General features: G+C 38.0%; 2 protein-coding genes, 1 long non-coding RNA gene and 1 other non-coding gene across 4 annotated transcripts; 2 read left to right on the top strand and 2 right to left on the bottom strand.

Annotated features, from left to right (window-relative positions):
* Positions 1-31,825: 31,825 nt before the first annotated feature.
* On the bottom strand, positions 31,826-31,933 carry LOC112739282 (small nucleolar RNA R71). The gene has a single exon (XR_003170215.1). It is a non-coding gene; the product is annotated as a small nucleolar RNA R71 (small nucleolar RNA).
* A 14,601-nt stretch (positions 31,934-46,534) lies between these two features.
* On the bottom strand, positions 46,535-57,085 carry LOC140177725 (uncharacterized). Its single transcript, XM_072210875.1, has 5 exons — positions 56,986-57,085; positions 47,850-47,971; positions 47,489-47,759; positions 47,293-47,397; positions 46,535-46,572 (listed from the first exon to the last, which is right to left on the bottom strand). Exons 1-5 carry the CDS (start codon positions 57,083-57,085, stop codon positions 46,535-46,537), a joined length of 636 nt encoding a protein of 211 aa, XP_072066976.1.
* A 1,839-nt stretch (positions 57,086-58,924) lies between these two features.
* On the top strand, positions 58,925-62,451 carry LOC112733345 (uncharacterized). Its single transcript, XM_025782273.3, has 8 exons — positions 58,925-59,595; positions 60,061-60,110; positions 60,650-60,695; positions 61,074-61,150; positions 61,280-61,362; positions 61,661-61,712; positions 61,931-61,999; positions 62,137-62,451. Exons 1-5 carry the CDS (start codon positions 59,179-59,181, stop codon positions 61,290-61,292), a joined length of 603 nt encoding a protein of 200 aa, XP_025638058.1. The 5' UTR covers positions 58,925-59,178; the 3' UTR covers positions 61,293-61,362; positions 61,661-61,712; positions 61,931-61,999; positions 62,137-62,451.
* Positions 62,452-63,489: 1,038 nt separating this feature from the next.
* On the top strand, positions 63,490-64,547 carry LOC140178006 (uncharacterized). The gene is made up of 2 exons (XR_011869956.1): positions 63,490-63,626; positions 64,384-64,547. It is a non-coding gene; the product is annotated as an uncharacterized lncRNA (long non-coding RNA).
* Positions 64,548-72,089: the final 7,542 nt, after the last annotated feature.

Below are 72,089 nucleotides of genomic sequence, written 5' to 3'. Positions count from 1 at the left end.
AGAATTGGATTTTTCTCCCACTTTGTTAACCTCTAACTATGAAGGTAAGTTAAGTGGATGAATTAATTTTGATTCCCCAGGTCCTAGTCTTTCCTTGGGAAGGGCTAGATTTATTGGAAATAGAATTAATTCTTGAAGCCCCAGACGTTAGCTTTCCAACGCAACTGGAACCGCGTCATTTGGACCTCTATAGCTCAAGTTATGATCGTTTGAGTGCCAGAAGGTCAGGCTGGACAGCTTTAGCAGTTCCTTCAGTTTCTTGTATTCCTTCCACTTTTGCATGCTTCCTTTCCATCCTCCAAGCCATTCCTGTCCTGTAATCTCTGAAAAAACTTAACACACATATCAAGGCATCGAAAGGTAATAAGAGAGGATTAATATTAGCAAATATAAGTCCAAAGAAGCATGTTTTCAATCATAGCACAAAATCAGGAAGGAGAATGTAAAGCATGCATTTTGTATGAACAAGTGTATGAAAGATTGATAAAATCCACTCAATTGAGCAGAAGATAAACCATAAAATAGTGGTTTATCACCCACACATCAAACAATTCTAACTCCATTATAAACCTCTGTGGTATCTCATTTTTCTTAGGTAGATTGCCAGCCCTTTGGCATTCATCACACCTTGATACCAATTCCTTTGCATCCTTGAACATGGTTGGCTAATAGAACCCACATTGTAGCACCTTGGCTGCAGTTCTTTTCCCAGTAAAATGGCCTCCATATGCAGAGCCATGACATTGCCAAAGTACTTCCTGACCTTTTTCATGGGAAATATACCTTCTCAAGATCCCATAAGCACACTTTTTAAACAAAAAGGGCTCATCCCAAATGTAGTGTTTATCATCTTTGATTAGCTTCCTCTTCATGTGTTTGTTGATGTTGGTTGGTAGTTTCCCAATAGCCTTGAAATTGGCTATGTCCGCAAACCAGGGAGCTTCTTGGATCATCATCAACTGCTCATCAGGGAAGCTCTTATTCACTGCAATTTGGGGTGCATAATTTTCTTTCTGTGGGATCCTTGAGAGGTGGTCAGCCACTTTGTTCTCTGCTCCACTCCTATCTTTAATTTCAATGTCAAACTCTTGGAGAAGCAGGATCCACCTTATTAGTCTGGGCTTGGACTCTTGTTTGGTAAGCAAGTATTTGAGTGCTGCATGATTAGTGAATATAATTACTTTGGAGCTAATAAGATATGATCTAAATTTATCAAAAGTAAAGACAATGGCAAGTAATTCCATCTCTGTAGTGGTATAGTTTCTTTGATTCTCATTAAGAACTTTGCTGGCATAGTAAATAACATGCACCAATTTGTCCCTCCTCTGTCCTAGGACAACACCAACAGCAAAGTCAGATGCATCACACATCAACTCAAAGGGTAGATCCCAGCTGGGTGGTGCTATGATAGGTGCATAGGGGAGCTTGTTCTTAAACTCTTCAAAGGCTAGCATGAATTCTTTATCAAAAACAAAAGGTACATTAGAGACAAGCAGGTTGCTCAAAGGTTTGACAACCTTGGAGAAGTCTCTAATAAACCTCCTATAGAAGCCAGCATGTCCTAGAAAACTTCTAACTGCTTTGACATTGTAAGGTGGGGGTAACTTTTCAATCACCTCCACCTTGGCCTTGTCCACCTCTATGCCTCTTTTTGAGATCTTGTGGCCAAGAACCACCCCCTCTGTAACCATAAAGTGGCATTTTTCCCAGTTCAAAACAAGGTTGGTTTCTTGGCATCTCTTTAGCACCAAGGCTAAGTGGTGTAAACAGTTAGAATATGAATCACCAAATACAGAAAAGTCATCCATAAATACCTCAATGAATCTTTCAATCATCTCTGAAAATATGGAGAGCATGCACCTTTGGAATGTTGCAGGTGCATTGCACAATCCAAAGGGCATTCTCCTATAAGCAAAAACACCATAGGGACAGGTAAAGGAGGTCTTTTCTTGGTCCTTAGGGTCTACAACTATTTGGTTGTAACCAGAGTAACCGTCCAAGAAGCAATAATACTCATGTCCCGCAAGTTTTTCCAGCATCTGATCCATGAAAGGTAGGGGGAAGTGATCCTTCCTGGTGGCCTCGTTAAGCTTCCTATAATCGATGCACATGCGCCAGCCGGTCACTGTTCTTGTAGGTATCAGCTCATTCTTCTCATTTGGTACAACAGTGATCCCTCCTTTCTTTGGGACTACTTGCACTGGGCTTATCCAAGGGCTGTCTAAGATTGGGTAGATTACCCCAGCTTGCCACAATTTTAATATCTCTTTTTGGACTACTTCATTCATGGTTGGGTTTAGCCTTCTTTGTTACTGTCTTGAGGGCTTGGCTCCTTCTTCAAGTAGGATTTTGTGCATGCACATTGAAGGACTAATTCCCTTCAAGTCCGCAAATGTCCATCCTATAGCATCTTTATGTTGTTTCAGCACTTGGAGAAGCTCCTCTTCTTGCTCCTCACTCAAGCTTGAATTAATGATCACTGGGTAAGTGTTGTTGTCACCCAAGTATGCATATATTTCAAGCTTGGAGGTAGGGTCTTTAGCTCTAGTTTTGGTGTCTCTACTTTCTTGTTGTCCATGTGGTTCATCATGATTGAATTCTCCATGATCTCTTGTGGTAACTCTCCACCTGATGCTTGTTGTTCCAGCTCTATAATCTCTTCACATTGTTCTTCCTCCAAAACTCCTTGAACTATCTTTTCTATGGTATCTACCATCATGCACTCTCTTATGAATTCTTTGGGGTAACTCATTGCTTTGAAGACATTAAAGACCACCTTCTCTTCATGTAATCTTAAGACTAGCTCCCCTTTTTGAACATCAATAATGGCTCCAGCAGTAGCCAGAAATGGCCTTCCTAGGATGATTGATGTGTTGGCTTCCTCTTCTATATCCAGCACGACAAAGTCAGCTGGGAAAATAAACTCTCCCATTTTCACCAACAAATCCTCCACTACCCCATGGGGGAATTTGAATGTTCTGTCAGCCAATTAGAGTGCTATCCTTGTTGGTTTGGCTTCCTCAATCTTCATCCTTCTCATCATGGCCAAGGACATGAGATTGATGCTAGCCCCCAGGTCACACAATGCTTTTTCAATGGTGATATCACCTATGATGCATGGAATTTGGAAACTCCCAGGGTCTTTCATCTTCTGAGGAAGCTTCTTTTGTATGATAGCACTGCATTCCTCAGTTAGTATTATGGTTTCTTTCTCTCCCCAGTTCCTCTTTTCTGTCATGAGCTCCTTTAAAAATTTGGCATAGAGGGGCATTTGCTCTAATGTCTCAGCAAAGGGTATGTTGATCTGGAGCTTCTTGAAGATTTCTAGGAACCTTGAGAACTGGCTGTCTTTTCCATCTTTCCTTAGCCTTTGTGGATAGGGTGCTTGTGGCACATAAGGCTTTAGGACTAGCTTTGATGAGGATGGTACAGGGGTCTCTTCTTCTTTCTTGTTTTCAGGCTCCTTTGCAGCTTCTTTTTCTTGATTGCTCTGATTTGGGGATGCATCTTCTACAACTTTTCCACTTTTAAGTGTGATTGCCTTGCATTCCCCTCTTGGATTGGCCATGGTATCACTGGAAAATGTATGTGTGGGCATTAGAATTTGCTTATATAAGCTTGCCAATTGTGCCTCCAATTTTGAAATTGCTGCACCTTGATTCCTTATGGTTGATCTGTATTCTTCTTGGTTGGCATCCATCTTCCTTTCAGCTTGTATTTGTCTTTCCAAAACATTGGAAATAGCTCCTGTCAGTTACGATGACATCTGCGCTATTGCAGCCTCCACTCATTCAAAATTGCTCTTGATTTCACATGGTTGCATGGTTGAGGTTGCTGTTTCTTAGTGGTGGTTGTTGTGTGTTTGCTGGGTGGAGTGATATGATGTATTTTGTGAGTTGTGGTAGGGTCTATTATTACCTGATTGATGGTTGGGGTTATGGTTGTTATATTGGTTGGATTGGTATGGTTTGTTGTGGTCTTGGTTGTGGCTTTGTTGGTTTTCCTACCCAAAGTTTGGGTAGTTCTTCCAACCTGGGTTATATGTGTTGGAGTTTGGGTCATATGGTGGTCTAGAAGAATTGTTCACATAATTTGCTTGCTCCCATTCATTTTCAACTTCTGAGGCATCTTCTTCCTGTGATGGTGCTTGAGCTTGGACAGCAAAAACTTGGCCAGTCTCCATCCTCTTTGTTAAGGCTGCTAGTTGTGCTACAATCATCTTGTTTTGTGTTAACAAGGCATCCATAGAATTTAGCTCCAGCACTCCTCTCTTTTGAGTCCTTTCTGAAGTATAGAAGTACTCATTTTCAGCTACAGTCTCTATAACATCTATGGCTTCTTCAATAGTTTTCTTCTTGTTGAGTGAACCCCCTGAAGAATGGTCCACAGCTTTCTTTGCTTTATATGATAACCCTTCATAGAAAATGTAAAGTTGAACCCATTCGTTGAACATGTCCGAAGGGCACTTTCTTGTCAAGTCTTTGAACCTTTCCCAGGCCTCATAAAGTGTTTCACCATCTTGCTGTCTGAAGGTCTGCACCTCAGCTCTCAATCTATTGACTCTCTGTGGAGGGTAGAATATGGCTAGAAATTTGTTTACAACTTCATCCCAAGTTGTTAGGCTCTCCTTGGGAAATGCTTCCAACCACTTTGCTGCCTTATCTCTGAGTGAAAAAGGGAACAAAAGTAGCTTGTAGGTGTCAGGGTATACACCATTGCACTTTACAGTGTCGCAAATCCTCAAGAATGTAGTGAGATGTTGGTTTGGGTCCTCATGGGCTCCCCCTCCATATGAACAATTATTCTGGACAAATGTGATGAGTTGAGGTTTCAACTCAAAGTTGTTAGCATGGATTATTGGTTTGAGAATGCTGCTGCCACAGTTTCCTGGATTTGGATTGATGTAGGAGCCTAAGACTCTCATCTCTTGCCCAATATGATTGCCAGCATCCACTCTAACATGGTCTTGTACCTCTCCTTCCATAGTAGCTCCTAGATCTTCCTCTACTACTTCCTCTCCAACTATGCTTTTGCCTCTTGCTTCCCTCCTTAATCTAAGGAGGGTCCTCTCAGGTTCACTATCGAAAGAGGATGAAGTTTCTCCCCTTCTACCTGTTATACATTCAACAAACAGCAAGCAGAGGGCAAGTGAAGGAATCACTCTTATTAAGATTAGTGGTTAGCTTGGTTGATGTAATTAATCAAACAATTAGAAGAATGGAAATATGAACAATGAATAACTAAAATCCAAAGTAAAAGCAAAATAAAATAGAACAGAAGGAGAATAATAAAAAAATATGGAAAAGAAATAACAAGGTAATTAAATACTTAATCTAGCGCTCCAATCAATTTAATCATTGTCAAATTCAAACCAATCCCCGGCAACGGCACCATAAAACTTGATGAGCCGAATTCACTCCCCATATAAAAATGATGAATCCGTTCTTTTGGCAAGCACACCAAAATTATCGTCAAGTAATAACCCACAGTGGAGTGGGATCGTATCCACAAAGATTGGTAGATTTGAGCAACTTTAATCAATTGGTGAATTAGTTAAGCTAAGCAAAATAGATTGTGATTGCAGAATTGTAAATGGGCAGAAACATAAATGGCTTAAAAGTAAAGAGAAGCAATAAAGTGCAGAAAAGAAAATGACAATAATGTAAAGTACATAAACATAAATGACTCAAAGTAAATAGGAAAGGGAATTTGCAGAATATAAAGAAAGCTATAAAGAATGTGGAAGATAAGAACAAAGGGGATTCATTGAGATCAGGAGATGTTGTTCTCTTTGGATTAAATCTAGTTCATCTCATCTTCAATCATGCAACTCATTGACCTCTTGGCAATCATGATTGATTGAGCCCCAATCCCTTGGTGACTCAATCTTTCAGATCTTGATCAATAGCCAATTCTTTGGTCTAATTGCTCATGAAGAGAGATATGCTTGGTCTCTGATTATACCACACATCATCATAGGTCCAAGTAGAGGGAGGATTATATGTCACCATATCCAAACACCAAAACCCAGATCCTACTCAAGTGTGAGAAGGGATTTCTAGCATGGTTTCATGTTTCCTTTTCCAAGGTTTCCATGAAACCCATTTTGCATTCAACCTCTTTTCCAAGATGATTGAACACTAAGCATGAAGAGCGAAATTCCTTCTAGCAAATCAAAGAGAAGATGAAGAGAAAAAGAAATTCATTATCATTATTCCATCAAGTACAATAGAGCTCCCTCTCTCAATGAGAGAGAATTTAGCTACTCATAGCTCAGAGAAAAGTACAAGAGATGGAAGAGATGATAAAGTGAAAAGTAAATCTAAAAACTCTCCTCCACAACTTAGCTTCCTAATTGCTTAACTCCTTTCTCAGTACTTTCAGGGGTTATTTATACTACTCCTAACACTAGAATAAAGAAAATACAAAAGAGAAAAAAAATACAATTTGGAGGGAAAAGAAACTCAATAAACGTGACCTTCCAGGCTGGCGTTTAAGTGGCGTTCAAGTGGCGTGCCACGCCTAGCCTCCAATTTGGCTTGGCGGGCCACGCCAAACTCTTCAAGTGTCACGCCCTATGTGTTGATGTCCCTGGCGTGCCCCGCATTCGAGCCCAAGTGGCGCGCCCAGGGTCTTCTTAAGTGTTGGTGTTGGCCTGGCGTGCCACGCCTTCGAACCCAAGTGGCACGCCCAGGCTTTTTTTCTTCTTCCTTTCTTCTCTGGAAAGTTGAACTAGCGTGGCACGCCCAGGGTCTGGCATGCCATGCCCATTGTGGGTGTTTGATCTTCTTCTTTGGCTAATTGAACTAGCATGGCACGCCCAGGGTCTAGCGTGCCACGCCCATTGTGGGTGCTTAATCTTCCTTTCTGGCCAATTGAACTAGCGTGGCACGCCTAGGGTCTGGCGTGCACCCCCATTGTGGGTTTTTGATCTTCTTCTCTGGCCAATTGAACTAGCGTGGCACGCCCAGGGTCTGGCGTGCCACACCCAGCATTCTTCTTTGATCCAGTAGCTGGCATGCCACGCCTGGGTCCTCAAGTGGCACACCTAAGTGAGAATATGGAGCTGGCGTGCCATGCCTTCGACACCAAGTGGCACTCCCAGCCTTTGCTTTGGCCCTTTTTATCATGGCGTGCCACGCCTGGATGCTCAAGTGACACGTTTAAGTAAGGATGAGAGCTTGGCATGCCACGCCTTCGATACCAAGTGGCACGCCCAGCTTTGCTTTGGTCTCCTTGAGTGTTGGCGTGCCATGCCTGGTTCTTCAAGTGGCACGCCCAAGTGACAATTGAGAACTGGCGTGCCATGCCTTCGACATCAAGTGGCATGCTCAGCCCTTTTGGCTTTCAACCTCTTCTCTGGAAACATGTACTGGCGTGCCACGCCTTGATGCTCAAGTGGCACGCCCACTTCAATGTGGCTCTTTCCAGCTTGGCGTGCCATGCCTGTCTCTTCAAGTGGCACGCCAAAGTGATAATTTGAAGCTGGCGTGCCACGCCTTCGATACCAAGTGGCACGCCCAGCCTTTTGGTTCTTTAATATTGCTCTCTGGAAACTTACATTGGCGTGCCACGCCCAACTCTTGGCGTGCCACGCCCATGTAAAGGTTTTGGGAGTCCTTTCTGGAAAGATGTGTTGGCGTGCCACCCCCAGCTCCTGGCGTGCCATGCCCATGCAATTTCTTCAATCACGCTCCTCTGAAAATCATAACTGGCGTGCCACGCCCAGTTCCTGGCGTGCCACGCCCATATAGAGGACTTGAGGATCCTTTCTGGAATTCAATACTGGCGTGCCACGCCCAGCTCCTGGCGTGCCACGCCAGTGCAATTTTGTGGCGTTTGTTTCAAGTGGCACGCCAGTTTCACACGCCCAGCTTTGTCTTGTTATTTTCTTCCCTTTTTGATGCCCTTTTCACCTAAAATTCAGCATAAACTCATTTCAAAGCAATGTACCAAAATGTTCATCAAATAGTTCATGAATTGCAATGATCAAATGAGATTATGCTCTTTTATGGCCCTTTTTATGTAAAGAAAAAGGGTAAATGATGCAAGTCATCAGTGTTGTAATGACTGCGCATCATGTTATATTTTTCTATGCTTTTTCATATTATAATTTAATTAATCATGCTAAATTATTGAGTGTTTTTGTGCTTAAATCGTATATTACTTTCATCCCTTTGATTTTTATCTATTTTGTAGAGAAGAGTGGAAAAAGAAGTAAAAAGCACAAAAACAAGCATGAAAGGAGCTTAAAGGCTGAAGCAGAGAAGAGAAGAATCAGGGGAGAGCGCCTTTGGTGCTACGTTTTTCTCAAAAGCGTTCTTCAGCATTAGAAGAGCGCCTTTGGCGCTACGCTTCCCTCAAGAATTCTTTGCATTACCGGAAGAGCGCCTTTGGCGCTACGCTTTTCTCAAAAGCGCCTGCGATAAATTGGAAAATTTTGCTGGTGACGCGTACGCGTGAGAGTGATATTTTAAGCCGGTGACGCGTAGGCGTGGGTAACGCGTACACGTGGAAGTGATATTTTTGAAGGCCACGCGCATGCATGGAGAAAGCGTATGCGTGGAAGAGCGCCTTTGACACTAACGCTACGCCTTTGACACCGACGCTGAGGGTCACGCGTATGCGTGGGTGACGCGTATGCGTGACAAGTGCCAAAAACGTCGATGACATGCACGCATGGGTGACGTGTACGCGTGGGTGCACGAGCACTATGCTTTCCTAAAAAACACTACGCTAGCCTGGGAGCAGCATTCTAGTTCAATTAATCTCATTCCAAGTCCACTCTAACTTCAGGCAAGCAAGCCTACAATTGTCAACCAGTCAAGGCCACAAGAATCATCTAGAATAGTTAATTTTCACTTGATTGTAATTTGCTTTCAATTTCATTTTAATTTGTAATTTAGGATAGCCTATATAAAGGACTTAGTTTCAGAGAATCTATCATCCCGGGGAAGGAGTGGGTCTTCGGACCTTCTTTCTACATTTCTCTTCTCTTCCATTTTTTTTCTTACTTGTAAATATTTTAGTTATGAGTTACTAACTCTTTCCATTGGGAAAGAGAGCTCTATTTCTATTTGATGGATTGCTTGTTTTTATTCTTCTTCTTCTTCTTCTTCTTCTTCTTCTTCTATTCATCTCTCTTTGATTTACTAGAAAAAATTTCGTTCTTCATTCTAGTATTCAATCGTCTTAGAAAAGAAGTTGAATGAACTTGGGTTTTATGGGAACCTTGGAAGAGGAATCATAAAACCATGCTTGAAAATCCTTCTCACACTTGAATATATTTGGGTTTGGGTTGGATATTATGACATTTAATCTTTCTAGTACTTGGATTTAGGAAAGTGTGTGGTAAAATCAGGGACCAAGCTTCATCTCCTCTCATGAGCAACTAGACCAAGGAATTGGCTATTGATCAAGATTGGGGAGATTGAGTTACCAAGGAATTGGGACTTAATCACTCATGATTGCCAAGAGGTCAATGAATTGCATGATTGAAGATGAGATGAAATCAATTAATCCGGAGAATGCAATATCTCTTGATCCCAATATTTTTTTTATCTTTAGTTCTTGTTATTTACTTTATGGTTATTTACATTTTTTGCACTTTACATTTTCAGCACTTTACTTTCTTGTACTTTACATTTATGCCATTTACTTTCTTGCACTTTATTGTTCTCCTTTACTTTCATGTCATTTACGTTTTCTATTGCTCATCATCCAATTATGATAGTCTAACTAGAATAATCAATTAACCATTGATTGCTTAATCCTTTAATCCTTGTGGGATTGACCTCACTCATGTGAGTTATTACTTGACGACAATTCGGTATACTTGCCGAAGGAATTTTTGTAGTGATACATTAATTCTTAATCATCACAAGACAATCTGTCAGTTTATCTAAACTCGAACAATCCCCGGTAATGGTGCCAAAAACTTGGTGCACGAATTCCCACACTTTTGTATAGCTGTACCAGGAAGTGCACTAGGTCGTCCAAGTAATACCTTAGCGAGTCAGGGTCGATCCCACGAGGATTGTTGGCTTGAAGCAAGCTATGATTATCTTGCAGGTCTTAATTAGGTGAAATCAGAAGGTTGTTGGATTGATGTAAGGCAATTCATGAAAGGAATATATTGTATATATTAAAATCAATAATCAAAATAGGGTTAAGGATTGGAGTTGCTTTGTCTTTCTGAATTAACTCTAGTATCACTGTCTTCTCTACTTGCGAATGATTTCTTCTATGGCAGGCTATATGTGATCAATGCCATGGACCGTGGTCATTGATCTCCTCTGCTACAGATTGAATGCCATTGGCCGTGGTCATCCAATCTGACGAAGGGTGAAGCTCTAGCAGTTCATTCTCTTGGCGATCCTACTCAAAACGCCACAGACAAGGTCGAATCTTCTGGATCAGAGGATGCTGCTTATTTGGATTCTAGCCTATACCACAGAGACCCTAATCTTCCAAGAAATTAGCTGAATTGGTGTCTCGAGAAGTCCCCAACGAAGTCGTGGATTAACCGTCTGAGAGATGTATAAACATAGCTGTTGGCTCGTACTTTCCAGTCACGTATTCACACGAACCCAAGTAGACACGGGTGTTTGTCAGGCACGTTTGTCTTAGTATGATGAACAAAGCTGATTGTCTAATCATCCTATTCACCATGTTGAAGAGCGAGTATACATCTTAGAAATAAATCAAACACAGATCGGAGAAGAAATAGTAATACTTTTATTAATTTATAAGACTCAGCAGGGCTCCTCCCCTCAAACTAGGAGGTTTAGAAACTCATACTGAAAGGAAATAAAAAGCATAAAACGTGTAAAGTGGTAAAAGAGTGTGCGTCCCCCAATGGAGAATGTAAACTGCACTTTAAATACTAAATAGATGACTAGTAAGGGTAAAACAGTCTATTTAGTGCTAAAATTCACTTCTGGGGTCCACTTGGTGAGTGTTTGGGCTGAGCTTTGATGAGATCCATGTGCTATGAGGCTCCTAAGGCATTGAATGCTGGCTAGGGGTCCTCTCTGGGCGTTTGGACGCTGGGCTCTGCTCTTTGGGCGCTGGACGCCTGGAAGTAGGGGTGTTCAAATCCAAACCGATCCAAATTAAACCGCTTATCCAATCCGGTCCAAACCAAAAACCGATTAAAACCGCACTAATTCGGATTTAATTGGACTCTATTTTTTGCAAACCGCTGGATTGGATCGGATTTCGAATCTACTTTTCATAATCGATCCAATCCAATCCAAACCGCACAATGTGCTATAATATTATTATTTTATTATTATATTTACAATACTTAAAACATGTTCAATTTGTTATACATTTTTCTATTATTCATGTATTATTATTATTTAATAAATATTTTATGTTCAAAATGTTATTTATTTATTTATTTTAACTAACCTATAATTTTATTTCTATTGTTATGTTATCGTTAGCTTTTTAAGATATTGTTAAAACTTGTTATGTCATTATTGATTATTTAAAATTTAATGTTGAGACTTGTTATACATATTTAATTTTTTTTATTTAAAAAATTGCAAATCCAAACCTTTTGTAATCGGATCGGATCAGATCGGATTTCCAAAAAATTTCATCCAATCCAAACCGCACTGCACATAAATTAAGCGTTCGGATCGGATGACTTTTTCCCTTAAAATCGAACCAAACCGCACCGCGAACACCCCTACCTGGAAGGGGGCAGGTAGTTGGCATTGGACGCCAGTTTTAGGCCTTCTAATTTGAAGTAAAGTATGGACTATTATATATTGATGGAAAGCTCTGGAAGTCAGCTTTCTATAGCCGTTGAAATGGCTTTATTTCGACTTTTGTAACTCCAAAAAAGCTCTTCCGAATACAAGGAGGTCAGATCCAGACAGCATCTGCAGTGCTTTCTCTGTCTCTAAATAAGATTTTTGCTCCAACTCCTTAATTTCAGCTAGAAAATACCTGAAATTGCACAAAAATACAAAAACTGATAGTAGAATCCAAAAATGTGATTTTAACACTAAAACCTATAAAAACTTAATAAAAACTAAACAAAACATACTAAAAACTAAATGAAAATGATGCCAAAAAACGTATAAAATATTCGCCCATCCGTTAGGATTAGGGTTAGGGTTAGCATTAGAGTTAGGGTTAGAATTAGGGTTAGGGTTAGCATTTAGGGTTAGGGTTAGGGTTAGGGTTAGGGTTAAGGTTAGGATTAGCATTTAGGGTTAGGGTTAGAGTTAGGGTTAGGGTTAAGGTTAGGGTAACAGTTAGGGTTAGCATTTAGGATTAGGGTTAGGGTTATGGTTAAGGTTAGGATTAGAGTTAGAGTTAAGGTTAGGGTTAGGTTAGCATTTATGTTTAGGATTAGGGTTAAGGTTAGTATTTAGGGTTAGGGTTAGGGTTAGGGTTAGGATTACGGTTACGGTTACAGTTACGGTTAGGGTTTGGGTTAGGGTTAGGGTTAGTGTTAGGGTTAGTTTAGGGTTAGCATTTAGGGTTAAGGTTATGGTTAATGATAGGGTTAGGGTTAGAAATAGGGTTAGGGTTAAAGTTAGGGTTAGGGTTAGGGTTACGATCAGGGTTAGGGTTAATGTTAGGGTTAGGGATAGCATTTAGGGTTAGGATTAGGGTTAGGATTATCATTTAGGGTTAGGATTAGGGTTAGGGTTAGCATTTATGGCTAAGGTTTGGGTTAGGGTTAGGGTTAACATTAGGGTTTCGGAATAGGGTTAGGGTTAGCATTTAGGGTTAAGGTTATGGTTAAGGTTAAGGTTAGGGTTAGGGATAGGGTTAGGGTTAAGGTTAGGGTTAGGGTTAGGGTTAGGGTTAGGGTTAGGTTTAGGGTTTCGGATAAGGTTATGGTTAGTGTTTGGGGAAGGGATAGCATTTAGGGTTAGGGTTTCGGTTAGGGTTAGGGTTAGGATTAGGGTTAGGGTTAGCATTTAGGGTTAAGGATAGAGTTAAGGTTAGGGTTAGCATTTATGGTTAGGGTTAAGGTTTGGCTAAGGATTTGGATTAGGGTTAGGGTTAGCATTTAGGGTTACAGTTAGGGTTAGGATTAGGGTTAGCATTTAGGGTTAGTGTTAGGGTTACGGTTAGGGTTATGGTTAGGGTTAGGGTTAGGGTTAGCATTTAGGGTTAGGGTTAGCGTTTGGATTAGCATTTAAGGTTTAGCATTTAAGGTTAGGGTTAGGCTTAGGGTTAGGGTTAGCATTTAAGGTTAGGGTTAGGGTTAGGGTTAGTGTTAGGGTTAGGCTTAGGGTTAGGGTTAGCATTTAGGGTTAGGATTAAAGTTTGGGTTAGGGTTAGGGTTAGGATTTATAGTTAGGATTAGGGTTAGGGTTTGCATTTAGGGTTAGGGTTAGGGTTAGGTCTAGCGTTTGCATTTAGGGTTAATGTTAGGGTTAGGGTTAGGGTTGACATTTAGGATTAGGTTTAGGGTTAGGGTTAGAATTTAGGGTTTGGGTTAGTGTTAGGGTAACGGTTAGGGTTAAGGTTAGGATTAGGTTTAGGGTTAGTGTTAGGGTCAGGGTTAGGCTTAGAGTTAGCATTTAGGGTTTAGGGTTAGGGTTAGGGTTAGCATTTAGGGTTAGAGTTAGGGTTAGGGTTACATTTAGGGTTAGAGTTAGGGTTAGCATTAGGTTTAGGGTTAGGGTTTAGGGTTTAGGGTTATGGTAAATATTAGGGTTAGCAATTTGGGTTAGGTTTAGAGTTAGGGTTAGGTTTAGCATTTAGAGTTTATGGTTTAGAGTTAGGGTTAGGGTTAAGGTTGGCATTTAGTGTTAGGGTTAGGGTTAGGGTTAGATTGCATTTAGGGTTAGGGTTAGGGTTACGGTTAGGGTTAGGGTTAGGGATAGTGTTAGCATTTAGAGTTAGGGTTAGGGTTAGAGTTAAAGTTAGCATTTATTTAGGGTTAGGGTTAGGGTTAGTGTTAGAATTTAGGATTAAGGTTAGGGTTAGGGTTAGTATATAAGGTTAGGGATAGGGTTAGGATTAGTGTTAGGATTTCGGTTAGGGTTTTGGTTAGGATTAGGGTTAGGGTTAGCATTAAGGATTAGGGTTAGGGTTAGAGTTATGGATAGGGTTAGGGTTAGTATTAGGGTTAGGTTTAGGGTTAGGGATATGATTAGGATTAAGGTTAGGGTTAGCATTACGGTTAGGCTTAGGGTTAGGGTCAAGGTTAGGGTTAAGGTTAGGAATAGGGTTACGGTTACGGTTAGGATTACATTTAGGGTTAGGGTTACGGCTAGGGTTAGGGATAGCATTTAAGGTTAGGGTTAGGGTTAGGGTTAAGGTTAGGATTAAGGTTAGGGTTAGCATTTATGGTTAGGGTTAAGGTTTGGGTCAGGGTTTGGGTTATTGTTAGGGTTAGGGTTAGGGTTAGTGTTAGGGTTAGGGTTAGGGTTAAGGTTAGAGTTAGTGTTACGGTTATCATTTAGGGTTAGGGTTAGGGTTAGGGTTACGTTAGGGATAGGGTTAGGGTTAGCATTTGGGGTTAGGGTTAGTGTTAGGGTTAGCAACATGAAGAGAAAAGATATATGATGAAGCGTTAGCAAAGCTAAGTTCCCTGAAGAGTACCGATATTTACTCATATTGGCGGATGTTAAAGTCGATAATAATATTATTAACTAAACTCTATTTTAAATTAAAAATATCAATTACTCAAATTAAAATATACATATAATTTTTATTACTTATAAATTACTAGAATTATAGTTTTAATTATGTAAAATATTTCATCATAACAAAAATATATATAAGAATATGAATTTGATTGAATTCAAACAGTTCTAAAATTAATTCAATTACTTATAATATAATAATTTTTAAAAATAAGGAACTCTAATTTATAAAATAAATTATAACTTATTTATACTTATATTTTAAAAAATGTGGGTCGTTACAGGAAGGATAGTAAACAAAAGCAAAAACTGAGACAGATGTAGGCGCCTTAAACAGGCGTGGCTGAGGTAACTGCTGGATGCTACGTGTGATGATATTCCATATGAGAAACTTGTTGTTGTGGTAGTCGTTATTGAATGTGAGGCAGATATTGCTAAAATAGGAACCCCACAATTGTAAAATCATCACACTTTGCCAGCTCCGTTGGGAGGGACAACCTGGTAGCTAATTTGTTGAAGTATTAATAGTTAGAATTGCATTATTATTAGTTTTCCATTCGGGGAACGAAATATGCAGTATAAGTGTTTGTTTAGAGGGGCATAACTTAGGTGGTACTGCAATAGGAATTTATATTCCTTTAAAGCAGAACACCAAAATGTGTTCAGTGCCCTGCATCTGCAGATACAGGAAGGATCAGCCTTTCCAAATATGTAGAGGAGTACATCCTCTGGAAGACAATTAGAAGAAGAATCAGCGATTCCAGTTATACGCTCCATTTTTAAACTTGAGTTGAACACATGGTTTGTGTTGGAAAGGAAGGTAACACAAAAGCATAAAGAGACGTCAAAGGGAGGTCCTGCTCTTTGATGTACGATTTTAGCAAAGTATAAATAGACCATAGAGGGCCAAGTTGACTCCGTTAGATTTTTTTTAAACCCATTCACATGTGGAATTGTTTACAAGGTTTCCTATCACAGAGCAAAGTTGTGGAAGCTGTAAGTTGAACTAATTGACATCAAATCATAGGAAAAGTGATAATGTGCTGGCATAGCTTTTCAGGCTTCTATGCATAGTGTGCCAATTATACTGCTCTAATTTGGTATTTTAAGTGATGTGAACCGAATACAAAAATAATTCAAATTTCCTAGTTTAAATCCAACTTTGCTTCTTTAGGCACAACATCAACTTGTAACTATATATTTCTTTTTCATGCAGTTGGTAAGCAATAGTAGTTGAGAATAAACTTTATATTTAGTCATGCTACAGAAAGGCAAAAAAATCTATTTATGATCATCCTTTGGTTTCAAATTGAATCTAACTTTAAATGTGACAATTGTGCCATTTTAATTATGTATCAACTTAATGAACTAAAAATTATATTTTAATTTTTATTCCTACGATACGTTATAAAATTTTTGTTCAGATTAAAAATTTAAAATGACATTTTTGCTACAATATTGAATTATAAATTGAAAACGTTAGTCATGGCTAATCTGTAAGCCAAAGAATCAATTGAGAGTGGTGTCATGGCTAATCACTTATGACTTAAGACACAACTACGAAGAGTCAATTTTATCCACATGTCTGCATCTTATAATTTACTTGCTCTTATAAAAGTAAGTATGAAATGCTGATAAAGGAATAGACAAAGTTTTCTATGAGCCGTTCGGATACGTTTATTTTGTCTCTCAACACATAAATAAAGAACACAATTAATTCGATGTTAAACTACTTTAGCAATCAAATTCAATCTATTATCGCTATCATGCTTAATGTAATGAGTACCTCTTTAGAAGCACACATTTGAGGGCAATATTTGCACTAAGCCCTCTAGGCCTTGGTACTTTATCATCAATTAATGTATATCATTACACTTCATTCCCTGAAAAAATTATTTTATTCAATGTTAAAGTAAAACAATTGTGTTATGAAAATTTTAGGGACATAGGTCCAAGTACATTATGCAGGCATAAAGGCAAGGTCTAGAGGGCAATAAACCATGTCATGAGAAACTAACCAGAAAAAGGGATGCAATAAAATTATATCCTATTTGCCAGTAATCTATAAGAATCATAATATGTGAGACTAAGCTAACAACTTAGTGTGCCAGTTATACTACTCTGATTTGACATTTAAAGTGATGTGAACCAAATACAAAAGTAATGCAAATTTTCTAGTTTAAACCCAACTTTGCTTTTTTAGGTACAACATCAAGTTGTAACTATATATATCTTTCTCATGCAGTTGATAAGTAAGTAGTTGAGAATAAGGTTGATATTTAATCATGATACAGGAAAACAAAAAAAATTTATTCATGGCCATCCTTTGGTTTTAAATTGAGTATAACTTCAAATGTGACGATTGTGCTATTTTAATTATGTATCAACTTAATGAACTAAATATTATATTTTAATTTTTATTCTTACAACATGACACCAAATTTTAGTTCACAGGATTAAAAATTTTAAATGACATTTCTGATACAAAATTGAATTATAAATTGAAGACGTTAGTCATGGCTAATCTATAAGCCAAAGAATCAACTAAGACTGGTGTTATAGGTAATCACTTATGACTTAAGGGACTACTAAGAAGAGTCATTTTTTTCACATGTCTGTATTTTATCATTTACTTGCTCTTGTATAAGTAAGTATGAAATGCTGATCAAACAATAGACAAAGCTTGCTATGAGCAATTCAGATACGCACATTTAAGGGAAATATTTACACAAAAAATTATTTTATTAATGTATATCGTTACACCTTATTCCCTCAAAAAATTATTTTATTCAATGTTAAGGTAAAACAATTGTGTTATGAAAACTCGAGAGACATAGATCCAAGTACATTATGCAGGCATAAAGACAAGGTCTAGAAGGCAGTAATATATGGCATGAGAAACTGATCATAAAAAGGATGCAATAAAATTATATCCTATTTGCCAGTAAGCTATAAGAACCACAATATGTGCAACTAAGCTAACAACTTATGTAGAGTTACACTTTGTTTTAAACTATAGTCATTTCTCCTCAATTTCATATATAGCTTATGCATATGGAGCAGTATATGATCACGGGCTAAAAGCATAGATTCAGTTTATATGAGGCTTGTAAAATTGCTGTATAGCTTCCTTGATTATGATAGAGTATAATGAAATTTACCTCAACCAATAATCATTCATAGAGAAAAAAGAAAATCATGTTGGTACACATGTTCATGTTGCAAACATTAGTCCATTACATAAGTTATAACTACCAACGCATAAAAGTACATGATATTCTAGTAGATATGGCCTACCAGAGATGCATGACCTAAACACTGCATAATAAGGTTTAACATATATCTTTTTCCACTAAGGATAACAACATAGAAGATGGAATTAATCAGTAAAAGCAGGCTCCAAAAATAGGATACAAAACATGCACCATACTTAACCCTAAAACTAAGTTGATTACAAATAACAGAGGTAATTCAGACTTACCATACCATGTGGCTCCATATAACCTTCCTCAAACTGAATGCACTATCAGATCTTGACTTCAAATTGGGTATAATGTCTCATAATACACATGCAGTGACCTAATCCTTACTTTATCTTCATATTCTACCCAGTGAAAAGTTCTTCAAGTGTTGTCCATGGGAGTATATCGGCAGAAGTGAAAAGTGTGAATCATCTACGCCATCTTTTTCAAAATGCCTCTCCTTTATTTGTATTATATCTTCATCAACAAAGATGGTAGGAGTAAAGAGAGGGGCAACGCCATTATACATGAACAACCTTGTCCATGCTGGCTCCATCCTCCTCAGTAATAGTAACATACCAAATAGAAGTGTTGAATACTTTCTTGTCATGGGTAGATGAGGCAAGGAAAACCTTTTGGTTCAAGAGCATGAGCATGTAGCATTAAGCCAAAGCCTGTTGAGGAACGAATATTTGCTGAAAAGTGTTAGATAATAAGGAGAAGTACATGATATATAGGGATCTTCTTTCAACATCCTCAACTGAGCATGTTAACCAATAAATTGATCCATCAAGTGTAACATACACAGCATCTAAGATTACAACATATGGTGGACATGTTGTGATCACATTCCAGTTTCTTCTGAAGCTTGTATATATCAAAAGTGTGCATGATGGACTTTCTGAAATCTGTTTGAAAATATAAAGGATGGCATAATCCATAGTGTATGGAAAGTACACGAAAGCATATAAATACACCAAGTCAGGCTGAAAAATATAAACAGGATCCTGGAGAATTTTGGATTTTTGACTAACAGGGTTCCAATATAACAAGTAAGACTTCTTGCCCATGGAACTGTATCTTATGCCGAGGATCCCATTTTCAATGCCAATAATGTGGATCTAACCTTCATATGTCAGCAAAGAAAGAAAGTGAAATAGCATAGTGTAACCACTTGAAGCATCCATACTTATAACCCAATCTATTGAGTTCATCAAAGAGGATGGTGATGCGTGAGCATCTTTCCTATCTTTTCCTAATGAATTTGCAGTTAAATTATTGAGTTTAATCAAGAATTAATTATCTTTTAGCCACTATGGATGCTACTTTGAGTCTTGTGCAATTCTGTTTATTTTAGGTAGCATTTAGTTGGATTTGATGGAGATTCTGCAGAAAAAGAGAAGAAGGCTATATAGGGCAGAAATGCTTAGAGGGTGGAGAGGAAGCTTGCACAAATGGAAGGAGCACAAGAATTAAAGGAGATGACAGCGAGGAGCGACGCGTGCGCGTACCTGACCCGTGCGCGTGATTTGGAGCTTTCCATGGCAACGCGTGTGCGTACCTGACGCATACGCGTGACAAACGCAAAGTGCAGAAAACGCTGATTAATTAATTCTGATTTAAAACTTTATTTTTATTTTAAAATAGAAAAATATATTATTTTAGTTTTAGAAGATAGATTTTAAATTAATTAGGATTAGATATAAAAGGGGAAAGGAATTATTCCACAAAGGGGATTCGATTCCAACTACCAAAATACATTTTATCAGAATCCTTATTTTCTCTTTGCCATGAGCAACTAAACCTCCACTGTTAAGGTTAGGAGCTCTATCTATTGTATGGATTGATAATATTATTTTCTATTTTAATTCATGTATTGATTTTTATTTCAAGAATTATTTTCGTTCTTTATTTTATGAATTTGGGTGGAACGGAAGTATGACCCTCTTTCTAATTGAGTTCTTGTATAACTTGGAAAAGCTCTTTGCTTGAACAACAGCTTGAAAACATATTCTCCTAATTTCTAATTATCTGGACTTAACGGAATACGTGACATATAATTCTTTTATATTTGGGTAATTAGGAATTTTGTGGCATAATAAACTAGAATTAAACTTCACCCCCTAATTGGAATTAATTGACCAAGGAATTGGCTGTTGATGAATTTTAGAGGAGACTAGAAAGGTCTAAAGAATTAGGGTCTAGTCACATATAGTTTGCCATGAATTAAATCTTGCATGATTAAAATAAATTAATAAGAAAAGTCAATCCGAAAAATTGATAACTCTGAAGCCTTAACTATTTCTCCATACTTTATTCCCAACTTATTTACTTGCCTTTCCTTAATATTCTTTCTATTGTTTAATGTCTTTGAACTCTCAAACATTATTTTCTGTTTGCCTAACTAAGTAAATTAATCAACCATTGTTGCTTAGTCCATCAATCCTCATGGGATCGACCCTCACTCACCTGAGGTATTACTTGGTACGACTCGGTGCGCTTGCCGGTTAGTTTGTGGTTATAAATTCCGCATCAGATGCATAGAAAAAATGCATCATCAGTGAGCAGCCATGATGTTTCCACCTTTGAGAAACTCTTGACATAAAGTCATAGCTGCTTAGTTTGGCTCTCCAGTAGCTACAAGTGCTGTGAGCCTTTAAAATGGTTGAGGCATCAATAGGGTGGAAAATGTCAAGCAAAATGTTATTCGGGAGCTTGAGCAGGGGAATAGAGGCAGGAAAAATATCACTCATTGTGTCTGAAATGTGAGGATTACAAAAGTTAGATATATGGGAGGGGAAAGATATGGGGGTTAGGGATAGGTGTTTTTTCAGTGTATGACTTGTGTTCATATGCTCTGAGGACTCCTCTTCATTTATAAAGGTGTAGAGAGGAGTATATCATTAATGAGACAATAACTATTTTTATTTGTATTTACACCTCCGTACTAAATAGAAATTGAAGGAGAAGTATATTGCTTAGTCTTTTATAAGTAATATTCAAGGTTCACAAATTCAGAAGATCTCATAGTTGAAAGGGGAACAGCTTCAACGGACACTTTTGGCAAGGAAGTCAGAATTTCTCAAGCCAAAGATGGTGGGCCAATAACTCCCTTAGTCACCTTCTAATGATCAATAAGTAAATAGTATTTTGGCATCTTCAAAATGAAGTGATCAATTGACTTTGCATATATAGGTGACAAATGTTTTTTCTGCTGAAGCTCACCTTGAGGCTCGCAATGGCGAAATCCCTGGAGAGTAAGTTAAGGTCAATTAGATACAATAATAAGAAGCTCATATGTTAGCATATGGAAGGCATCTTTCGGTGCAATAAAAGCAAGTATTAAATCAAGCTACAAAGTAGGGGAAACATAATCCTGGTGAAGATTCACTATTATGCTGACATGACTAATAAATCAAGTTTACCCAGGTGTGTGTATTCTCCATTCTAGTCCCCTCCTTGATTTGTTTAACTCATGAAAACTCCTAGTTTGCAATGATTTAAGTCTAACTTTTAAAATAATTTGCCTTTGCCATTTGGTTCCTTTAATATAACGAAGCAAGCTCACCATTAGTAATGCGATGGCAGACTTCCAAATTAAATTGCTGAAGAGACTTGCTAAAAATGACAACAGATAATGATATTGAATTTTCCAAATATGATTGCAGGATATTCACATCATGATCTCTATAATTATCATGCTACAAAGGAAGCTAACAAAATGGGATCTAATCTCCCTCGATTGAGTTGCCTCAGTGATTAATTGAGCCAGCATGCTGCAAAATGCAAGTAGGCTAGCTTTGCAATGTGTTAAATCTAAATTAAAATTTAAACCACAGTGATTAAATGTATTGTAAAATCTTGAGATTATGGGTTACACTATGCCGATGGACTTAGTTAAGGATCTCTAACCATATGCAAACTTGGTAGCTTTTCACCACAATAGATGTCACTCCATAATTTCGAAGATGCTCCATGAGGCACCACACAACAACATAAACTATCCAAAGAAAGGAAGATATTGTTTTATGTTAGCTCCTAAATAGATTTTTATTTGACAGCTTGTGTAGAAGATTTTGCATCTGTTCATAGATGCTTGTATGCATATCATGAAATTACGATGGTTCCTAACATAGAAATATATGTCAAACAGTCCACCATAGCTTTACTAATATGATTAATGTGGCTTAATTATGATACATACCACTCGTTATTATAATGACGATGCTGCGTTGTGTAACTTGTTATTCCTAGAAGGAAAATGGACTTTTATACTTGTATAATTCAAGAACCATAGTGGAGTTTCTACGAATTTGATTTAAATTTATGCACTTAAAATTGAGTTAATTGTATTATTCTACTACAAGTAATTTATGCATTTATTTATACCAAACTTAATTTTTCCTGTGAGCCAACTTAGTCTTAATTTCAAGTTAGAGTTCTACATATGCAAGCCTCTGCTTAGTCTTCATGATGATATTCCAAATATTTTATTTGTTGACAATAAAAATACCTTCAACATGCTAGACTATTGCTGGGCAACCAAGAAATAATTTTAGCTCCATTCACTTTTTTGCTTTTCCTGATACCCGTTTTCACCAAATTGTTAAGATATCTTAAAGTTATTTAACTTGGCAAACACTCTTCAGTGTAAAACATGATATTAACTTACTTCTTATGGAAACCTAACTTGAGATGTGGCACTTGTGATCCACAATGGAAGGGGTTCCCTCATCTATTTTTAGTAACTGAAACAACTTGAGAAAAACCATGTGGAGTAATTCCTAACTTAATCTAAATGTTGCACGTTCTTGTGGGGTTATCATTCGGAACTCTACTCATCCAGAACAACGATTTTTTTCCCTTAATTACCATAACACTTGGTCAAAATATAAGCTATGCTCCCATTAAAGAATTTACTGAGTATAAATGATATTGTTAGAATACTCAAACAATGTGTAAAGATGAAACAATTTGGCTTTCTTTGGTCAATAATATCTCATTCCTTTTATGTAAGCAAATACAATCTGAGTAAGAAATGAAATAAGTGATTAAGACTATTCCTAGTTATCCTTATAATAGAGTTTTAATATCTAAATTGAGTTTCCATATATACAATCAATAGGAAAATATTTGTTGCATGACCTGACAAATTTATAAGGGTTTAATAAGTATACTTTTCAATGGAAGATTGGAGAATGATGTGAATGTGCGATAAGGGGAAAGAGTTTTTTGGCAAATAACTTAATAAATAAGATAACTTGTAAGGCTTAAAAGCTCAGACAACATTACCAGATGCAGCAAGGTGCAGATAATGCACCTAAGAACCTAATTAACAAAGCAACTAAATTGAGGAGACATGACACATCACAAAAGGAGGACCATTGCAACAACACATGTAACACCCTGATTAACCTAAGCTTTACCTTGCACCGTAAAGCAAAGGTTAACCAGAGATTACAACAGTTCTAAGCTCATACATATAATATATAGAAAGAATAGTATAATCTAGAAGCCCGGTGAAGGATATAGCTCTAAAATAGGATTTTAAAAAGCGCAAAACGTACTAACGAAGCTACTACTTAAAGCACAAGAAATAGATACAATTATATCAAAATATAATAGTATAGTATCATAAGAATCTAGCCACGGCTCGCAGAGTTTAAGCCGGCTAGCTATATATAGATATATGAAACCAGATAGTAAAAACAGCTTATACAAGTTTTGTTCTCTCAAATACAAGCCTCTAGGCTAAAACAAAATACAAAGGTGAGGGATGTACAGCAAAATAAATAAAAAAGACTCAAAAGGTATCCGGATCCTCCGCTTCTGTCACCATCCAAGCAACTCACCGGGGTGGGTTGCGACCTGCATCTGAAAAACACAACAGAAATATGGTATGAGAATTAGAGGTTCTCACTATGGTAACAGTGCCCAGTGATGTAGGATATAAGACCCCGGGATGCCAAAGGCAATCCTAAACTTCATATCCATCACATGAATTCAACTTAGGCATACCAAAACAATAAAACAATAAATCATTCCAAGGATATAGTGCCTGGCACACTTTCCACATCTAGCAAGCGCATTCACCTCAAATTATCACCAGACATCACCATTTCTTATCTTAATTCCACTTTCAATTATAAATTCTCAACATTCCAAGGATATAGTTTCTGGCACACTTTCATTCAACATCCAACTAGCTTGTAATAACCATCATCAGTTTCTCTTTTTATATATCTTTTTCCCTTCTCATTCCACCAGACCCATCCTTAGTACACTAGAAACCTAAGCCTCCATTCTCTAATTTTCATAATAATATCAGCTAAAACTCTCAGGTTATATCCCACGTTCTCATACTCAAAATCAAGCCCAAAAGTATTAAGATGGTGTCTTAGAAGCTTAAAATCTTGTTGGGAAGGTGAAATAGTTGAAAACAAACTTAAAATTGAGGAACAGGGTGTGTGCGTCCGCACAGAGGTGTGCGTGCGCACGCCCAAGAGAGGTTTTGAAACGTGTGCGTATGCACAGGTACCAAATTATACAATTATGTTCACTCGCACAATCCATGCTAGCGCCCCCAACAGACTGACCTTCCCAACATGTGCGTGCGCACAGGGCTGTGTGATGAGCGAATAATTTATACGCTTTTTGACATTGTTTTTAGTATATTTTAGTTATTTTTATTATGTTTTTATTAGTTTTTAAATAAAAATCATATTTCTAGAATTTACTATGAGTTTGTGTGTTTTTCTGTGATTTTAGGTATTTTCTGGCTGAAATTGAGGGACCTGAGCAAAAATCTGATTCAGAGGCTAAAAAAGGACTGCAGATGCTGTTGGATTCTGACCTCCCTGCACTCGAAGTGGATTTTATAGAGCTACAGAAGCCCAATTAGCGCGCTCTCAATTGCGTTAGAAAGTAGACATCCTGGGCTTTCCAGCAATATATAGTAGTTTATACTTTGCCCGAGATTTGATGGCCCAAACTGGCGTTCCAAGTCAGCATAGAAATTCTGGTGTCAAAACGCTAGAACTGGCATAAAAGCTGGAGTTAAACGCCTAAACTGGCACAAAAGCTGGCGTTTAACTCCAAGAAAAGTCTCTACACGTGAAAGTATCAATGCTCAGCCCAAGCACACACCAAGTGGGCCCGGAAGAAGATTTCTGCATCATTTACTCATTTCTGTAAACCCTAGGTTACTAGTTTTCTGTAAATAGAACCTTTTGCAATTGTATTTTCATCAATCTTTGGACGTTTAGTCCTTAGACCTTTGAAGCTGGCCATTCGGCCATGCTTAGACTATTATCACTTTTGTATTTTCAACGGTGGAGTTTCTACACACCATAGATTAAGGTGTGGAGCTCTGCTGTTCCTCATGAATTAATGCAAAGTACTATTGTTTTTCTATTCAACTCAAGCCTATTTCTGTTCTAAGATATTCATTCGTTCTTCAACATGATGAATGTGATGATCCGTGACACTCATCACCATTCTCACCTATGAACGCATGCCTGACAACCACTTCCGTTCTACATGCAATCAAGCTTGAATGTGTATCTCTTGGGTTTCTAATCTAAGATTAGAACCTTCGTGGTATAGGCTAGAATTATTGGCGGCCATTCCTAAGATCTGGAAAGTCTAAACCTTGTCTATGGTATTCCGAGTAGGATCTGGGAAGGGATGACTGTGACGAGCTTCAAACTCGCGAGTGTTGGGCGTGTGACAGACGCAAAAGGATCAATGGATCCTATTCCAACATGATCGAGAACCGACAGATGATTAGCCGTGCAGTGACAGCGTATTTGGAACATTTTCACTGAGAGAACGGGAAGTAGCCATTGACAACAGTGATGCCCAACATAAAGCTTGCCATGGAAAGGAGTATGAATGATTGGAAGAAGGCAATAAGAAAGCAGAGGTTCAGAAGGAACAAAGCATCTTCATACAGTTATATGAAATTCCTACCAATGAATTACATAAGTATCTCTATCTTTATTTTATGTTTTATTCATATTTTAATTATCAATTTTCCATAACCATTTGAATCCACCTGATTGAGATTTACAAGGTGACCATAGCTTGCTTCAAGCCGACAGTCTCCGTGGGATCGACCCTTACACACGTAAGGTTTATTACTTGGACGACCCAGTGCACTTGCTGGTTAGTTGTGCGGAGTTGTGACAAAGAGCTGAGATTACAATTGTGTGTAGTAAGTTGTTGGCTGTAAGACCCATAATTTTCGGAAAAAATATTATTATGAGTTAATTTTAATTTATTTATTCATTAAATATTTTATTTTTAGAAAATTATTTTATTAGAAGTAATTAAATCAAGTTTTGACAATTAAATTAGAAATTTTACTTAATTTTATAATTATTGAATAATTTTCTATATTTAAATTATAGAGCTTAACAGTTGTAAAAGAATAAGAATTTTATACGATTTAGTTAAATAATTGAGATTTTAGAATTTAATACTTTAATTTTATAAACAAAGAAAACTAATTATCTTTAATTTTAAATTAGAATACTTAATTAAAATCCAATTAGCAAATTGAAAAATAAATAATATTTTTTTAAAATAATTTTAAAGAATTAAATTAGATTTTAAATTTATACATTATATCATAATTTTTATTAGAAATCATGTGTAGCTTTCGAAACAGACTTCATTAATAACCTTCTTGCACCATTGACTTAATCATTATTATTATTATTATTATTATTATTATTATTATTATTATTATTATTATTATTATTCCATCCAGCCACATACATACAGACATACCCATACCTCCCATGTTTCCTTCAGCAGCCGCCATTACCCCCTCACCCTCCTAATCCCTTCACATTTGTAACACACACAAACCCACACATACTGAGACAGAGAGAAAAGAAAGGAAAGAGAGAAAAGAGGGCTGAACGGAGAAGAAGGAAGGGAGGGAGACGACCGCCGCTGACGCGTCTTGCCATAGCCACCGCCACCGAGCTGCCGGACCGAGCTAAGAAGGAGAAGAGGCCGCTGTTGTCATCGAGCTTGCTGTCGTCTATAGCCGCTGCCGTTGTGCTCCAGCTCGTCGCCACCATCGCGAACCGCCGCTGCCACCGCGCCACTCATCGCCGTCGCAAGGAAGACCAGGACCGAGGAGTCGCCGTCGCCGCCGTTCACGAGAGAGAGAGAAAGAGAGAGAGAGAGAGACGCTGCGCGGGAGTTTCCGTCGTGGGGTGTGTTGCCGTTGAGAAGCCGTCGCCGCCAGATCTGCCGCTGCCGGAGCTTCTGTCCGAGTCCTGCCGTCGGAGAACACCTCTGCCACCACTGAGATCTGCTGCCAGTAAGGTTTTAAGTTGGTTTTCGTTTCCTTTGAATTTTCGGGAGCTTAATCATCGCTGTATGTTTGTTTCAATCGCCGTTGCTGGAGTTCTGGTCGTCGCTGCCGTTCGAGGTGGCTGCCGGAGCTACCGCCAAACCGGTTCAGCGACCGCCGCTGTTTCTTTTTATTAGTTCGGTAAGTATTTATGTTTTGGAAACCCGTGTTAGTATTCTGTTATATTTGGTTATAAACTGTGAGGTTTTGGTAACGTAGGGTCGTGTTTTGAGCGTCGCATGTCGCTCTTAAGTTGCTGTGAGTGCTGCGAAAGTGATCAGGGACTGAGTTTGTGGTTGCTGTTGGTTTCGGGTTAAGAGAAATGGTTTCGTTGACGCGTTTTAAGTTATGGTTTCGAACGAGTCAAGGTAGGGATTTTTCTTAAAATCTAATTTATATTACAGAGTTGTGATAAATAGATATTAGTGTGAGAGAACATATGCCTGTGATTATAATTGTCTTCTAAATGTGGTTGTTTGCTGGACTGAATGACTGATTGCTTGAGTAGTTTGGGATTGCTGAAAAGAAATTAGTTTGAAAGGTTATTTAGTTGACTATTATGAAAAATGGCTTTTCTTGGTTTTGAAGCTATTTTGATGATGTAAAGGAATTGGCTTTGGAAATGGTTTAATTTTGAGTTAGTGACTTTATAAATGATTTAGTATTTGAGCTGGTTCGATTTTAAAAAGAGATTTATTATGGGCACTGATTCGCTTTGAAAATAATTTGATATTGGAACTAGCTGAATCTTGGAAAATGATTGAGGTTTGGAAAAGGTTTGAGAAATATTTGGATGGGACCCGAAAAGGGTGGCAGAATCCGAGTTAGAGGAGATGCTGCCGAAATTTTATAAAATTAGAAGTTTCATTTGAAGTAGTTATTTTAAAAGGTTTAATTTTAAGCATTATATGATTTAAGATTACTTCACTTATCAAAGAAAAAAGTTATGTTTTGGATTGAGAATTGTTAGTGAACGAAACGGAAAGAAGGATGATGAGGATTGATTTTGAAATATGATTTTTGAATGAATTTGGAAATGGGATATGGATTGACGAATGATTATGATATTGAAAATGGCTTAGATATTGATGAATGATGAATGAATTATTTATATGGCTTATGAATTTGAAATATATGAGATACGAGGTTCCCTGGATTAAGTGCCGTGGCTTGCCACCATGTGTACCAGGTTGAAAACTCGATACTCTGTTGACCCTACGACGTAAGTGTGACCGGGCACTATATAAATTCCCGGGAATGTTACCCCCATTGAGAAATATTGATTATTTGAGAAAAAGCTATGCATAGACTCTTGGGGATGCACGTCGGGGGACGGTCTAAGGACAATTCAGACTTGTCGGGTTGGCTGGATAACCGACAGATGAGCCTCATCAGCCATAGGACAGGCATGCATCATATGCATTTGTATGTTTTGCTTGGGTTTGAACTTGTTTTAGTTTGCCTAATTGCTAAACTGTTCTTAACTGTTACTTGAACTATTTGCTGTAACTGCTACCTACTTGTGCTTTCCTTGTCTGTCTTGCTTGTGTTTGTCCTGGCGTGCTACATTTGAGAATAAACTTTGGTGCTGAATTGATGACTGTGTTGTTTGATTGCGTGGTTGGTTTCTGATTGAGATTTTCTTATAAGAAAGAAAATGTTTTGAATTTCTGAAGATCAAACATTATTTCTTTGAAAAAGTTTTTGAACGATTTCCTATGGGTTTTAAAAGATTCATAAAGCAATGATAATCACTGAGCTTGAGAACAGTTTTCTTATTAAATATCTTCTTATGACAACTTTGAAATTCCATGGTGAGACCGTGTGGTTAGGTTCTCACCCCCTACAGCTTTACCTTTTCAGGAACTGGATGAAGAAGTATTAAGAAGAGTTATACTGCGTTTGGTTTATATGCTGTTGTGTTATTTAGATTATTTTCTTACCTCGTCTTTGTTATTACAAGTTGTAAGAGGGATAGGAACTGTATGTTTTATATGTATAATATATTGAGTTATTATGTAAAGAGTCTTGTATATGAATCTATGCCTGCTTGTTTGTTTTTTTTAAGATAAAGCATTTACTTCCGATGTTCAAAGAAATTAGCGATACAGTGTCGAGTCTTAGGCTCCTATTTTAGTATTTAATATGTAAAGTAGTCGTAATACTTCTTGCTATCAGAGTAGCGCAGCCGGAAGCGTGACTTCTGATAGTGAGGGTGTTACATTGGCGCCATTGATGATCACAATTTCGTGCACCAAGTTTTTGGCGCCATTGCCGGGGATTATTCGAATTTGGACAACTGACGGTTCATCTTGTTGCTTAGATTAGGTAATTTTATTTTATGTTTAAGCTTTTTACTTTTTAATTTCGAAAAAAATTTTCAAAAATACAAAAAAAAATTTTCTATTCTGTTCTTCAGAGTTTTTAAGAATGAATTCTAGAGTTTCATGATGATCTGTTGAAGTCTGGCTGGCTGTGAAGCCATGTCTAATCTTTTGGACCGAGGTTTCAACTTATCATCACAAAAGCTTGTTGATTTCTATCAATTTTGCTGTTGAAAGTAATGATCTGCTAAAGCTTGGCTGGCCATTGGCCATGTCTAGTGTTTTGGACCGAAGCTTTCACTGAAAGCTTGGCTGGCTAGTAAGCCATGTCTAATTCCTGGACCGGAGTTTTAGACTAACATTGCAATGATTTCTGGAATTCTCATTAAAAATTTTGAATCTCTTTATTTTCTTTTCCATATAATTTTTGAAAAAAAATACAAAAAAAAATTTATAAAATCATAAAAACCAAAAAACTTTTGTGTTTCTTGTTTGAGTTTAGTGTTTATTTTAAGTTTGGTGTCAATTGCATGTCTTTCTTCTTCTTGCATTTTTTCGAATATATGTAATATGTTCTTCATTGATCTTCAAGCTGTTCTTGATAATTCCATAGCTCTGATCTTTAATTTCTCTTATTTTGTGTCTTTTGTTGTTTCTCATATGCATTTTCAATTTGTTATGGTCCTTAGTATACAAACTTCTAAGTTTGGTGTCTTTCATGCATTGTTTATTTGATCTTAGTTGCATCCTTTCTATTATTGTGTCTCATCATTAAAACTTCAAAAAAAATTTTCAAAATTGTGTATTTTCAAGTCAATAACACAGAGAATTGAAGATTCAAAACATTCAGCAGAGGAATCACACAGAAAAAGCTGGGCGTTCAAAACGCCCAGTGAAGAAGGAAAACTGGCGTTTAAACGCTAGCCAGGGTACCTGGCTGGGCGTTAAACGCCCAAAATGTAGCATTTTGGGCATTAAACGCCAGAATGGATGCCATTCTAGGCGTTTAACGCCAGGAGGACACTAGAGGGAAGATTTTGTTTTTAATTCAAATCTTTTTCAAATTTTCATAATTTTTCAAAATCAAATTTTTTTTCAAATCATATCTTTTCAAAAACAATTTCTTTCCATTTTTTTAATTATTATTATTTTCGAAAATCCTTGCTACAATTAGTAATTTGATTCAAAATTTTCAAGTTATTACTTGCCTATTAAGAAAGGATCAAAAGTTTTAATTCTAGAATCATATCTTTTAATTTCTTGTTGGTCAAGTAATCAACTTTAATTTTAAAAAAACTTTCTCTTTTTAATTTGATTCTCAATCATATCTTCTCAATCATATCTTTTCAATCACATCTTTTTCAAAATTAATTTTCAGTCATATCTTTTTTATTTCTAATTTCAAAATCTTTTTCAAAAATCACTTAATTTCTTTCCCAATCTTAGTTTTCGAAAATTATTTACCAAATTTTAAAAATTTCTTTTAAGTATTTCAAAATCTTTTTACTTTATTTTCGAAAATTCTTCCCCTCTTCTCACATCTTTCTATTTATGGACTAACATTGCTCCTCAATGTACAATTCGAACTCTATTCCTCTTGATAAGTTTGAATTCTCTCTTTTCTACCTTCTCCTTCTATTCTTCTTTTCCTCTGACACCTCAAGGAATCTCTATACTGTGACATAGAGGATTCCATATTTTCTTCTCCTCTATTTTCATATGAGCAGGAGCAAGGACAAGGGCATTCTTGTTGAAGCTGATCCTGAACCTGAAAGGACGTTGAAGAGAAAGCTAAGAAAAGCTAAAGTACAACTCTCTATAGAGGACCTAACAGAACTTTTCAAACAAGAAGAAGACATGGCAGCAAAAAACAACAACAATGCCAACAATGCAAGGAAGGTGCTTGGTGACTTTACTGCACCTACTCCTGACTTCTATGGGAGAAGCATCTCAATCCCTGCCATTGGAGCAAACAACTTTGAGCTTAAGCCTCAAGTAGTTTCTCTGATGCAACAGAATTACAAGTTTCATGGACTTCCATTGGAAGATCCTCATCAGTTCTTAGCTGAATTCTTGCAAATCTGTGACACTGTCAAGACCAATGGGGTTGATCCCGAAGTCTACAAGCTTATGCTTTTTCCCTTTGCTATAAGAGACAGAGCTAGAATATGGTTGGATTCACAACCTAAAGAAAGCCTGAACTCTTGGGAAAAGCTAGTCAATTCCTTCTTGGAAAAATTCTTCCCACCTCAAAAATTGAGCAAGCTTAGAGTGGAAGTCCAAATCTTCAGACAGAAGGAAGGTGAATCCCTTTATGAAGCTTGGGAAAGATACAAACAATTGATCAGAAGGTGTCCTTCTAACATGCTTTCAGAATGGAGCATCATAGGTATCTTCTATGATGGTCTATCTGAACTGTCCAAGATGTCATTGGATAGCTCTGCTGGAGGATCTCTTCATCTGAAGAAGACGTATGCAGAAGCTCAAGAACTCATTGAAATGGTTGCAAATAACCAATTCATGTACACTTCTGAAAGGAATCCTATGAATAATGGGACAAATCAGAAGAAAGGAGTTATTGAGATTGATACTCTGAATGCCATATTGGCTCAGAACAAAATATTGACTCAACAAGTCAATATGATTTCTCAAAGTCTATCTGGAATGCAAGCAACAACAGGCAATACCAAAGAAGCTTCATCTGAAGAAGAAGCTTATGATCCTGAGAACCCAACAATGGAAGAGGTAAATTACATGGGAGAACCCTATGGAAATACCTATAATCCTTCATGGAGAAATCATCCAAATCTCTCATGGAAGGATCAACAGAGGCCTCAACAAGGCTTCAACAACAATAATGGTGGAAGAAATAGGTTTAGCAATAGCAAGCCTTTTCCATCATCTTCTCAGCAACAGACAGAGAATTCTAAGCAGAGCCACTCTGACTTAGCAATTGTAGTCTCTGATCTAATTAAAACCACTCAAAGTTTCATGACTGAAACAATATCCTCCATTAGAAATTTGGAGGCACAAGTGGGTCAGTTGAGCAAGAAAGTTACTAAACTCCCTCCTAGTACTCTTCCAAGCAATACAAAAGAGAATCCAAAATGAGAGTGCAAGGCCATCAACATGACCCACACGGCCGAACCTGGAGAGGAGGAAGAGGCGGTGATCTCCACTGAGGAAGACCTCAATGGACGTCCACTGACCTCCAAGGAGTTCCCTAATGAGGAACCATGGGAATCTGAGGCTCACACTGAGACCATAGAGATTCCATTGAATTTACTTTTGCCATTCATGAGCTCTGATGAATATTCTTCCTCTGAAGAGGATGAAGTTGTTACTGAAGAACAAGTTGTTAAGTACCTTGGAGCAATCATGAAGCTAAATGCCAAGCTATTTGGTAATGAGACCTGGGAGGATGAACCCCCCTTTCTCACCAAAGAACTGGATGACTTGACTAGGCAGAAATTACCTCTGAAGAGACAAGATCCTGAAAAGTTCTCAATACCTTGTACCATAGGCATCATGACCTTTGAGAAGGCTCTGTGTGACCTAGGGTCAAGCATAAACCTCATGCCTCTCTCTGTAATGGAGAAGCTAGGAATCCTTGAGGTACAAGCTGCAAGAATCTTACTAGAGATGTCAGACAATTCAAGAAAATAAGCTTATGGACTTTGTAGAGGATGTATTGGTAAAGGTTGAAGACCACTACATCCCTATAATTTCATAATCCTAGATACTAGGAAGTGTATGGATGAATCCATAATCCTTGGCAGACCCTTCCTAGCCACAGTAAGAGTTGTGATTGATGTTGATAGAGGAGAATTGGTCCTTCAAGTGAATGAGGACTCCCTTGTGTTTAAAGCTCAAGGATCTCCCTCTGTAACAATGGAGAGGAAGCACGAAAAGCTTCTCTCAATACAGAGTCAAACAAAACCCCCACATTCAAACTCTAAGTTTGGTGATGGGAGGCCACAACCAAACTCTAAGTTTGGTGTTAAGAGGCCATCATCATGCTCTGAGTATCTGTGAGGCTCCATGAGAGCCCACTGTCAAGCTACTGACATCAAAGAAGCGCTTGTTGGGAGGCACCCAATTTTACTTATCTATGTTAAATTTCTATTTTCCATTGTTATTTTATGTTTTCTATAGGTAGATGATCATGTGAAGTCACAAAAATAATTGAAAAAGCAAAAACAAACTGAAAAACAGAATAAAAAATAGCACACCTTGGAGGAGAAGCCTACTGGCATTTAAACGCCAGTAAAGGCAGCAGAATGGGCGTTAAACGCCCAGTCTGGCACCATTCTGGGCGTTTAACACCAGAAATGGGCACTAGACTGGCGTTTAACGCTAGAAAAAGGGCAAGAAGCTGGCGTTAAACGCCAGAAATGGGCAGCAACCTGGCGTTTAACACCAGAATTGGCAGCAAGGGGCGTTTTGCATGCCTAATTGGTGCAGGGATGAGAAATCCTTGACACCTCAGGATCTGTGGACCCCACAGGATCCCCACCAACCTCAACACACTCTCTCTCTTCTTCACACCTTTTCATAATACTCTTTCCCAAATACCCTTCACCAATCACCTCAATACCTCTTCCCCAAAAATCCCTCACCTATCAAATCCTCCCCTCTTCTCCATAAACCCTTCACCAATCCACATCCATCCATCATAAACCCCACCTACCTCACCATTCAAATTCAAACCACTTTCCCTCCCAAACCCACCCATACATGGCCGAACCCAAACCCTCTCCCCACTCCTATATAAACCCATCTTCACTCCTTCATTTTCACACATCTTAAAACACTACTTCTCCCCCTTGGCCGAAACACTAACCCCGCTCCATCTCCTCTATTTCTTCTTCCTCTACTGTCTTATTTCTTCTTTTTCTCGAGGACGAGCAAACCTTCTAAGTTTGGTATGGTAAAAGCGTTGCTTTTTATTTTTCCATAACCATTTATGGCACCTAAGGCCGGAGAAACCTCTAGAAAGAGAAAAGGGAAGGCAAAAGCTTCCACCTCCGAGTCATGGGAGATGGAGAGATTCATCTCAAAAGTGCATCAAGACCACTTCTATGAAGTTGTGGCCAAGAAGAAAGTGATCCCCGAGGTCCCTTTCAAGCTCAAAAAGGGTGAATATCCGAAGATCCGATATGAGATTCGAAGAAGAGGTTGGGAAATTCTCACCAACCCCATTCAACAAGTCGGGATCTTAATGGTTCAAGAGTTCTATGCCAATGCATGGATCACCAAGAACCATGATCAAAGTGTGAACCCGGACCCAAAGAATTGGCTTACAATGGTTCGGGGAAAATACTTAGATTTCAGTCCGAAAAATGTAAGGTTGGCATTCAACTTGCCAATGATGCAAGGAGATGCACACCCCTACATTAGAAAGGTCAACTTTGATCAAAGGTTGGACCAAGTCCTCATAGACATTTGTGAAGAGGGTGCTTAATGGAAGAAAGATTCAAGAGGAAAGCCGGTTCAACTAAGAAGGCATGACCTCAAGCCCGTGGCTAGGGGATGGTTGGAGTTCATCCAACACTCAATCATTCCCACTAGCAACCGGTCTGAAGTTACTATAGACTGGGCTATCATGATCCATAGCATCATGATTGGAGAGGAAATAGAAGTTCATGAGGTTATATCCCTAGAACTCTACAAGGTGGCGGACAAGTCCTCTACTTTGTCAAGGTTAGCCTTCCCTCATCTTATTTGTCACCTTTGCAATTCAGCTGGAATTGACATAGAGGAAGACATCCTCATTGATGAGGGCAAGCCCATCACTAAAAAAAGGATAGAGCAAACAAGAGATCCCACTCATGGATAAAAGCATAAGAAAATTCCTCATCATGAAATTCCTGAGATACCTCAAGGGATGCATTTTCCTCCATAAAACTATTGGGAGCAAATCAACACCTCCGTGGGAGAATTAAGTTCCAACATGGGACAACTAAGGATGGAGCACCAAGAGCATTCTATCCTCCTCCATGAAATTAGAGAAGACCAAAGAGTTATGAGAGAGGAGCAACAAAGGCAAGAAAGAAATATTGAGGAGCTCAAGCACTCCATAAGATCTTCAAGAGGAAGAACAAGCCACCATCACTAAGGTGGACCTGTTCTTTAATTTCCTTGTTCTTTATTTTTTGTTTTTCAAATTTTTATGCTTTATGTTTATTTATATTTGTGTCTTTATTACATGATCACTAGTGTCTAAGTGTCTATGCCTTAAAGCTATGAATATGAATCCATCACCTTTCTTAAATGAAAAATGTTTTTAATTGAAAAAGAAAAAGAAGTGCATGAATTTCGAATTTTAAAACAGTTTAGTTATTTTAATGTGGTGGCAATACTTTTATCTTTCTGAATGAATGCTTGAATAGTGCATATTTTTTAATTTGTTGTTCATGAATGTTAAAATTGTTGGCTCTTGAAAGAATGATGAAAAAGGAGAAATGTTATTTGATAATCTGAAAAATCATAAAAATGATTCTTGAAGCAAGAAAAAGCAGTGAAAAGCTTGCAGAAAAAAATTAAAAAAAAGAGAGAAATAAAGAAAAAGAAAAAGCAAGCAGAAAAAGCCAATAGCCCTTTAAACCAAAAGGCAAGGGTAAAATAAAAAGGATCCAAGGCTTTGAGCATCAGTGGATAGGAGGGCCCACAGGAATAAAATCTTGGCCTAAGTGGCTAAACCAAGCTGTCCCTAACCATGTGCTTGTGGCGTGAAGGTGTCAAGTGAAAACTTGAGACTGAGCGGTTAAAGTCGTGGTCCAAAGCAAAAAGAGTGTGCTTAAGAGCTCTGGACACCTCTAATTGGGGACTCTAGCAAAGCTGAGTCACAATCTGAAAAGGTTCACCCAGTTATGTGTCTGTGGCATTTATGTATCCGGTGGTAATACTGGAAAACAAAATGCTTAGGGTCACGGCCAAGACTCATAAAGTAGCTGTGTTCAAGAATCAACATACTGAACTAGGAGAATCAATAACACTATCTGAATTCTGAGTTCCTATAGATGCCAATCATTCTGAACTTCAAGGGATAAAAGTGAGATGCCAAAACTGTTCAGAAGCAAAAAGCTAAAAGCCCCGCTCATCTAATTAAGACTGATCTTCATAGATGTTTTTGAAATTCATTGTATATTCTCTTCTTTTTTTTATCCTATTTGATTTTCAGTTGCTTGGGGATAAGCAACAATTTAGGTTTGGTGTTGTGATGAGCGGATAATTTATACGCTTTTTGGCATTGTTTTTAGTATATTTTAGTTAGTTTTTATTATGTTTTTATTAGTTTTTAAATAAAAATCATATTTCTAGACTTTACTATGAGTTTGTGTGTTTTTCTATGATTCCAGGTATTTTCTGGCTGAAATTGAGGGATTTGAGCAAAAATCTGATTCAGAGGCTGAAAAAGGACTGCAGATGTTGTTGGATTCTGACCTCTATGCACTCGAAGTGGATTTTCTGGAGATACAGAAGTCCAATTGGCGCTCTCTCAATTGCGTTGGAAATTAGACATCTTGGGCTTTCCAACAATATATAATAGTTTATAATTTGCTCGAGATTTGATGGCCCAAACTGGCGTTCCAAGTCAGCATAGAAATTCTGGTGTCAAAACGCCAGAACTGGCATAAAAGCTGGAGTTAAACGCCCAAACTGGCACAAAAGCTGGCGTTTAACTCCAAGAAAAGTCTCTACACATGAAAGCTTCAATGCTCAGCCCAAGCACACACCAAGTGGGCCCGGAAGAAGATTTCTGCATCATTTACTCATTTTTGTAAACCCTAGGTTACTAGTTTTCTATAAATAGGACCTTTTGCTATTGTATTTTCATCAATCTTTGGACGTTTCGTCCTTAGACCTTTGAGGCTGGCCATTCGGCCATGCTTAGACTATTATCACTTTTGTATTTTCAACGGTGGAGTTTCTACACACCATAGATTAAGGTGTGGAGCTCTGCTGTTCCTCATGAATTAATGCAAAGTACTATTGTTTTTCTATTCAACTCAAGCCTATTTCTGTTCTAAGATATCCATTCATTCTTTAACATGATGAATGTGATGATCCGTGACACTCATCACCATTCTCACCTATGAACGCGTGCCTGACAACCACTTCCGTTCTACATGCAATCAAGCTTGAATGTGTATCTCTTGGGTTTCTAATCTAAGATTAGAACCTTCGTGGTATAGGCTAGAATTATTGGCGGCCATTCCTGAGATCCGGAAAGTCTAAACCTTGTCTATGGTATTCCGAGTAGGATTTGGGAAGGGATGACTGTGACGAGCTTCAAACTCGCGAGTGTTGGGCGTGTGACAGACGCAAAAGGATCAATGGATCCTATTCCAACATGATCGAGAACCGACAGATGATTAGCCGTGCGGTGACAGCGCATTTGGAACATTTTCACTGAGAGAACGGGAAGTAGCCATTGACAATGGTGATGCCCAACATAAAGCTTGCAATGGAAAGGAGTATGAATGATTGGAAGAAGGCAATAGGAAAGCAGAGGTTCAGAAGGAACAAAGCATCTTCATACACTTATCTGAAATTCCTACCAATGAATTATATAAGTATCTCTATCTTTATTTTATGTTTTATTCATATTTTAATTATCAATTCTCCATAACCATTTGAATTCGCCTGACTGAGATTTACAAGGTGACCATAGCTTGCTTCAAGTCGACAGTCTCCGTGGGATCGACCCTTACTCACGTAAGGTTTATTACTTGGACGACCCAGTGCACTTGCTGGTTAGTTGTGCGGAGTTGTGATAAAGAGTTGAGATTACAATTGTGCGTATCAAGTTGTTGGCACCATTGATGATCACAATTTCGTGCACCACTGTGCGTACGCACAGGTTGCAAATCCTCATTGGTGTGTGCGCGCACAAGCTGTGCTAACGCTGCAAACAGCACGCCTTTCCTTGCCTGTGCGTACGCACAGGTCTGTGCTTGCGCACAGGTTTAAAATTTTGCAGGGGTGTGACTATGCACAGGGCTGTGCGTGCGCACATACCAGAAATTACAAAATTCTATAACTTTGCAGAATTTCAGATTTTTACACCAATCTTTGAATGATCATAACTTCCTCTACAAAATTCCAAATTTTACAAACTTTATATCAATTCAAAGAGTTTTCAATAAAATTTAATTCTAAACAACTTTCAATCAATTTTGAAAATTGAGGCAAAAGTTATGATCAGACAAATTTCACCAAAATTTCCTTTTTTACCAAAATTCACAATTTCCACAATTGCTTGTGAAACATAACCAAAACCATACCAAACCATTTCAGACTCCATTTTCATCAAAATCTACCCTTTGGATCATATTACACCTATCTTACTACATTTTTCTCCATATTTCATCATCCTCAACCTCAATACCAACATATCACATTATAATCAATCCTCATTAACATTTTCCCAATTACATTACCAACCATCAACATCAATATCACATATATCAACATAATTCACTTTTCAACTTCACAAACTATTCATCCTCATCACAACCATTTAAATCCAAACCTATCCTATGAGTCACTAGCCTAAGTGTCCATGAATATTATATACTACATAGAGAAAATTGAAACCATACCTTGGCCAATTTCTAATATGAACCACAACCCCAAAAGAGCACAAGTTGAGCTTCCAACCACAAGCAGGCCTCTTATCTGACTCCAATAAGCACCAATAAGCTCCAAACTCACAATAAACAAGCTATATACACACAAATCATCACTAAACAATCTAGGGCTCAACATAATCATAAAATCACAAGGGTTTCAAGAGCTCTTACCTTGCCCAACAGTTTTGGAAGCCAAAACCATAAGCAATCAAGTGCTGGAGTGTACCTAAACACCCAAAACACAAGATTTCACTCAAAGCCAAATCCTAAAACTTGAAACTCACAAGGGCATGAAAAATGGGCACGGAAACTCAAGAGACTTACCACAAAACTTAAATAAAAATGACGGGCTCGGCAAGAGCTTCGCGTACTCGTTGACGGCACGCGAATCGGAGCACCGTAGCTCGAGATATCGCGGATTGAAGTGAGAAGTGAATAATGCTCTTTTCTCTTCTCCTTCCTTTCTTTCTCAGCTGGTGTGTGTGAGTTAGGAGAGTGGTGTGTTGAATGGGTTCATTTAATGAACCCTTATATATGTTGGTCTTGAGCCCAACTTGGGCCTGGTCCAACCCGTTAGCGTGTTTTAGCCCGTTCGGCCCAACTTTGGGCCAGACCTTTAACACTAATGTCCGGTTTTCCATTTCTAATATTTTTCTAAGGTTTTCGACTATTTTCACTTTTTCTCGCACAGTACCGGACAGACTTAAACCGGTTCAATCGGTTCAACTGCCGGTTCGTGGTTTTTCACGATTTTTTTTTGCAAAAAACGCATTTTCTGACTCGGAAAGACCTATTAAGTCCAAAAATCATATTTAAATCTCCAAATTCTCATTCTAACTTTCTGGAACCTAATTTGGGCATTTACATTATTTTATTCGTGAAAACTCCGGTTCTTACATCCTCCCCTCCTTAAAAAGATTTTTGCCCTCGAAAATGCTATTCGGCACACTTTCACTGCGTCACTCTAATCGTTCGTCATCACAAATCCGAAATCCTCGACTACTGCCACTAGAATCCTCGTAATCCATGGTTTACTTCAAACAAAACCATAAGCTCTTGTAATCATAACGACAGCTTTGCAAAAGATAGAACCAAGCTATCCTCAAGCCCAGGCAATATAATACTCAAAGCATACGCTTACCTCTCGTCAGAGGATCCAACCCTGTCGCATCACGTGTATCCAAGGTAAGCGCACGGCCGGACTGTTGATTCTGACCCATGATCTGGCTTCGCTTACAACGGCAGTTCTTGGCTAGGTGCCCAGGTAGTCCACAAGCATAACACAGGCGTCTCCCCCTCATATGGTGAAACTGGGAATTGTTGTCTCTTCTGAAGTTCCCTTGACCTAGCAGATGCTGAGGAGTATGTACATCTCTCTTGAAGTTTTGTCCCCTTTGTCCAAGGTAATCGTCACGTTCTCTACTAGTGTTTCCTCCATGAGTGTCCCTTGACGAGGCTACTGTCTTTGCGTATTCCTCAATCACTCTTGCCTTGTTCACCAGATCGGAGAAAATCCGAATCTCTATAGGAGCCACAGCAGTCATGATGTCGTCCTTCAAGCCCCTTTGATACTTGATACACTTCCAACTTTCATAGGTCTCCAAGGCACCCTGACACGCCCTAGAGAACCTACAGAGCTCCTCAAATCGGCTGGTGTAGTCCACCATAGATAATGAACCTTGCTTCAGCTGCATAAGTTCCATCTCCTTCGCTTCCCTTGCAGACTCAGGAAAGTACTTCTTGTAGAAGGCCGTTTGGATACATCCCAAGGAACATCGGCGTTCTGAAGCTGTAGTAAGCGAAATTCTGCTTACCACCAACACTGTGCCTCTTCCCGAAGTTGATAAGCAGCAAACTCCACGTAGTGGTTATTCGGGACATGCTGTGCTTGCAGCGCGCGCTCCATAGCCTGGAACCAGTTATCCGCTTCCGTGGGATTGGTCGATCCTCTGAAACTTGGCGGATGAACCTTGAGAAACGTCACCAAGGTTATCGGAGCACCTCCCACACTATCGTCGTTCCCTTCAGCATTGTCATTTGCATCTCCTTCACCATTCCTGTTTCCATTTCCTGCCGGTTGACCTAACCTCTGCACAGCTTGTAGAGTCGCAGCAGCGGTAGCCCCCATGGTGTTCTCAAGATTAGCCATGGCCGCCATGAATTCGGCATGATTGTCGGCCGGTTGCTCGTTTCTACTCTCTCGTGAACGTGTACGACCTCGTCCGCGAGGGGCCATTAGGGTTCCTGTCTACACCAAACAATCGATATTAAGGTGATCAGTCTCAATATCAAAAGCCTAGTGCTTCAATTATCCCAAATAGGCACTCACAAACAAGAATGCTATGCAATATCAAGCAGATAACCTAATAGAATCAAAGAAAATGACACCCAGAGTATGCAATGAAACACAATCGGTCCATCCCTCAGGCTCACGAGGACAAACCGCTCTGATACCACTAAATGTAACACCCTAATTAGCCTAAGCTTTACCTCGCACCGTAAAGCAGAGGTTAACCAGAGATTACGACAGTTCTAAACTCATACATATAATATATAGAAAGAATAGTATAATCTAGAAGCTCGATGAAGGATATAGCTCTAAAACATGATTTAAAAAAGCGCAAAATATACTAACGAAACTACTACTTAAAGCACAAGAAATAGATATAATTATATTAAAATATAATAGTATATAGTATCATAAGAATCTAGCCACAGCTCACAGAGTTTAAGCCGGCTAGCCATATACAGATATACGGAACCAGATAGTAAAAACAGCTTATACAAGTTTTGTTCTCTCAAATACAAGCCTCTAGGCTAGAACAAAATACAAAGGTGAGGGATGTACAACAAAATAAATAAAAAATACTAAAAAGGTATCCGGATCCTCCGCTTCTGTCACCATCCAAGCAGCTCACTGGGGTGGGCTGCGACCTGCATCAGAAAAACACAACAGAAATATGGTATGAGAACCGAAAGTTCTCAGTATGGTAACAGTGCGCAGTGATGTAGGATATAAGACCCCGGGATGCCAAAGGCAATCCTAAACTTCATATCCATCACATGAATTCAACTTAGGCATACCAAAACAATAGAGCATATATATAATTCTCGTTATAAATGAATAGGGTACTCTATCTTAGGGGGTTTCTATTCTAACCAAACACCGCTGTCCCACAGCCTTCTCCAACGTATCCTCCATGCGATCCCATCACCACCGCCTTCCGAACCTCCTCAAAAACCAGACAAACACAGATAATACAAGCAAGGAAAACACAGGTAATATTCAAATATATAACAATTAATTCAAGAAGCAAGTAGGCATATTATACAATTAGGCAAACTCAAATAATCAAAGCAAACAAGCACATAAAAGATGCATATGATGAATGTCTATTCTATTGGCTCGTGATATCACTTGTCGGTCTATGAATGCCAACCCGACACATCCTTTCAGATGTCACCTTTTCTGCCACTTTCGAGGATATAGCGCCTGGCACGCTTTCGTTCCGAGGATATAGTGCCTGGCACACTCTTGCGGCAGATAAGAAAATCAACAACAACATATACTTCATCATAAATCATTCCAAGGATATAGTGCCTAGCACACTTTCCATATCTAGCAAGCCCATTCACCTCAAATTATCACCAAACATCACCATTTCTTATCTCAATTCCACTTTCAGTTATAAATTCTCAACATTCCAAGGATATAGTGCCTGGCACACTTTCATTCAACATCCAACTAGCTTGTAATAACCATCATCAGTTTCTCTTTTCATATATCTTTCTCCCTTCTCATTCCACCAGACCCATCCTCAGTACACCAGAAACCTAAGTCTTTGTTCTCTAATTTTCATAATAATATCAGCTAAAACTCTCAGGTTATATCCCACGTTCTCATACTCAAAATTAAGCCCAAAAGTCTTAAGATGGTGTCTTAGAAGCTTAAAATCTTGTAGGGAAGGTGAAATAGTTGAAAACAAACTTAAAATTGAGGAACAGGGCGTGTGCGTCCGCACAGAGGTGTGCGTGCGCACGCCCAAGAGAAGTTTTAAAACGTGTGCATACGCACAGGGGTGTGCGTACGCACAGGTACCAAATTTTACAATTCTGTTCACTCGCACAATGCGTGCTAGCGCCCCCAACAGACTGACCTTCCCAACGTGTGCGTGCGCACAGGGTGCAAATCCTCATTGGTGTGTGCACGCACAAGCTGTGCTAACACTGCAAACAGCACGCCTTTCCCTGCCTGTGCGTGTGCACAGGTCTGTACGTGCGCACAGGTCTAAAATTTTGCATGGGTTTGCCTACGCACAGGGCTGTGCGTGCGCACATACCAGAAATCACAAAATTCTACAACTTTGCAAAATTTCAGATTTTTACACCAATCTTTGAATGATCATAACTTCCTCTACAAAATTCCAAATTTTTTACAAACTTTATATCGATTCGAAAAGTTTTCAATAAACTTTAATTCTAAATAACTTTCAATCAATTTTGAAAATCGAGGCAAAAGTTATGATTAGACAAATTTCACCAAATTTCCTTTTTACCAAAATTCACAATTTCCACAATTGCTTGTGAAACACAACCAAAACCATACCAAACCATTTCAAACTCCATTTTCATCAAAATCTACCCTTTGGATCATATTACACCAATCTTACTACATTTTCCTCCACATTTCATCATCCTCAACCTCAACACCAACATATCACATTATAATCAATCCTCATTAATATTTTTCCAACTACATTACCAATCATCAACATCAATATCACATATATCAACATAATTCACTTCTCAACTTCACAAATTATTCATCCTCGTCATATCATTATCAATCATTATAATCAAACTCAACAATCATTAATTCATCATAAATTATCACATACCATCATTTAACAACTCAACAACCATTTAAATCCAAACCTATCCTATGAGTCACTAGCCTTAGTGTCCATGAATATTATATACTACATAGAGAAAACCGAAACCCCTTGGCCGATTTCCAATATGAACCACAACCCCAAAAGAGCACAAGTTGAGATTCCAACCACAAGCAAGCCTCCTATATGGCTCCAACAAGCGCTAACAAGCTCCAAACTCACAATAAACAAGCTATATACACACAAATCATCACTAAACAATCTAGGGCTCAACATAATCATAAAATCACAAGGGTTTCAAGAGCTCTTATCTTGCCCAACAGTTTTGGAAGCCAAAACCACAAGCAATCAAGTGCTAGAGTGTACCTAAATACCCAAAACACAAGATTTTACTCAAAGCCAAACCTAAAACTCAAAACTCACAAGGGCATGAAAACTCGAGAGACTTACCATAAAACTTAAATAGAAACAACGGGCTCGACGAGAGCTTCGCGTAGCCACTGACGGCATGCGAATCGGAGCACCGTAGCTCAAGATATCGCGGATTGAAGTGAGAAGTGAAGAGTGCTCTTCTCTCTTCTCCTTCCTTTCTTTCTTAGCTGGTGTGTGTGAGTTATGAGAGTGGTATGTTGAATGGGTTCATTTAATGAACCCTTATATATGTTGGGATTGGGCTCGGTCCAACCCATTAGCGTTTTTTAGCCCGTTCAGCCCAACTTTGGGCCAGACCTTTAACACTAACGTCCGATTTTTCATTTCTAATATTTTTCTAAGGTTTTCGACTGTTTTCACTTTTTCTCACATAGTACCGGGTAGACTTAAACCGGTTCGACCGGTTCAACTGCCTGTTCGCAGTTTTTCACAAAAAACACATTTTCTAACTCGGAAAGACCTACTGAGTCCAAAAATCATATTTAAATCCCCAAATTCTCATTCTAACTTTCCGGAACCTAATTTGGGTGTTTACATTATTTTATTCATGAAAATTCCGGTTCTTACAACACACAATGTGTCAACAACAACTAGATTGAAAGGCTAAGAAAACATAAGCTGTAATGCTAACAAAAGATTTGTCTTAGGACGAACTTAAACAAACCAACACTGTAACTTCCATACAAATTTTTCAATCAATCTTTTTTCTTTCGTAGTTACTGTTAAATGTTTTGTTAGCTGATGACTGAACATCTGGAGACAGGGATGCTTATGCCGTGGAGTCAGTAGCTGCATCAGGAGAGGTTCTCTTGGCTGGAGTTTGATAGGAGCTATCGTCATTGCTCTCAAAAGTGGAATCCTAAGTTTCACACAAACTCCATAATTAGAAACTATCTGCTCAGCAGCCTTTTCGTTATATATAGTTATCTCTGTTTATCGTAGCTAACAATATTATGTGACACGCATAAACTCTTTACATTGGATAGAGAAACTGCAGCATGTCCGTTGTTATCTTCTTCTGTTTTTGCTATAGGGGTATTAGCTAGCATCTGTGAACATTGCAGGAAGCAAGATGAATTTAAGAAATAATATTAGATTCAACAATACATTGAACAGCAGAGCAGAGTTTTAGCTCTTCGTATAACATCTTGCACTTACAGAAGCATCACAAGAAGAGTTGGCCACACCGTAACTGGACATGAGGGACTCGTCGCCTGAAAGTTTTATGATGTTGTACACCCCCTCCACGGCATTGATATTCTTGTATGTGATGTTAAGCTTGAATAAGAACGTTTTGTCAATCATATTCTCCAGGTATTTAGGGTATGACTCTCCTTTCTCCCATTTTTTATATGGAAATTAGAATTTTTTACTCAGCCGCGTAAACATATTTGACATGACAAAATTTTTTTTAGCTCAAATCAATTTGACTTACAGATAATTCCTAACTTTCTCAGCAGCCTTTCCTACCAGTTGCTCTGCTTCTTTGTTCCACACAAAGAGGTTGAGACAACCACTTCCATCAGTCACAATTGCTTGGAGCCTATACTTGCATCAATATCTCAGCAACATATTACCCCTAACCCTAAAAGATAACTACATGCAATTATACTATATTTGCACATTTAATATGTAAAGCACGCATTAAGAAAAGATGGGAAATTTGCTGATCTAATAACTAACCTTAGCATAACCTTGAACCCTACACACCTACAATTATCACACTAATACCTATATTTGCTCTGCACAACCTTTTTGGGACATGTCTTACACGACGTATAGGACTAATCATCTTTACCAACCTCTAGAGAAACAATGGTCCCAACAATACAGCACGAGGTTTCCTAACAAAAAATGGTCTAAGTCAGTAACAAAATACTTACGGCCTAAGTTATCAGGTTGCAATCTCACCTCAGTCATATTAAGAACCTCTTCTATAGTGTGCACAGGTACAATGCCGGCGTTGATCTCATCTATGACTGAGTATTGAGCTTGAGTTTTCAGCTGACTTATTCATTGTGAACACGGAACAAAATCCGTTGACAATCTGTGCATATGGCAAAAAGTTAACATACATTAATATCATATTCAAAATCTATTATCTAAATGCAGAATTGACCAAGTATTAGTGCACTAAAGACACACCTTTTCTTGAAGTCAATAACCTCAGGAAGGTTTGGATTGAAGTAACATTTGGATATATAGTAGGTGCTTTGAATATTGACAAAACTCAAGTATATGTTGGACTTAAAGAGCTGAACCACCATTATGAAAGGCTCCCCATCATCTCGTTAGAGGTGTGGAAGAACTTCATCAACCAATTTCCCAAACAATGTACATTTAATTTTGCGCTTTCTAGAATGAGAAACATAACACCATACCTTAACTAATTTGTCCATTGTTAATTACTAATCATATAAAGTAGTGCATCAGACTTAAATATTGTTTGCCCCTATAATATAATAAGTACAATGTGTTAAAATAATTTAACAACTTCTCCTGAGTCATGATCTATTTAAAATATCCAATAATTTAGAGACATTGTCTCAAAACAAAAATTACTTCCCCTGCATTCTGTTTCTATTTTGTAACAACAGAACCATATATGACCTGAGGCTTGTCTACCCAAATCCAATGGCGCCAATAATGATTGCATTTTTTCTTTTTCTTTTGTGTATGACCACAGTTAATACCCAAGATAAGCCTAAGTTAAATGATTGGAAACTCATTCTAAATTCACAGCTAACACACATTCAAAGCAATAAACATTGCTCTAGATCTTCCAATTGAAATGTAATACGCTTGGTTTCATCACCAATGCGTGTAATCAGCCCCTTGATCTCATCCTTTCCAACAACATCTCCTATGTAATCTTCATTGCACAATACATAGATTTAAATCTAAAGGTATAAAAACCTTCACGATCATAGGAAGACACAAAAAACTATTTTAATTAAACTTACCAAATAATAGATTTCCGTCGGTTGAACCATTTTTCTCAAGTTCATGAAATGGACGAAACTCAAATGGGTTAAAAGAAAAAGTCTCAATGGGTAGGACTGCCACTACAGTCTTTGTATAAAAGTTAAGCTTGTACTTGTGAGGAGTTGTCTTAACCTTCCCATTGTTAAGCTTGACAATAAAATTTTGTATACTATAAACAACATGCTCTTTTATCTTGTTCCTGAACAATTCTAGCCTAGGCTTGCAAACGGTTGCATGAATTCTATCACCCTGTAAGTTGGATAAAAACAACATGAACATAACTTATTAGTACGCATTTAAGAAGAAGCTAAAAGGTATAAGTATCAACCATGCAAATACCTTCTCATCCTGCAAAACCAACTCCAAGCTAAACACCTCATTATTGTTCCACTTACTGGGAAACTCATACAATCGAGCAACCCCCACAACCAATGACCAAGCAAGCTTGGTTGGATTGATATCTGGTGCACGAAATTGGAAATCACAATTCTTCACAAATTCGCATAACTAACCAGCAAGTGCACTGGGTCGTCCAAGTAATACCTTACGTGAGTAAGGGTCGATCCCACGGAGATTGTTGGCTTGAAGCAATCTATGGTTATCTTGTAACTCTTAGTCAGGAAAACAATAAAATAATTCACTTATCAAATTTGATTGCAAGGAATAAAAGGACATAACACAAATTATACTTGTATGCAATGATGGAGAATATGTTGGAGTATTGGAGATGCTTTGTCTTCTAAAATTCTGCTTTCCTCTGTTTCTGATTCACGCACGCATGTCCTCCTATGGCAAGCTGTGTGTTGGTGGATCACCGTTGTCAATGGCTACCATCCATCCTTCCAGTGAAAAGGGTCCAAATGCGCTGTCATCGCACGGCTAATCATCTGCAGGTTCTCAATCGTACCGGAATAGGATTTACTATCCTTTTGCGTCTGTCACTACGCCCAACACTCTTGAGTTTGAAGCTCGTCACAGTCATTCAATCCCTGAATCCTACTCGGAATACCACAGACAAGGTTTAGACTTTCCGGATTCTCTTGAATGCTGCCATCAATCTAGCTTATACCACGAGGATTCTGATTAAGAGATCCAAGAGATATTCATTCATTCTACGGTGGAACGGAAGTAGTTGTCAGGCACGCGTTCGTGGGGGGAATGATGATGATTGTCACGTTCATCACATTCACATTGAAGTGCGAATGGATATCTTAGATAGGAACACACATGTTTGAATGGAAAACAGAAATACTTGCATTAATTCATCGAGACACAGCAGAGCTCCTCACCCCCAACAATGGAGTTTAGAGACTCATGCCGTCAAAAGGTACAAAGTTCAGATCTAAAATATCATGAGATAGCAAAATAAGTCTCTAAAAGTTGTTTAAATACTAGACTAGTAAACTAGGTTTACAGAAAATGAGTAAACTAAGATGGATAGTGCAGAAATCTACTTCTGGGGCCCACTTGGTATGTGTTGGGGCTGAGACTTAAGCTAATCACGTACATAGGGCTGTTTTGGGCGTTCAACACCAGCTTTGGATCCTTTTCTGGCGTTGAACTCCAACTTGCAACTTGTTTCTGGCGCTGGACGCCAGACTGCAACATGGAACTGGTGTTGAACGCCAGTTTACGTCATCTATCCTTGAGAAAAGTATGGACTATTATATATTTCTTAAAAGCCCTGGATGTCTACTTTCTAACGCAATTGGAAGTGCGTCATTTGGACTCTTGTAGCTCCAGAAATTCCATTCTGAGTGCAGAGAGGTCAGAATCCAACAGCATCAGCAGTCCTTTTTCAGCCTGAATCAGATTTTTGCTCAGCTCCCTCAATTTCAGCCAGAAAATACCTGAAATTATAGAAAAACACACAAACTCATAGTAAAGTCCAGAAATATGAATTTTGCCTAGAAACTAATGAAAATAAACTAAAAACTAACTAAAACATACTAAAAACTATATGAAATTAACCCCAAAAAGCGTATAAAATATCCGCTCATCACAACACCAAACTTAAACTGTTGCTTGTCCCCAAGCAACTAGATAAATAAAATAGAATATTAATAAGTCAAGAAGCAATAATGTCTCAGAGTTTTTGAGTGAAGCTCAGATTCTAATTAGATGAGTGGGACTAGTAGCTTTTTGCTTCCGAACAGTTTTGGCACCTCACTTTATCCATTGAAGCTCAGAGTGATTGGCATCTATAGGAACTTAGAATTCAGACAGTGTTATTGATTCTCCTATTTCAGTATGATGATTCTTGAACACAGCTACTTTATGAGTCTTGGCCGTGGCCCTAAGCACTTTGTTTTCCAGTATTACCACCGGATACATAAATGCCACAGACACATAATTGGGTGAACCTTTTTAGATTGTGACTCAGCTTTGCTAAAGTCCCCAATTAGAGGTGTCCAGAGTTCTTAAGCACACTCTTCTTTTTGCTTTGGACCTTGACTTTAACCGCTCAGTCTCAAGTTTTCACTTGACACCTTCACGCCACAAGCACATGGTTAGGGACAGCTTGGTTTAGCCGCTTAGGCCATGATTTTATTCCTCTAGGCCCTCCTATCCACTGATGCTCAAAGCCTTGGATCCTTTTCATTACCCTTGCCTTTTGGTTTTAAGGGCTATTGGCTTTTTGCTCTTGCCTTTTGTTTTTAAGAGCTTTGGCTTTTTCTGCTTGCTTTCTCTTTTTCTTTCTCTATTTTTTTTCTGCAAGCTTTGTTCTTTGCTGCTTTTTCTTGCTTCAAGAATCATTTTTATGATTTTTCAGATTATCAATAACATGTCTCATGTTCATCATTCTTTCAAGAGCCAACATATTTAACAGTCTTAAACATCAAATTCAAAAGACATATGCACTATTCAAGCATTCATTTAGAAGACAGAAAGCATTGCCACCACATGTAAATAATTAGAATTTTTCTTGTTAAAAACTCGAAATTTATTGCCTCTTATTCTAAAGATCTATTATTTTATTCATATTTGCTGATGATGAGAAAAATAAATTATAACTTAATTGAAATTAAGATCAAAATAGGTATGCTAATTACTACTACTTATATCTACTTTCTAAGGTAAACTCCTATAATGACAACTATCACAGAGTTAAGCAAAAATTAGAATTTAACAACCTTTGTTCTGGAAAGTGGATGTTCCTCTAATCTGCGGAGTGCTTGGTCCTTCAAGAGATAATTTCAGTGACCAATAAGGAGTTTTCCTTTGAGGAACCAAAGGAATATGAGGCTCATCTAGAGACCATAGAGATTCCATTGAACCTCTTTCTGCCCTTCATGAGCTCTGATGAGTATTCTTCTTCTGAAGAGAATGAAGACGCTACTGAAGAGCAAGTTGCTAAGTACCTTGGTGTAATCATGAAGCTGAATGCCAAATTATTTGGTAATGAGACTTGGGAAGCTGAACATCCCTTGCTCACCAATGAACTAAATGTATTGAATAGGTAGAAATTACCTCAAAAGAAAAAGGATCCTGGTAAAATCCTAATTTCCTATAACATAGGCACCATGACCTTTGAGAAGGCTCTGTGTGACCTGGGATTAAGAATAAACTTAATGCCACTCTCTGTAATGGAGAAACTTGGGATATTTGAGGTGCAAGCTGCCAGAATCTCATTAGAGATGGCAGACAACTCAAGAAAACAGGCTTATGGACAAGTAGAGGACGTGTTAGTAAAGGTTGAAGGCCTTTACATCCCTGCTAATTTCATAATCCTAGACACTGGGAAGGATGAGGATGAATCCATCATCCTTAGAAGACCCTTCCTAGCCACAGCAAGAGCTGTGATTGATGTGGACAGAGGAGAATTGATCCTTCAACTGAATGAGGACAACCTTGTGTTTAAAACTCAAGGATCTCCTTCTGTAACCATAGAGAGGAAGCATAAAAAGCTTCTCTCACTACAGAGTCAACTAAAGTCCCCACAGTCAAACTTTAAGTTTGGTGTTGGGAAGCCACAGCCAAACTCTAAGTTTGGTGTTGAACCCCTACATTCAAACACTAAGTTTGGTGTTGGGAGGTTCCAACAATGCTCTGAACATCTGTGAGGCTCCATGAGAGCTCACTGTCAAGCTATTGACATTAAAGAAGCGCTTGTTAGGAGGCAACCCAATGTTATTTATATCTATTTTATTTTATTTTGTGTTTTATTAGGTTGATGATCATGTGGAGTCACAAAAACTATTGAAAAATCAAAAACAGAATAAAAAACAGCATTAAAAATAGCACACCCTGGAGGAGGAGCATACTGGCGTTTAAACGCCAGAAACAAGCATCTGTCTGGCGTTTAACGCCAGAAACAAGCATCTACCTGGCATTAAACGCCAGAAACAGGCTATATTTGGGCGTTTAACGCCAGAAACAAGCAGTAGTCTGGCGTTAAACGCCAGGATTACACAGCAAGAGCATTTTACACGCCTAATTGGAGATGTTAAGTCCTTGGCCCCACTGGATCTGTGGACCCCACAGGATCCCCACCTACCTTCTTCTCTCCTCTTCACACATTTTCATAACTCTCTTCCCCAAATAACCTCCACCAATCACCTCCAATTCCCCTCCAAAACCATCATACACCCACCTACACCCACCCACTCAAATTCAAACCATTACTCCTTCCTTTTCACACATCATAACCACCTTAAAACCCCCAGTGGCCGAACCACTCACCTCCCTCCATCTCCTCTATCTTCTTCTTCTTCTACTACCTTCTTCCTTCTTTTGCTCGAGGACGAGCAAACCTTTTAAGTTTGGTGTGGTAAAAGCATTGCTTTTTGTTTTTTCATAACCATTTATGGCACCTAAGGCCGGAGAAACCTCTAGAAAGAGGAAAGGGAAGACAAAATCTTCCACCTCCGAGTCATGGTAGATGGAGAGATTCATCTCAAGGGTCCATAGCTCAGTGGTAGAGCATTTGACTGCACAACAAGAGAGCCCACTCATGGACCTCAACAAGAGCATGAGGAATTCCCTCACCAAGAAATCCCTGAGATACCTCAAGGGATACATTTTTCTCCACACAACTATTGGGAGCAACTAAGGATAGGAGCACCAAAATCACTAGGGATGGAGCAACAAAGACAAGAAAGAGACATAGAGGAGCTCAAGAGCACCATTGGTTCTTCAAAAAGAGGAAGACGTCACCCTCACTAAGGTGGACCCGTTCCTTAATCTCCTTGTTCTAATTTTCTGTTTTTCATTTACTATGCTTCATGTTTATTTATGTTTGTGTCTTTATTATATGATCATTAGTGTCTAAGTGTCTATGTCTTAAAGCTATGAATGTCCTATGAATCCATCACCTCTCTTAATTGAAAACTGTTCTAAAAACAAAAGAACAAGAAGTACAGGTGGTTTCGAATTCATCCTTGAAACTAGTTTAATTATTTTGATGTGGTGACAATACTTTTTGTTTTCTGAATGAATGCTTGAACAGTGCATATGTCTTTTGATATTGTGGTTTATGAATATTAAATATGTTGGCTCTTGAAGAATAAGGAAAAAGGAGAAATGTTATTTGATGATCTAAAAAATCATAAAAATGATTCTTGAAGCAAGAAAAAGCAGTGAATACAAAAGCTTGCGAAAAAAAAGAGAGAAAGAAAAAGAAAAAAAAAGCAAGCAGAAAAGCCAAAAGCTCTTTAAACCAAAAGGCAAGAGCAAAAAGCCAATAGCCCTTAAAACCAAAAGGCAAGGGTAAATAAAAAGGATCCAAGGCTTTGAGCATCAGTGAACAGGAGGGCCTAAAGGAATAAAATCCTGGCCTAAGCGGCTAAACCAAGCTGTCCCTAACCATGTGCTTGTGGCGTGAAGGTGTCAAGTGAAAACTTGAGACTGAGCGGTTAAAGTTAAGGTCCAAAGCAAAAAAAGAGTGTGCTTAAGAACCCTGGACACCTCTAATTGGGGACTTTAGCAAAGCTGAGTCACAATCTGAAAAGGTTCACCCAGTTATGTGTCTGTGGCATTTATGTATCCGGTGGTAATACTGGAAAATAGAGTGCTTAGGGCCACGGCCAAGACTCATAAAGTAGCTGTGTTCAAGAATCAACATACTGAACTAGGACAATCAATAACACTATCTAAATTCTAAGTTCCTATAGATGCCAATCATTCTGAACTTCAATGGATAAAGTGAGATGCCAAAACTATTCAAGAGGCAAAAAGCTACAAGTCCCGCTCATCTGATTGGAGCTAAGTTTCATTGATATTTTGGAATTTATAGTATATTCTCTTCTTTTTATCCTATTTGATTTTCAGTTGCTTGGGGACAAGCAATAATTTAAGTTTGGTGTTGTGATGAGCGGATAATTTATACGCTTTTTGGCATTGTTTTTACATAGTTTTTAGTATGATTTAGTTAGTTTTTAGTATAATTTTATTAGTTTTTAAATAAAAATCACATTTCTGGACTTTACTATGAGTTTGTGTGTTTTTCTATGATTTCAGGTATTTTCTGGCTGAAATTGAGGGACTTGAGCAAAAATCAGAATCAGAGGTTGAAGAAGGACTGCAAATGCTGTTGGATTCTGACCTCCCTACACTCAAAGTGGATTTTCTGGAGCTACAGAACTCCAAATGGCGCGCTCTCAATTGCGTTGGAAAGTAGACATCCAGGGCTTTCCAACAATATATAATAGTTTATACTTTACCCAAGTTTAGATGACACAAACTGGCGTTCAACTCCAGTTTCATGTTGCATTCTGGAGTTAAACGCCAGAAACAGGTTGCAAAGTGGAGTTAAAAGCCAGAAACAGGTTACAAACTGGCTTTCAACTCCAAAAGAAGCCTCTACACATGTAAAGCTCAATGCTCAGCCCAAGCACACACCAAGTGGGCCCCAGAAGTAGATTTCTGCATTATTTACTCATTTCTTTAAAACCCTAGTAACTAGTCTGATATAAATAGGACCCTTTACTATTGTATTAGACATCTTTTGATCATTTTTAGATCTCTAGACCTCCATGGGAGGCTGGCCACTCGGCCATGTCTACCCTATTATCACTTATGTATTTTCAACGGTAGAGTTTCTACACACCATAGATTAAGGTGTGGAGCTCTGCTGTTCCTCATGAATTAATGCAAAGTACTATTATTTTTCTATTCAATTCAAGCTTATTCCTCTTCTAAGATATTCATTCGCACCCAAGAACATGATGAATGTGATGATTATGTGACGCTCATCACCATTGTCACCTATGAACGCGTGCCTGACAACCACTTCCGTTCTACATGAAGATGAGATAGAATGAGTATCTCTTAGATATCTAATACAGGGGACCGAGTCCGAGATATTAGAGTCTTCGTGGTATAAGTTAGAACCTATGGACGGCCATTCCTGAGATCCGGAAAGTCTAAACCTTGTCTGTGGTATTCCGAGTAGGATTTGGGAAGGGATGGCTGTGACGAGCTTCAAACTCGCGAGTGCTGGGCGTAGTGACAGACGCAAAAGGATAGTAAATCTTATTCCAGCATGATCGAGAACCGACAGATGATTAGCCATGCAGTGACAGCGCATTGGACCATTTTCACTGAGAGGACAGGATGTAGCCATTGACAACGGTGATGCCTAACATACAGCTTGCCATGGAAAGGAGTAGGAATGATTGGATGAAGACAGTAGGAAAGCAGATGTTCAGGAGGAACGAAAGCATCTCTATACGCTTATCTGAAATTCTCACCAATGAATTACATAAGTATCTCTATCCTAGTTTATCTTTTAATTATGTTAATTATCAATTCCCTATAACCATTTGAATCTGCCTGACTGAGATTTACAAGGTGACCATATCTTGCTTCAAGCCGACAATCTCCGTGGGATCGACCCTTACTCACGTAAGGTTTATTACTTGGAGGACCCAGTGCACTTCCTGGTTAGTTGTGCGAAGTTGTGACAAAGTGTGATTCACGTTTGAGAGCACCAAGTCTTTGGCGCCATTGTTGATGATCGCAATTTCGTGCACCAGCCTCCAGAACCCAATCCAACTCGTTTTCTGAGCAATTTCAACCCTAATTCAAGAGGAAACAATGGGGAGCAATTAGGGTTTAGGTTTTTACATGTTGTAGGTCATTTTCTAGAGAGAGAAGCTCCCCTTCTCTCTAGATATTAGCATTATTAGTTTAACTTCTCCTTTTAATTCTTGTTTTTGTCTAATTTCTTTTACATTTCTTTGTTCTATTGCCTTAATTTTCTTAGTCTATCTTATTAATTTCTCATTTTGGTTACTTTTCATGTTGATGAACCCTTGTTAATTTCTATTTCATTTAATGCAATTTATGTTTTCATGTTATTACTGCTCTCTTTAATTGTTGGTTATTAATTTCTTGCATTTGGTAGCTTTAGAATTTATTTTTATTGCAATTTAATGATATTTTCTTTTCATGCACACCAAGTGTTTGATAAAATTCTTGGGTTAGTTTTAGTATAGTTTTCCACACTCTTGGCTTGGAATTGAGGACTTTGGTGACCTTGAGTCATTGATGTCCATTCTTGATTGATATATTAGGGTATTGACGCTAGTCTTTCACTAAGTTAATTAGTGAGTTAACTAGGACTTATGGATTGAGATTAATTATGCCTATTTGACTTATCCTCGATGTTAGGGTTGACTAAGTAGGATTAAATCTTCATAATCATCATATGTTTGTGGTCAATGGCTAGGATAGGTAACCTTGCCTCTCAATCCTTGCCAAGAGGTTCCTTAGCATTTGAATTTCCATTCTTTTTTATTAATTACTTGAGTTTAGTTGCTTTTGATATTTAGTTATTGTTTGCTTATTTAATTTCTTGTCATTTACATTTCTTGCCTCTTGTCATCAATCCCTATTCTCTCATAGCCAATAATTGAGCACTTCATTTGCAACTCCTAGGAAAGACGACCCGGGAATTAAAACTCCTGGTTATTTTGTGTTGATTGTGACAATTATTTGTTTAAACTTTGATTGAGAAGATCAATTGTCGATTCGGACTATGCTATCAATGGAATTCACTACAAAAAATGTTTTATTTTACCGTAGTTATTTAACAGGACTTTTTATAAACCCCTGCAAAATTACTAAGAGAAATCCTTTTTCTCTTTTCATTTTTCGGAAATCAATTTACATGATTTTTTATTTTTAATCTACGGGAGTTTTATAAACCCCATTAAAAAATTTTTAATCTTGTGTAAATAGCCGCTTCTTTCATTTTTCCCAAAATTTGGCGCAAAATGGAAACCTAAACCCGCCCAAACCAAAACCTTCTTCTCAATCCTTCCCTAAATCCATCGTCTATGATTCTCACCAGAAGCTCTGTTTTGCTGAGCCTTTGTTTCCTAAACCCATCTTCTCGTCAGAAACTCTGTTCGTTGGCTGCTACTGCTACTGGTTGCGTTGCTGATGCTCTTGCCTGCTGTTTTCCTGTTGCCATACTTCCGTCCCTCTTCCTTTCTCTTTATTTATCCTTGATCACTGAGCCACGACCCACCACACCCCTCCTTAACTGCCACTGCTTCCTCTGCATCAACCCTCCTTGCACAGCCACTGCCTGCGTCATTCTGGCAATCTCTATTGCGCCACCCATTCATCCCCTCTGCTCATTGTAACTACTAGCTGCTCCATTTTTGAGTTCAACTAGCATCCCCCCTCTCCCTATAAGCATTTTGTCAATTTACCAGGTTTCATTTTCTTTTTTCTGATCTTGTAGTTGATGAAGTTTCTAGGTTAATTTTGATTTTGTTGTTGGGATTTAGTTTGCATTTAATTGAATCTGAATTTTTAGGTGTAGCTTAGTTTGAATTAAGATTTTCAAATTAGAATTAGCTTTAGTTAGTGAACTTTGAACATGTTATTTTAGTTCTTGAGTTTGGTATTGTTGACGATTTGGATGATAATTCTTGATTGATTTTAGACTGCTGTACCCAAAATTGAAGAATTTGTAAATTTGATTTGTATACTCCCTAATTCACAAATATGTGCACTGATCTGGTTAAAAACACAATATGTGCCCTGATCTGATTATGTGCGAGTGTAGCTGCTTTTCCAGAGCCTGTGAGGCTAAATTTGCACAGGCTTTTAGGATGCTGGCATAGGTAGCTGCATCTGCAGTCTTTTCAGCTCTTTGCATCTCAATGAATAGCTTTATACCTTCTTCAGGGTGTCCCTTCTGAAAATTACTTGGGATCAGCGCTATCCAAGGAACTGAACTTTGAAGAGCCAAATTTGCAAAAATCCTATTTGCTTTCCCGAATCTGTCACATTTAGCATACATGTCAACCAAAGAATTAACTTGGTCAAACTTTATTTGAATATTCCCTAATTCTCTCTTAGTTACTCATATTGGGTTTTTTTACTTTTCCTTATTAGCTTGTGTTCTTATTTTTTTTTAATATTAATGCCTTTAATATTGTATTAAGTTAAGAACTTAATGAGTTACTTTGGCCTCATAGCTTGTGGATTGATTTTTTCAGATTTGTCTTATCCTTTCCATTAATAGGCATGCTTTGTAAATAGTTAGTGAACTTTAAATATGTTTTTTTAGTTCTTGAGTTTGGTATTGTTGATGATTTGGCTAATAATTCTTGATTAATTTTAGTTTGCTGTGCTTAAAATTAAAGAATTTGTTCATTTGATTTGCTTGGATTGTGATAATTATTGTTGTTTAAATTCATGCACGCCAAGAGTTCAGTGATATAACTCTATAACACTTTAGATTCTAAATTGCATGTTTGCATGTATATTATTCACTACAAGAAAGTATTAGAATAGCGACCGATTTTAGTGATCAAAAAAATTGGTTTCTAATAGCGACTGATATAGAATTTCTAGGACAAAAAAAATATTGGTCGCTAAATCGGTCCCTAATAGCAACCAAATTAGCGACCGATAAGGTTTTAATACAACCAGAATAAAGTTGGTCACTAAAATCGGTCGTTATTTTTTCATTTAGCCACCGAATTAGCAACCAAAACAAAAAGTAATGTCTTTGGTACTGTTGGTCACAAAATCGGTCGCTATTTTTTATTTTAGCGACCGATTTTGCAACTGATAGTGAAAAGGTGAACAACTGTATGGTTGCTAATTCGATCGCTAATGTACTGGTCGCTAAATCGGTTGCTAATTGTTAAGTTAGCGACTGATTTTAGTGACTAACAGAATCAGTCACTAATAACCACCGAATTAGCAACCGATTAGTTTTATACAACTAGAATAAAAATGATCGTTAAAATCGATCGTTATTTTTTAGTTTAGCGACCAAATTAGCAACGAAAACAAAGGAAGAAATGTTCTTAGATTTTTTAGTCACAAAATCAGTCGCTATTTTTTAATTTAGTGACAGATTTTGCAACCGATCAATAGATAAATAGAATAAAACTTAGTTAGTTGCTAATTTGGTGGCTAAATTAAAACCTACAATCCTTAACCTTAATTTCAAAATCACCCACGTACCTCCCACCTGATTGTTCCTCCGTGAGCCACGCTCACTTTCTCTTCACCCCCCACCGCCAACCCCTCTCCCTTGTATACACACAACACACAGTTCAGCAAACTAAAAAGGAAATAAACAAAAAGAAAATGGGGAAAAAGGGAGAAAGAGAGATCTGCGAGAGAGCAGAGGAGATCGGAGAACAAGGAAGGGGAGGGGGCTTTGCCGCCACCATCGCGCACCACCACCGACGTCATGACGCCGAGCCACCACGCAAGGAGAGAAGGAGACGTCGCTGCTGCTGCCGCCGTCGAGCAGAACCATTTCCGGCGAGGGAGAGCGCGCGTTGCGAGCCAGAAACGCCGCGAGGAGGAAGAGGAGCCATCGCGCTCCGCCGCTGTCCAGTCACCGTCGAGCTGGGTTCACCGTCGCGCCTCACTACGCGTCACCATTGAGCTTCGAAGAGAGAGGGAAGACAAACGCGACAGTGGGAGCTCCATTGAAGCTGGTCACCGTCGTTGCTGCCGTCCGAGCCGCCGCCAGGGGAAGCCCTTGCCGCCGTTGCCACGGGTGGAGTCTTCCATCGAGCTGTGCACTGTTGGTGGAGCTATACCTTGCCGGAGTTACTTTTCACCACTGTCAGTTCAGTTTCACCGCAATCCTACTCCACTTGTGCGTTCTATTTTGCTCTCATCTTATTTATCTGCTTGTTCTGATTTTTAATTCCATTTTAGTTTCTGGCTTGTCCTGAATTTTTAAAACTATTTACATCTTCAATTTTTAACAAATTTGAATTCCTTGTTTTGCGTTAATGTGTATGGTGTTAATGCGTTAGAATTTTGGCAAATGTCTAAAGAGATTGCACCCTAGTAGTAGTAGTAGTTGTGTTTGGGGATTTCAATGTTGTTGAAGCCGTAAGCGAGGAGTAAATTGTCTTTCTAATCCACCTCATATGAGAGCTAGAGCATTTGATAGGTAGTTTTCCCACCACCTGTTCGATAGAATGTTTCTTTAACTTCTTCTCAATGGATATCCACCTGTTCGATAGCTTTTTTGTGAACATTTGAGCTTAGTGTATTTGTGTTCTTAATATTACAAAATGATATGAAATAATTGACATTTGACACCTTTAAACAGACTGGTGGAGTGGCTTTGACAAATGGTTTAGTTTCCGCATTAGAAGAAAGGTTTGTCTTAATTTTGTTTGATCCTGTAGCATATTTAAATGCTTTGTTACCAAATGATTGGCAGCAATACTGAAATTTGGGATGATAATTACTGTATTCTTCATAAATGTGCTTTTTAAATATGCTAACAACACATGGAAACCCATTATAACTTATAAGCACGTTATCATATTAACAATGTTGGCCTAAAAGTCATATGATTAGTGCATGTGATTTTTCATTGATAGGTCATATGCAAGTAGAATCTTAGAAGAAAAATGCATTCGCATTGATTTAATGACCTCTAACATCAATTTGTTTCTTTTGATTGTAACCAATTTTTTAGATTTGAGCAGTATTGGCATCTCTATAGGATATTTCTATTTTTTTTTTTTTAACTCGTCCTGCTTAGCCTTTTTATATTTCGATAAATCATGTCAATCAGAAAATGCTAGTGTCTTGAAAGATCTTGTTATTATTATTATTATTATTATTATTGTTATTATTATTATTTTGGTAAATATTATGCTAATGGATCAATGTTGTCTTCCTTTATGCAGAGTCTTACATGCCATTCCTCCAAATGAAGCTATTGATACTGTGGAGGTTAGTTTCTTTAACTGCTTTAACTTCTTTACCACCTAATAAACGTATAATAATGTATGTGCCTAATAATCCAGCATAGTAGGTGTGAAACTTAGCTCAATGAACATTCATAATAACAAATTTGCACCTAACTACTATTTGATATGTTTATCTGTAATTAGTAATTATTTCTGACAACCTAGCTTATTATAATTTCTGAACTATATCTTGGTAATCTTGGTATTCTGATTGGCTTAGGCTTAAGTTTAAAATGACAGCTCCAACAATTAAGTGTTTCTTAAGGTAGTGATTAAAGTGATTGCTATCATTTTCTAATCATTTGAAGTTCTATGGTTTCTTAATGGCCTAATTCACTTGTCTTGTCTTGTGTTATGTTAGGTGGAAGCAATCTTCGCAAAGGAGACCTTCTTGTTATTGCTGGTGCTACCTTGTATGCAATCAGTAATGCCAGTGACGTAAGTTCATTGTATTTCTTGTCTGCTCAATGCATGTCTCAACATTGTGCCACACCATAATAAATACATGCGCTACTTACCATTGATTATTATTATACAAGGGTTTTTCGATTGTCCTTTCTGTTGCAGGAATTTCTGGTGAAAAATGTTGATAGAGTTGAGCTCATGGCAATGTTAGGTCTCTTTGGTGGCATTATCAGTGCCATTCAAATGTATCCTTGAAGAAAATGATTATATCAGCATCGCTCTGTTTTGAATACTTCTCATTAGCTTTGTTCTGTCGCATAGCTCAAAACTCCAACTCCAACTCCAATCTTCATTAAAAATTTAACTATTCATCTGTTCAATGATATAACAAGTGATATAGCTCTGGAATTAATTAGGATATGTTCTACTGATCAAGTAGTTTCTACAGGTGAAAGAATAAAATTCATTCTTAGTTTCCTTTTCCTTCTTTTTTTGGTATTATTAGTTTCCTTTTCTCTGTTGCTGCCTTAATGACTACAACAGAAATATCCTTGAGCGCAATGAACTCAGATCAATTCATTGGTCAATTGGGACAGTAAGCTCTCTCTCTCTTTCCTTCAGTTATTATGAATGTGCCTTCTTAATTAGGATGCCTGTGTGAAGGCTGTGTTTGTTGAACATTTTACCTTTTGCTGAATTCTTTTCTAGGCTTAAATGAAGTGTTAAATGCTATTACAAAGGCTAATTAAATAGTGTGATACAAGTTCTATAAACATTGTTATTCAAATTAATTTCTTGTGATGTTGGTTTCAGGAACTCCCATTTATTGGATTTGCAGTGGCTATGTTTATGTTTTACTCTTTAGTCCCTGTTCTACTTAAGGTTTGTATTCAAATCGCAGTAACCCTGTTGATAAACATAAACATCTTTGCTTCTTGAGTGGGTGCTGCTATGATTTGTTGTTCCCTTGTCTAATATTTTCCTCTTAACTCATAGATATGTTGAATTTGTGTTTTCAGTACAAAAATGTGGCTAAGAAGTATTGCCCTCCCTCAGTACCTTCAGAATATTTTCAGAATTGAGGAAAGATACATTTGAATTGCCGGTTCTCAAGAGAGAAGGCCACTCTTCTCTTATCATTGTATATGTAGTTGCCATTTTTCCCACCTTGATTAGAAGAGTTCTTGTTGTATCTGCTTTTCATTTGATGTGGCATGTTGTTTCTGCCTTCATTTTTTTTCAATACATATATGTAGTATACATAAATATAAATCTATTTGTATTAGAATCTATTTTCCATTTCATCTTTATATGATATTCAATAATTATTGACATTCGATTTTAATAAATAGTTATCTATCTTTGATTATTCATATATTTTATTGAATTAGAACTATATTTAAAAATTAAATTTTAATAGTGATATATGTGAAATTTAGTTAAAATTTATAATTAGAAAGCAGCAGTAGCGACTGATTTAGCAACCGATTTTAGAATTTTGAAGTTATATGTTAGTGACTGAAAAATTAGCGACCGATTTAGTAACTGAAATATCAGTTGCCATCTAGCGACCGAATACCTCAGCGACTGATTTAGTGACTGAAATATTGGTTGCTATTTAGCGAGCGATCTTATTAGCGACCGATTTAGTGATCAAAATTATTTTGTATGGTTAGGTGGCCTTGTTTGAAAATCGGTCGCTAAAATCGGTCACTAAATATTAGTAACCAACATCGGTCGCTATTTTGAATTTAGCGACCAAGGTTTTAGTGACTATCAAAATCGGTCACTAGATCGGTCGCTATTCCGATAATTTCTTGTAGTGATTGTTGTTTTGGATTCTAAATTGATATACCTCTATAACACTTTCACAGTGGCTCTGTTCTCCAACTGCTCTTCAGGTTAGTGGTTTTGTTCGTCTCTTCCTTCAATTATTGTTGCTATTCACTTCTCCATTTGTATCACTGCTATTGTTTGCTTTCACTTGATGTTCATGCTTCGTTGTTTGCTGTTCGCTATTGCTGCTGTTCACGGATTTCCCTTTATCAATCAAGGAACATAATCGTCATTTTCTTTGGTATATGCTATCTTAATTAGATTGTTATAGTTCTTTTACCATGTTTGATGTGTATTTTTACCATTCAACTAATAAATTATTGTGGTTTGGAATATTGAATTAGAGCAGTGTTATGTTCTTCATGAATCAGAGAAGAATTGTTCATCCTAATAATCAGGTTATGTATATAGTTTTTGGCTAATGGTAAAGGGTTTGATTTAATGCTATGCATTTTTTTCTCGCAGGGATCGATAATTTGCATGTCTTATTTAGCTATGATTCCAAACTTGATATCTTTCAAGCAAGGTAATTAGTGAAAAATTGTGTTCTTATTTTTTTTTATTTTCAATTTTAATGCCTTTAATAGTGTATGTAGCAACATTCAGGCCACTCATTTGTTATTGCTATTTCCATGGGAGCTGTGTTCGTTGGTGATACTTTGTACGTTGGAAGGTACCACTTGTTCAATTTTGACATGGAGAAACAAGTATACCAATGCATATGAATAAGGAAATTGCTTTATGATTTTTTTTTGGTATAAATAATTCTTGAGTCTTATTGATGGAAAAATAAAAAGGGGAAAAAATAGGTTTGGAAGAGATTTATCTCGTAGCAAGTTGTACCTCAAATCAAATTAGCTAAAATCAAGTTGACTCTTACACCAAACTAAAGAAGAATCAATAAATTGTGCATGAAAACATACATGGTTCAATGCTGGTATTTTTCTAATTAATTTGCATACTTAGCCTTTTGAAGCCATATTGTGAATTTCTTGAAAATGTTTTTGTGAATTTTCATACTCATGCCATACTTAGCCTTCATGGTTTCAAACTAGCAGTTTATTGTTTTCATTTTTTTGTGGAGTATACATGTAAATCATATAAATTGTAGTATAATGTCAATTTATTCCTTATTTGTCAAGTTTATGATAAAAAAAAGGAAAAGAACTTTGGATGGAGCATTCTTTCAATTGGGTTCTTTTTCGATTTTATCCATGGCAAAATCTGGAATGAATTGTAAATGTCCCTTCACAGCATAGCATGATCTTGGGTATGTATTCCAACTCTATTGCTAATTACAACTTAGTTTTTGTTAAATAAGTTTCTAATATGTTTTGGTTAGTGTATGTAATGACCTTTCAATTACAAATTAGTTTTTACTGATTACAACTCTTATATTAATGACTTTCTATTCTAATCTTTTTGTGCAGGAACTCTTATTGACAACTAAATTGGCAATCATATACTATGTTTGATTAAATGGATTTCATTTTTTTTATCAATATTTTGATCTTAATGTAAATTTCACAAATTTTGTGAGAATGACAAAGTAAAAGATTATTTTGAAATGGTTGTATTTGATTAGCTTGTTTGATATAATGTATGCTTGAATTTGTTATGTTTTTCTTTTAATATTGGGTCACTGATTTATGGGGGTTTTAAACTCCCGCAATTTTTTTTTAAATTTGGCTTACCAAATTGCGGCGGTTTTACACTGCCGCAAAATTGGAAAACTGCCGCTGATTGCAGGGGTAAAAAACTGCCACAATTTATCCTAGGTAACGGGATTTTTTAAAAAACCACCGCAATTAAATATCAGGACACATAACTCAGTCAATTTTTCAAATTGACGCAACACTTTTTGCGGGGGTCAAAAACCCCCGCAAAACCGAAAAAAAATCCCGCAATTTAGCGTCTTTTTTGTAGTGATTGTTTTGTCTAAATTCCAAATTGGCATAATCTTCTCTATCAAGCTTTTGGTGCCGTTGCCAGGGAGTTGCAATGGTGTTATGTTATTGGCTATTGTGCATATGTGAATATTGTGAATAGCTTGTTTTTGGTTGATTAGTTGCTTGCTTTTGTTAGTTGTTAGGAGTTTGTTTTAGTTTCTCTTATTAGCTTTTATTTTTATTTCCTCTTTGCTCTATGAATTCTCACCCCTTTGGCTTGGAGTTTGGTTGTTATGATGTTGTAGGAAGTGAGAACCTAAATGATGGAATGCATCATGAATTGTGGGATCAATTGAGTGAGGAGCCATATGCTTCTAGGTAACCCTCTTGGCAAGAACTTCCTCTATATTCTTATAGCTACTATCCACCTCTTGATGCACACCAATACAACCTAAACCCTCAACATTATGATCAACCTTACTCACAAGCCACATCAAAATATCTCCAAATACCTCCATATGAGCCTAACCTATACCCACCATACCATCAACCTTATGTGCCTCATGAACAACCTTATGAACCACACTTAGAGCCACCACAATTCCAACAATAATACCCCACACAACATATAAGGACCTTCTTCCACATGAAGAACCTTCTTTTGCCCCACAACATTCAATGGAGGAAGCATTCCAATTCTTCCTTCAAGATCAAGAAGAGGACCAAAAGAGGCAAGACAACATCATGGCTACCTTAGTCGGAGTCCTATCTCACTTAGCCTCACTACACTCTTCCAATCATTCAAGCACCTCCATGAATGAAAGTGAAGAACCAACTCCAATTGAAGCATGTGGAGTGGAGGAGAGCTTGGAACCATAAGGGAAAGAAGATGAATTAAAGCATGAGTTGCAAGTGGAAGAGGTTGAAACCAAGGAATTAGAAGTGGTTGAAGAATTTGAAGAACTTGAACAAGGAAACAAGCTTGAGGAAGCTTGTCAAGAGGTGGAGATCATACAAGAAATACTATCACCTCCTTCATTTAAGTGGGTAACATCCTTAACCTTAAGCTTCATTATTCCACTTGAATATAGTTTGATTGAAAATGATAGTCAACATAGGAATATTTGTGGATTGGACAATAAAGGAAAATTAGGTAGTGGTTGGAAATATGATCCTAGATTCATAGAAGTTGAATCTTTAAAATTTTGTTTTAATGGTTGGTGTAATTCTAAATTGGATGGATCTTGGAGAATGTTTGGATGCTTGAGTGAGAACTTTGAATGCTTGCCACCCGGATGGAATCACATGAGTCAACAAGAAGATCGGGTGCACAAGATTTGGGATTCCAGAGGACATTGAAAATGCAAACATTGGTGGGGATTCAAGGAAAAATTCAAGCACAAGCCACTGTAGCAAGGGCTCTCCCAATTGTCTAACTTAAAGACAATAAATGAAAGTGCTAGGTGGGAGACACCCTACCATGGTAACACCTTTCTAACCCTCTTCTTGTATATAGTTTTAATCATTGCATTTTGTTTCTTGTAGATAGCTTATGTTTAGTTTAATTTCAAGCTTAGTAGGTTGAATTTAAGTTTGCATCATGTGGTTGTACAATGTTAGATGTTTTGCGGTTGAAACCCTTTTGTTGAGCTCAAGTTTGATGCCTTAGAGCTCTAAAAATTTTTTGAAAAAAACAGAGAATGCGTGTGCACAACCCTGTACGTATGCACACTCCCCCAAAATCTGCATTCTGTGTGTACGCACCCAGCTGTGCATATGCACACTCCTTGACACCCCTTCTATTGGGAGTGCTCGCACACACTTGTGCGTTCGCGTCCCCCTCTTTTTGCCTTGCGTGTGTACGCACGGACCTGTGTGCGTACGCACAGATGGCGAATTGCGCGTTAATTTTTGACATTTCATATTCTTAAAAAAAAAGAGCTTTTTCAGGGTGCTCGCACCAGCTTGTGCGTGTGCACCTGGTGCACGAAAATTACTTCACACTATGTAATTCCGCACAACTAACCAGCAAGTGCACTGGGTCGTCCAAGTAATACCTTACGTGAGTAAGGGTCGATCCCACGGAGATTGTTGGCTTGAAGAAGGCTATGGTTATCTTGCAACTCTCAGTCAGGATATTAATTAGTGGCTATCAATTGACTTGCAAATGAACAAGAGAGCATGAATTAAAGGTTACTTGTTATGCAGTAAATGAGAATATGTTGGAGTTTTGGAGATGCTTTGCCTTTTGAATCTCTGCTTTCTCTCTATCTTCTTCTTCACGCACGCACGTCCCTCCTATGGCAAGCTGTGTGTTGGAGGATCACCGTTGTCAATGGCTACTATCCTTCCTTTCAGTGAAAATGGTTCAGGTGCGCTGTCACCGCACGGCTAATCATCTGTAGGTTCTCGATCATGCCGGAATAGGATTCGCTATCCTTTTGCGTCTGTCACTACGCCCAGCACTCGCGAATTTGAAGCTCGTCACAGTCATCCAATCCCAGAATCCTACTAGGAATACCACAGACAAGGTTTAGACATTCCGAATTCTCAAGGATGCTGCCAATGGATTCTAGCTTATACCACAGAGATTCCAATTAAGGAATCTAAGAGATACGCATTCAATCTAATGTAGAACGGAGGTGGTTGTCAGGCACACGTTCATAGGTTAAGAATGGTGATGAGTGTCACGGATCATCACATTCATCATAATAAAGCGCAAATGAATATCTTAGATAGGAACAAACATGATTGAATAGAAAACAGAAATACTGGCATTAACTCATCGAGGCACAGCAGAGCTCCTCACCCCCAACAATGGAGTTTAGAGACTCATGCCGTCAAAAGGTACAAAGTTCTGATCTAAAATATCATGAGATACAAAATAAATCTCTAAAAGTTGTTTAAATACTAAACTAGTAACCTAGGTTTACAGAAAATGAGTAAACTATGATAGATGGTGCAGAAATCCACTTCTGGGGCCACTTAGTGTGTGCTGGGGCTGAGACTAAAGCTTCTCATGTGCATAGGGCTGTTTTGGGCGTTCAATGCCAGCTTTGGATCCAATTCTGGCGTTGAACTCCAACTCCTAACTTGTTTCTGGCGCTGGACGCCAGACAGCAGCATGGAACTGGCGTTGAACGCCAGTTTACGTCATATATCCTTGAGAAAAGTATAGACTATTATATATTTCTGGAAAGCCCTGGATGTCTACTTTCCAACGCAATTGGAAGCACGCCATTTGGAGTTCTGTAGCTCCATAAAATCCACTTTGAGTTCAGGGAGGTCAGAATCCAACAGCATCAGCAGTCCTTTTTCAGCCTGAATCAGATTTTTGCTCAGCTCCCTCGATTTCAGCCAGAAAATACCTGAAATCACAAAAAAAATACACAAACTCATAGTAAAGTCCAGAAATATGAATTTTGCCTAAAAGCTACTGAAAATAAACTAAAAACTAACTAAAACACACTAAAAACTATATGAAATTAACCCCAAAAAGCGTATAAAATATCCGCTCATCACAACACCAAACTTAAACTGTTGCTTGTCCTCAAGTAACTAGATAAATAAAATAGAATACAAATAATTTAAGAAGTAATAATATCTCAGAGTTTTTGAGTGAAGCTCAGATTCTAATTAGATGAGCGGGACTAGTAGCTTTTGGCTTCTGAACAGTTTTGGCATCTCACTTTATCCATTGAAGCTCAGAGTGATTGGCATCTATAGGAACTCAGAATTCAGATAGTGATATTGATTTTCCTAGTTTAGTATGTTGATTCTTGAACATAGCTACTTTATGAGTCTTGGCCGTGGCCCTAAGCACTTTGTTTTCCAATATTACCACCGGATACATAAATGCCACAAACACATGATTGGGTGAACCTTTTCAGATTGTGACTCAGCTTTGCTAAAGTCCCCAATTAGAGGTGTCCAGGGTTCTTAAGCACACTCTTCTTTTTGCTTTGGACCTTGACTTTAACCGCTCAGTCTCAAGTTTTCACTTGACACCTTTACGCTACAAGCACATGGTTAGGGACAGCTTAGTTTAGCCGCTTAGGCCGGGATTTTATTCCTTTAGGCCCTCCTATCCACTGATGCTCAAAGCCTTGGGATCCTTTTTATTTACCCTTGCCTTTTGGTTTTAAGGGTTATTGGCTTTTTCTGCTTGCTTTTTCTTTTTCTTTCTATTTTTTTTCCTGCAAGCTTTGTTCTTTGCTGCTTTTTCTTGCTTCAAGAATCATTCTTATAATTTTTCAGATTATCAATAACATGTCTCATGTTTATCATTCTTTCAAGAACCAACATATTTAACAGTCTTAAACATCAAATTCAAAAGACATATGCACTGTTCAAGCATTCATTCAGAAGACAGAAAGCATTGCCACCACATGTAAATAATTAGAATGTTCTTATTAAAAACTCGAAAATTATTGCCTCTTATTCTAAAGAAATTCTTCTATTTTATTCATGTTTGATGATGATGAGAAAATTAAATTATAGCTTAATTGGAGATAAAATCAAAAATATAGATACTAATTACTACTATATGACTCCTAAGGTAAAACTAGAATAAGAACAGTTATCACAGAGTTAAGGCTAAGATTGGAATTTAACAACCTTTGTTCTAGGGAGTGGATGTTCCTCTAATCTGCGGGGTGCTTGGTCCTTCAAGAGATAATTTCTGGCGCTTCAATTCCCTTAAGTCGCGCCCTTGCTCCTCCTGTTCTTTAATCAAATAGAAAAGAATGCTACTTTGTTCCCTCTGTTCTTTCATTATTTGTTCCATAGCTTCTTGCATCTTGGTAACTGATGTTTCAAGATACTCCCAGTATTCAGATTGAGGGATTTCTGGGAGAAATTCCTGTGTTTTCTTCTTGATGGGTCATCCTGTGCTTGTTGTTTTTCCATTGATGCTTTGGTGATTGGTCGCTCAATTGAGATATACTCAGTTATTCCCATCCTTACTCCAGCGTCCTTGCAGAGCATAGAAATCAAGCTTGGATAAGCCAACCTAGCATCTTTGGAATTTTTGTTTGCAATTTTGTAAAATTCAGTTGAAATCAGTTGATGAACTTCCACTTCTTTTCCCATCATGATGCAATGGATCATCACTGCTCTTCTAATAGTGACTTCAGAATGGTTGCTAGTGGGCAGCAGAGAATGCCCAATGAAATCCAGCCATCCTCTGGCGACTGGTTTGAGATCTTCTCTTTTGAGTTGATTTGGAACACCCTTCGTGCTGGTGGTCCACCTGGCTCCAGGGATACATATATCCTCTAGAATCTTATCCAGGCCCTTGTCTGTTCTCATCATTCTCCTATTGAAGGAGTCTGGATCATCTTTCAGCTGAGGTAGCTTTAAGATCTCCCTGATCTTGTCAGGGTGGGTATGAACAATCTTTCCTCTGACCACGATCTGATAGTCATAGATAGCAGATCCAGATAGTCTTTGCCTGTCTGTATGCCACATATTAGCATAGAACTCCTGGACCATATTCCTTCCCACTTTCGTTTCAGAATTGGCTAGGATCTCCAAGTTCCTGATTCGAATTTGCTCCTGGATCTCCGGATATTCGTCTTCTTTTAGATCGAATCTGACTTCCGGGATCACTGATCTTAGACCCATTATTTTGTAATAATGGTCTGAATGTTCTTTAGTTAAGAACTTCCCTTGATTCCAAAGCGGTTTTGGAACACTCTCTTTCTTGCCTCTTGGAGTGGGTTGTTTTCCTTTAGGAGCCATGATCTTAGTGATCACGGATAAGCACACCAAACTTAGAGGTTTGCTTGTCCTCAAGCAAAAGAAAAGAAAGGAGAGGGAGAGAAGGAGAGCTAGGTGCAGTGGTGGATGGGAGGGGAGGGAGGCCGAACCCATATTTAAAGGGAGAGGGGGGTGGGTTTTCGAAAAATAGGGAGAAAGATAAGATAGAAGATATGATTTTTAGAAAAAAATATGACAAGAAAAGATATGATTTAAAATTGGAAAGATATGAAAGATATTTGAAAAAGATAGATTTGAAATTTTGAAAAAGATAGTATGGAGATTTGAAAAAGATATTGCTTAGTTGAAAAGATTTTTGAATGAAAAGAGAGAGATTTGTTTTGAACATTTTGAAAAAGAGTTGAGTTGGATTGAAAAAAAGGATTTGTGCTTATGGATTAAGATACATTTAATATTTTTAAAGAAGGGTTTTTTTAGAAATTAGGGATTTTAGAAATCAGGGTTCTTAACATGTTTATGCAAGAAATCATGAATTGGAACATGAAAATTAGGATTAAAATGAAAAATATGAAGAAAAAACGAATTTGCCTCCTCCCCACCATCCTGGCGTTTGAACGCCCAAACGCTACATGTTTTGGGTGTTCAACACCCAAATGCTACTTCTCCTGGGCGTTCAACGCCCAGCTGCTGCTTATTTCTGGCGTTGAACGCCAGGAAGTCCTTTGTTACTGGGCGTTTTTCTGAACGCCCAGAACGTTGTAAATCTGGCGTTAAACGCCCAGAAAGAGCTTCTTTCTGGCGTTCAACGCCCAGATGGCTATCCTTACTGGCGTTCAACGCCCAATGGATGCTTCTGTTGGGCGTTGAACGCCCAAAATAGACTTTTACTGGCGTTTTCTTGCCAGTGAGCTCTTTTTCTCTGTTTTGCGTGCAGAATCCTTCTGTAACCCTGTGAACTTATACAATTGACTCTTTACCTTAGCATCAATGAACTTTATATAAACAAATAAAATCAAGAATAGGTCAAAATGCTTAGAGGAAGTGATGCCCCATGGCTGGGTTGCCTCCCAGCAAGCGCTTCTTTATTGTCTTTAGCTGGACCTTGCTGAGCTTTTAATCTAGCTTCAGCCTTGAGCACTCTTGCTCAACATTGCCTTCAAGATAGTGCTTGATTCTCTGTCCATTAACAATAAACTTCTTATCAGAATCAATATCTTGAAGCTCCACATAACCATATGGTGATACACTTGTAATCACATATGGTCCCCTCCACCGGGACTTCAGTTTCCCGGGGAATAGCCTGAACCTAGAGTTAAACAACATAACCTTTTGTCCTGGTTCAAAGATTCTAGATGACAGCTTCCTGTCATGCCATTTTTTTTATTTTTCTTTATAAAGCTTGGCATTTTCGAAAGCAGTGCATCTGAATTCCTCTAGTTCATTTAGCTGGAGCAATCTTTTTTCTCTAGCTAATTTGGCATCAAAGTTTAGGAATCTGGTTGCCCAATAGGCTTTATGTTCCAGTT

The sequence above is a fragment of the Arachis hypogaea genome, chromosome 13 (assembly GCF_003086295.3).
Source record: "Arachis hypogaea cultivar Tifrunner chromosome 13, arahy.Tifrunner.gnm2.J5K5, whole genome shotgun sequence".
Taxonomy (NCBI): Eukaryota; Viridiplantae; Streptophyta; class Magnoliopsida; order Fabales; family Fabaceae; genus Arachis; species Arachis hypogaea.
Note: the sequence above shows the minus strand (reverse complement) of the source record. Positions and strands in the feature narration are given on the sequence as shown.

Excerpts from the sequence above, each read along its gene's own strand:
- LOC112733345 (XM_025782273.3), top strand. The coding sequence starts at position 59,179 with ATGACGCCGAGCCACCACGCAAGGAGAGAAGGAGACGTCGCTGCTGCT. Across the intron at positions 59,596-60,060 it reads ACCGCAATCCTACTCCACTT|ACTGGTGGAGTGGCTTTGAC; the intron begins GTGCGTTCTATT and ends ACCTTTAAACAG. Across the intron at positions 60,111-60,649 it reads GTTTCCGCATTAGAAGAAAG|AGTCTTACATGCCATTCCTC; the intron begins GTTTGTCTTAAT and ends TCCTTTATGCAG.
- LOC140177725 (XM_072210875.1), bottom strand. The coding sequence starts at position 57,085 with ATGAATGGGTGGCGCAATAGAGATTGCCAGAATGACGCAGGCAGTGGC. Across the intron at positions 47,398-47,488 it reads CGACGGAAATCTATTATTTG|ATTACATAGGAGATGTTGTT; the intron begins GTAAGTTTAATT and ends TGTGCAATGAAG. Across the intron at positions 46,573-47,292 it reads ATTGGAAGATCTAGAGCAAT|ATTGTCAACGGATTTTGTTC; the intron begins GTTTATTGCTTT and ends CCATATGCACAG.